The sequence below is a fragment of the Ananas comosus genome, linkage group 7 (assembly GCF_001540865.1).
Source record: "Ananas comosus cultivar F153 linkage group 7, ASM154086v1, whole genome shotgun sequence".
Classification (NCBI taxonomy): domain Eukaryota; kingdom Viridiplantae; phylum Streptophyta; class Magnoliopsida; order Poales; family Bromeliaceae; genus Ananas; species Ananas comosus.
The window spans coordinates 11,375,991-11,448,079 of record NC_033627.1 but is presented as its reverse complement, the minus strand read 5'-3'; the positions used below and the strand labels follow the sequence as shown (position 1 = coordinate 11,448,079).

Below are 72,089 nucleotides of genomic sequence, written 5' to 3'. Positions count from 1 at the left end.
TGGTCCTAATCTACAATTAAATTTTGATTATAACAAATAATAGTAAAATTTTGATTCTTTTGTTTAAAATTCTCTCAAATTTGGAAACTGGAAACAATAGTTTTCGGGTTTCAGAAATAAATTGGTATAAGGTTGGAGCTGCTGTTCCACCTTTTACCTGGAATAAGCTTGTTCTCGGATGAGAATAAGATTAATTAAAGTATAAATTTAATTTTAATAACAGTAAATCATTAATTAATCTAATTAATATATGTAAATTATTATTTATTACTTAAATAATAAAATAATTAATTAATTTATTATTTATAATTAATTATTAATAATTAGATAATTATTATTATTAATTTATTATTTATAATTAATTATTAATAATTATTAATATTTATTATTCTTAATAATTAGATAATCGATATTCTTATTAATTTATTATTTATAATTTTAATAATTAGATAATTAATATTATTAATTTATTATTTATAATTAATTATTAATAATTATTAATATTTATTATTCTTAATAATTAGATAATCGATATTCCTATTAATTTATTATTTATAATTTTAATAATTAGATAATTAATATTATTAATTTATTATTTATAATTAATTATTAATAATTTTTAATAATAATTATTGGTTATTAAAAATTAATAATAATAATAATAATAATTAATTAGAAAATCGATATTATTATTAATTAATAATTATTATTTTTTATTAATAATTATCAATTTATAATTTTAATAATTAGATAATTAATATTATTAATTTATTATTTATAATTAATTATTAATAATTAATTTATTATTTATTTTTAAGTAATATTTTGATGTTAATTAATTAGATAATATAATTTTAATTTCAAATTATAATTCTTATTCATCTTGTTCCAATCTAACCATCCAAATACTATTTTTTTTATTCTTAGAAATAACCAAATTTTTTTTCAAACGCAAAATTGGTCTAGTTCCTGCTTATATCTGAACTTGTACCTATTTCTGGAATAGCTAGTTCTTATTTATATCCGAACCAAATTAGAACTTATTTGTAACTTTATTCACTTTTGGTTAGAGTTGAATTTGTTGAGTTAAAATTGAATAGTTTAACTATCTAAAAAACACACATAGACCAAAATGGAACATGTTCTAATATGTGCTAAAAATAAATGCCAAAACTCTAATATATGGCAAAATCCAGAGGCATTTATAACAATTCACCCCTCCTCCCTGTTTTTTTGATACTCAAATCAAGGCGGCTATTCATATTGCAGCAATCAACGCACTAGTGCGTAATCATGTCAATTTAAATTATAATTTTTATTATTATATTCAAAAGTTTATTCTTTTAACAGAATAATGAGATAAATATTTTTGATAATTTTAATATGTATAATAATTGACAGAACTTCAACAAAATACTAGTCAAACATCGTTTTATACTAGGCAACCTTAGATGATAAAATCAGCCAAATTTAAGAACATGGGGATATTAAAGTGAGAAAGCGCAAAACCACGGGGATGGTATTTGAAGTTTTTCCAAATTTAAATTAAGAACATGTTTTCGGGGGGGGCGGTGGCCACTAGAGCTACAGGTCTATAAATTTAAATTTAGTGCACTTGAATTAATAAACTTTAATTTCTATGTAAAAGTAGCTAATCTCATATGTGAAATATACTGTATAGGATTTTCATAATAAGAGGACCAATAAATGGTCCTTATAATTAATAAATAAATAAAAGGAATATGGCCTGGGAAAAGTGTTTCTTATTTTTTATGAGTGCTATGCATTCCCTTTTATGCTCCACTATCAATGGTTTTGGGTCTTTTATTTACATATATTATATTCTAATATAAATAATAATTAGGGTTTCTTTTGAACAACTGGAGATGTATTAAAAAAGAAATGTGTATAAGGAATAGTAGAAATTATTGCCTATCATAGATCAATCCCCTGAAAAACTCCATCTCTATCACATTTTTTTGCCTTTTTTTTTTTTTTTAATGTAACTAGGGTGTAATCAAATCAGTTCTCTTTGGTTCGATTTTTTGACGAATCTCAAATTATTTTTCTGTTTGTAAAAAATTTACAATCGAACTGACTATACTCTGAACTGATCCCGATAAAAGGCTCCTNAACCCAAACTACATTTATTAAATTTTTTTTTTTTTTTTTTTTTTTTTTTTTTTTTTTTCTCCTAGAACTCAAATTTCAACTTTCGTTTTTCAGCGAAAAATATCCCTATTATATTTTTCTAAAAAAGAAAAGGATTACCACCATTATAAATGAATTCGGATAAATTTGACTTATAGTTAAGTTAGGAAGTTGAACTTTTGTTGATTAGCAAAATAATTAATTGCATGTATTAGGAGTAGTCCTCATTTCTCATTATTCACAAATTTTTTGTGATGGGACGTGACAAAAATATTCTATAATACTCTATATATCCAATTCCTATTATTAATCGACAAACCAAAAACCAAGGTGTTCTTATTTCTCCAATATTTTTATCACACCCACCTAAATAAAGAAAAAGTAAGTGGACCTAATCTATTGAATGATGACTATATTGGCTATTCTCGTATTTAAATTCGATATTAGGTGAAATTGTATAAATAGATTCCGTTTTACTTCCTTAAACCACGCAAAGCCAGAATTAGTCGATATTTACGGTTTAATCTTCTTGTTACTGGATGCTTCATAGGAATAAATTCTTATAACAATAGTTATCAAGCAAGCATTAAGATGACACCCTTTGAAGCACTCTATAGACGGAAGTGTAGATCGCCACTTCATTGGAGTGAAGTCGGCGAGATATCGGCTTTAGGCCCTGATGTACTCCAGGAAGCAAAGGATAAAGTTCGCATTGCTCGAGAGCGATTATTGACAGCCCAGAGTAGGCAGAGGAGTTATGCTGATAGGCATCGACGAGACTTGGAGTTCCTAGTTGGAGATTATATTTTCTTGAAGGTCTCGCCGACTTAAGGAATCAGGAGATTTGGGATTCGGGGTAAGTTGAGCTCCCATTTCATTGGACCCTATGAGATTTTGGAGCGTGTAGGCCCGGTAGCGTATCGACTTACTCTACCATCGAATCTATCGGAAATACACAATATATTTCATATATTGGTCCTTCGGAAGTATATATTCGATCCAGCTCACGTTTTGGATGTGTTACCATTGGAGCTGAGAGATGATTTGAGCTTTGAAGAGCAAGCCGTGAGGATTTTGGCTCGTGAGGTGAAGAAGCTTCGGAATCGCGATATTCCGTATTTGAAGGTTCTTTGGAGTAACCACGATAAGCGGGAGGCTACGTGGGAGTTTGAGAGCGCACTGCAGGAGCGCTATTTCCATCTTTTTCAGATGGAGTTTTGAGGTATCTTGCTTTTTAGTTTCGCGGACGAAACTCCATTTAGGAGAGGCAAATGTAACACACTGGACATTTGCAAATTGCAATGTTCGAGTGTTTGACTTATGTTTTGAGTTTTTTCAGATTTTCTGGAGGGTCGTAGACAGTGTTCCGACCTATGGCTCGCATTCGGAGAATCGAGGTTTAAAACTTAGCACTAAAATCTCTAAAGTGAAGATTTTAGACTGCTCTCGGGTTGGAATCTGCAGAGTAGAGTACCGGTACTGCATTGGGCCCGTACCGGAACTGGACCTGGTATCGGTACTGCATCGGGCTGGAACCGGTACCCAGTGTATTTTTCTGCGAACTCAAGACTCGGGTTTGCGCAGTCTGTAACTTGGCACCTGTACTCTTTCCCGCGTACCGGTACGCAGTGCATATGCAGTCTGCACGTTGTTGGAGGATTTTTTTGAGATTGTTACATCTCTATATAACCCCCCCTCCCCCCCACAGCCCCTAGATGGCTCTTTTGAGCCCTAAACCGTGGAGGATACAGGTGAGACCCCTCTCCCTTGGTTTTCTCCCATTTTTCTTGTGTTTTAGCTTAGTTTAATCTCCTCTTTTTGCTTCTTTTTGCTCTTTGTTGGTTTTTCCACCTTGGAGAAACATTGGATTGAGGATTGGAGCTCATTAAAGGGTAGATCTTCAACCCTAGCTCACTTTCTAACTTGATTTGAAGTTTTGGAGAGGTTAGTAACATGTTTCTTTCACTAGATTCATATTTTGATGGATTTCTTGAGATAAAACCCTAGAAATGGAAAATCTAGGATTTATTTGGGGATTTTTGATTAAAAGCTTTTATAGCTCAATTGATTGGTTTAGAACCTTTGTTTAGATTGGATTTGAAGGGACCTAGCTCTTATTTGGGATTTGAGAGGATTTTTCTACATTATAGGTGAGTTTTAACCATTTTCTTGGGTAGGTTAAAGATGAATAATTTGGGTGTTCGTTTCTTTCGTCTAACCCTCTTAGAATTTTCTTTAGGGAGTTAGAAGACTTGTGGACACCTTTGTCGGTGCAAACGAAGGGAATCCGAGGAGTCTCGGTGGATTTAACCTCACCGAAATAAGAAAATCTCACATATGTCATTTTAAATATTGTAAAATAAAAAATTATGCATATTCATGCTAGATAAGACATATGTGAATTTTAGAATACTTAAAATGCACATGTTATGTACAATAAAAATTTGGACCTCTATGTAGTATAGAGTTAAATATATTGGAATTATGCATATGGATAGCATATATGTGGCTTGGGATCATATTTCATGTAGTGAAAATGACAAGTACAATATGCTCTTGGACTTAGAATTCATGTTGGACATAGGAGAAAGTATACTGTCATAAAGAGGCATTAGACTTGGATTATGCTTGATATAGTAAACCTAATGTTATGAAGTGGCATTAGATGTAGTAATGGTTGAACTTTATATTGTGACATAGAACTAGACCTTTGGGGTTGCTAGTATTTATACCATGTTGAGACGTGATGACATCGAACTTGAGACGGTTGATTATGCTTGCTTACCATTTGTGCTCATTCGCACATGCTTGTGAGGGTCGCTCCTTATAAGCCAGCACTCCGGAGTTAGCTTACGCGACTTATGCTCGCTCGTGCGGTATTGAGAAGCCTACTGGGCCGGGTGGGATAGACTCATTCCTAAAGTGGAAATGTTGGAGCTACCACGGGCATTTAGGCGGTACAAGCCGGACTACATTTGTGTAGGTCCTAAGATGAAATTGGATATTGACAATAAACCTTTATTATGACAATCACTACTAGATAGTTTATAATAGTTGGATTCTTGGGTCATGCTTGGGGCTTACTATTGGATATATGGTTACTTACTTAGACATGATAGTATATTTGGTAGCCTTATTTGTGCATAGTAGTATACTTGTTAGACATGTTTAGAGCATACTAGCATATTCATATGATATACTCATTCATGTTAGGCTAGTTATTGTAATTGTGGAACTTCATGCTAAGTAGTGGCATAGTAGTTAGCAAGTTTAATTCATGTTTATTATTCATGCTATTCCTTTCAATTTAATGTCAGAATAATCTTTTTTTACTCCTTCAGCCTAGTGAAGTATTTCGCTGAGGTCAGCAGTTGCCCACTGGAAACTATTGTTTAATAGTTCTTACGCCCTTGTTTTGTGGTTTTTATTTCAGAGCCATCCGCACCGGAAGAGGCTAGGGATCGCGGCAAAGGGGTCACGTCTAGCTAGATCGCGAGGATCTTTACTGTTAAGTGGTTATCTCTTCTTTTGTATAGTTGGAAAGAGAGCGAGTTTTGTACCCGTGTATAGAGACCACCCTTTTTGTATATCTCGCATTTGTACTTGAGATTTTATATTGTAGCAATCTGTTGATTATGTTAGTTGTTTAGTTCTTTTATTATTCTACCCTTTATTAGAATCTAGATGTTGTATGCTCTGATATCTCTAGATACTCGATATAGTTGTTTTATTTATCGCGTTGTTGTAGACGCCTTATATGTTGTTGGCATATGGCGGATCTGGACACGCATCGGGCAGGCCTCCGCTGGGTCCCGGGGCGTGACAGAGGTCTATCTAACGCTAGATAAAATGGAGTTGAGGAAAAATCATATAGAGATATGCTTCTGCGTTCTCTGGTGGGACCGCAGAAAATATATCATAACCAACTCATCGCGATATGTGGAACGCAATATTATGTACTGAAACAAACAGGGTATTTTTCCAACGTACTTTCTCACCGCACGTAACGCAAGCTCTCCGCAATCCCAGACAAAGCCTAATTTTAGTTTGCTATTTTAGTTCACTATTTTAATTTTCATTATAATTGCTATATAATTACAGTGAACTAATTTAGTTCACTATTTTAATTTTAATACCATTTTAAACTCGCATTTCGAATTTAATCTTTGATTATAATCTTCTATTGTAAACTCACATTTTGAGATATAAAATTATAGTCAACTAATATAGTTTAATAAAAATTAGGTAAATTAGAGCCCTTTAAAAATTAATTTTCTAGGGTATCTTACATAGAGTGACTTTTTTTAAAAAAATTGCATTTTCTATTGTTTGATTGAAAGTATAATTTTTTTAAGACTTTATTCTACTAAACTATTAAATTTAATGTTAAATCTTTATTATGAGACTAAAAAAATAATATTTAAAGAACCCCAAGTTTGTATGTTCACATAATTAAAAGCAAACATGCACTAGATGTATCATTATGTATTTAAATTTGATAGTTAATAGTTTAAATTAATATTTTAACTTTATGAAAAATTTCTAAAAAGAATTATAAATACTTTATTTTAATTGTACTTGTTACATTTTTTTTAATTCTATAATTTAAAATATATAGAATTAATGTACTATTACCTACACACCATGTACACTAGGTCCAATAAAACTTTTTCGAATTTATTTGAGTCAGAAAAGTTGTATACTTATTCTAAGCCCTTCTTGTCCCTTCTCTTCCTTTTTTTTCTTTTTTTCCTTTTTTTTTTTTTTTTTTTTCTCTATCTCTCTCTCTCTCTCTAAAGCCCAAAAAAATTTAATAAATCCTATGATAAGATCATAACCCTACTACTCCCGTGGGTTCATACGAAGACCCACCCACCACAGCAACCGAAAAGCATGGTCTCGGAGATTAAACTATACAAGCCCATCCCTTCCCCTCCACCTAGAACCTCTCTAAATCCCCTGACCCCTCGGAACCCTAAACCTAACCCTAACAGCAGGGGCCGGAGGGCGCAGCGCGAGGAGTTGAGAAACGGTGGTTCGGAGCGGAATCGACGGAGCGGAATCCATGCTTACACAATAAAGAGTTCGTTTTTTAGAGAATAACTGTAAAATTATTAGAATTTATACACATTTATTCAAATATAAAAAAACAAATATGAAAAAACAAGTATTCAAGAATTACTTGCAAATCTCACTATTGCAACAAAACAGGTAAAAATATAAAAATTATTAGAGTAATAATGAAGTGGATATATTGGCGAGTAAATCAAGAGAAATTAATTTCTTGAGATTCAAATATGAAAAAACAAGTATTTAAGAATTACTTGCAATCTCACTATTGCAACAAAACAGGTAAAAATTTTTAGANTTCAAGAATTACTTGCAAATCTCACTATTGCAACAAAACAGGTAAAAATATAAAAATTATTAGAGTAATAATGAAGTGGATATATTGGCGAGTAAATCAAGAGAAATTAATTTCTTGAGATTCAAATATGAAAAAACAAGTATTTAAGAATTACTTGCAATCTCACTATTGCAACAAAACAGGTAAAAATTTTTAGAATATGTTAATTATTATTTGCTAAAATAAATATTAAGTATGTAAATATGTACTATATAGGTATGACAAATCGACATAAAAATAGTAGAGTTGAACAAGAAGCAAGATCCGTGGTATATTGCTTGCAAAACTTGTGGAAGAAAAACTGTGGACCTTGATGGTAAAATAAAATGCAAGATGTGTGTCAGCTCAGAAATCTTCATTGATTATAGGTATTTTTTTAATAATATATTTTTTTTCATATTACAATATTAATGCACTATTTTAGATATTTTAATAATTTAAATTCAAAATTCTTATAGGTTTATATTACAATATTATGTGTGTCACTTTTTAACAAAGAAGTTGAAAAGTTATTGAACTGTAAAGTTGATGAACTTCGAGAAATGAAGGTAAAATACTATTCTCAAAGTTATCAATACACACACTTATTGCTATAAGTATGCTTACATCTCTTTTTATAATTATATGATGATAGGATCACAACATTCATCAATTTCTTCAAAAGTTAGAGAATTGTTTGGGAAGACGATACTTATTAACTTTGAAAGTAGCAGAGATCAAGAAAGATGATCTTGTGAACTACAACTACACAGGAATTTCAATTGCGAGTATTGACAATATTGAGCAAAACGAAAAAAATCAATTTATTCAAGAAATTTCTCAAGACTTAGAAGACTCGCTTGAAGAAGATAAAGATGTTTCTGATGTGGATCTTAGCAAGTCGACGATTTCTCTTCTTCGCAAACGAAAAGTGTTCATTGATAACGAAGATGAATAATATTTTATATGCTTATTTTCATAATAAAAAATTCTATAATTTGGTGAAACTCTTATGTATTTAATTATTGAAAAGTCACTTTACTATCCGATGTTAAATCCTTTTAGTTTAATTTGATAATTAAATTTACTTTTTTTAATTAAAGTTTGTAAAATAAAAAAAATATTCACTCATGATAATAAATTATGCTTTTCTTTTAATCATTTTTGAATTTAGAATTCATACCAACTTCTATATATGAAAACCAATTAATTTTGAAATAATTTTGGACTATTTTTTACTTATTATCTTCTTAACTATTTTTTAATGTAAATTTTATAACTTATAAAATTATAATTTTTATTAAGTTTCTTAACACGTGCAACTCACGTATTTAGACTAGTATGTATATATGTTTGAACCTTTCGTTCTTTCTCCTCTCAATCGCTCTTTTTCCCTTCTTCTTCTTTCTCCTGCGACCCTATGAATCCACTGCAGCTCTTGAGCCCAAAATCTTCATGTGAACAATCAAAAGCTTCTGATCCCTCCCCCTTTTCTCTTCAAATGTGGTAAGATTTTTATTTTCAGCCGTTGATTTTGAGCCTCTTCGTTCACTAGGCAAATAATATCGAAAAATCGCATAATTTATTTTTTAGGTATTTCAAATACTCTAGATCAAGTTTAACGGAGTCGATCGACAATTCGAAAGTCGCAACATGAAAAACGATTTAGAAGCACGAAAGGCTCCGTGCTTTCAGAAGCATAGTAGCCTCACTATATATATATATATATATATATATATAGAATTAGGCTGGAATACTATTAATAGTAAAACGCCCTTTTTGCTATTAAGTTTTTAACCCTTGGATGAAAAATTGTAGGGTTAGGATGATATTAGTCAGTTAGAGTTAAGTGGTCCCCCTAGGATTGAGTGGTCCCCACTAGGTTATAGTATTTAATCCAATGGTTAGAAATAATGAAAAGAGTTGATCCAAAGGCTAAAAAACTGGTAGCAACAATGGAATTTTGCTACTAATAGTAGCCCAGTCCAACTCTCTCTCTCTCTCTCTCTATATATATACATATAGAGAGAGAGAACTAGGCTCCTATGCTTTCGAAAGTACGGGAGGCCCCATGCTTGTAAGTTGTTTTCGATGATGGGACGTTCGATTCGACGATCGGCTCCGTTAAACTTGATCTACCCTATTGGAACTATTTAGAAACCAAATTTTATAATTTTTTGATTTCGTTTGTCTAGTGAACGAATAGCCTCAAAATGAACGGCTGAAAATGAAAATCTCATAAAAAACAATGATAAAGGATTCAAATTTTAAATCGGAAGTATTGATCTTGCTACTGATGTTAAGTAGAATTTTCTATTAAATTTTCATGTAATTTGGATACTTTTACACCGTTGAACTTAAAAATGTGCCACATCGACCGTTAAAATAGTCATTTTTTAAACCTTTTGATCGCTTAGTAAATGATGTCAAAAAAATGTAAAATTTGGTTTCTAGATAGTTCCAATAGGATAGATCATACCTAACGGAGCTGATCGTCGAATTGAATGACCTATCATCGAAAACAACTTACAAGCACGAAGCCTCCCGTACTTTCGAAAGTACGGAAGACGGACTCACTCTCTCTCTCTCTCTCTCTCTCTCTCTCTCTATATATATATATATATATATATATTTGGCCCTGTGTTCTTTGTCTCTCAATCGTTTTTTTCCTCTTCTTCTACTTCCTCCTCCTCCTCCTGCGACTGTCCGAATCCACTGCAGCTCCTTAGCCCAAATCTTCGTGTGAGCAGTCAAAATCTTGGGACCCCTCCTCCTTTGCTCTTCAGGTATGGTGAAATCATAATTTCCTTCTCATTTTCATCATCTGCATCCTCTTTTAAAAAATCTCTCTCTCTCTAGGAAACCTAACTTTTGTGATCTCATCTCAGAACCTTTTTTTTTTCTTCAAATCTTCTTGTACTTGTATAAGTGTTTTAGCTTCTTTCCCCATCATGATCTACTAGATTTTTCATCATAAATGTCTTTTTATTTGATTTTTAGTTTGCCCTAATTAGTTTCTCACTCTAAATTTTCTAAAATTTTCAACCATGCCTGGAACAAAAAATCCATCACTTCGTAGGAACGATGATTTTGACGCAATTAATTTTGTATCTAGGGAGGCTCAGCATAAATATCAATTAGGTCGTTCTATTCAACCTTGCCGTTGGGTTGATTTCTCTAACTTTGATTGTGAAGAACTTCTTGCTAGACTTTCTCAAGTAGGTTGGGATTCATTTGTCCAAAACAATCGACCCATTTATCCCGACCTAATCAATATATTTTATGCCAATGCCTCCTATAACAAATCTCATTCTACAATTTCTAGCCGCATTCGGGGACGCGATTTTTCGATCACTCCCGTCTTGCTTAACACCATACTAAATATCCCTCGTGACGGTGTGATGTATTACCAAACAAACATTTGGAACTTTCCTAACTTCACCGAGGGGGAAGTTAGAAATCGCCTTCTATGCGAACCATCCACTTCTAGAGAAGATAGCTCTAAACTTTCTTTTCATGATCGCCTCGCCCATTTTCTCCTCACTAAACTTGTTCTTCCTCGCGACGGCCACCACACCACCGTCCAAAAGATGGATCTTTTTCTACTTCACCATCTCAAAGAGGAGATCCAAGTTAACCTGGCCCACATTATTATTTGTCATATAGCCGCCGCTGCCGATCATACCTCCCGCTCTCTTCCCTATGGGTCATTGCTCACCGCCATCTTCCAACGCTTCAACTTTGCTCTAGAACGTGAGCTGCCGAAGAAGAACACTAAGCTTATCGACAGTAGCACTTTCACAAGTATCGGTTTCAAGAAAAACCAATATGGACAATGGGTACGAAAAAATATAAGGGATACACCCGAAGATCAAGGTGGAACACCAAATGGCTCTAGATTCAGGGGTTTCAGTTATAGCCGAACACGAAAGAATGATCATTTATCTGGCAGTAGGTTCTTTAGCTCCGACGTCAACTGTGTTACAACCGGTGAGGAAGAAGTCGAGGGCGAACGAGAAGAAGCGGGGCGCGAGGATGTACAACAAGAGGCTCCTATGCCTTCCCCTCGACACGCTCCTCCGCCGTGTGATCCTTATCCTACGCAAATAGATATCCGTCAACGCTTTGATAGATTGGAAAATCAAGTCTATCAAAGACTAAATAGGATGGATCACATGCTCGATAGGATGGAAAACCAATGGAATGCACTTTTTGAACTCTCGAGCGCATTTTATGCGGCATATGGGCCTCGAGCTAGCCAACCTTCACCATCTACTGCATCGCCATCGGAGGCAACAACGAGTCAAGATAAGGATGATCAAGACGGCGGCGGTGAAGATTAGGATTTAGTTTTCCTCTTTATCTCTAGCATTGTGGCCTGGTGGCCCTTTTTGTTGGTTTTTATGTTTGATATTGAACTTTTGTTATTGTATTTTTAACTTTATGCTTATTGTTTATGTTTCTTTTCTTTTATACTTAATCTTGGTTGATTTCTTTTTTATGTTGCCAAAGGGGGAGAAATATGTGATATAAAGATACCTTATTTGTGACATATGCTTGAGTTGCTTAACTCATTGATGCTTGCTCATTCATGTATGCTTCAAATCTATTAACCTATATGAATTCTCAATGATTTTGCCACGTGGCAAGTTTTTCTTCACCCTCACTAACTCTTTTTTTAAATTGATCTTTACTCTTAACTTTTGCCCTCCCTTCCTCTCTATTCAATGACGTGTAATCAATGTGCTTTTAATTTATACGTTCTTGAGTGTTTCCTCTTCAATATTAGTGCTTTCTTCTCCCTCAAATTATTCCTAACATGCAAAATTAAAAGAGGAGAAGATGAATAGTTATTATTTTCAGATCTAGAGATTGGGGAAGAGCAAAGGAGTCCTGCAAGCTCTAATCCATGCCAATCCGTGCCAATCCGACTCGACCTGACCCCCCCTCGGATCAAGAGAGTGCTTCTAAGGTTTCTATTTATGTCGATTTCTTCGGATTTATGAAAAAAGAAGGTAAACGAACGATTTTTTCAATAGAGGAAGCTAATTGGACAGTGATAATGGACGGATCGAGGGATAGGTTTGGGAAACGAAAATTCTAAACCTAAATTTTCTTTTTTTTTTTATTTTAATCTCGAATTCTTACTGCGTATCTATTTAGAATTTAATTTATTTGCATTATTTTCGATATGGTGGTTGTATCAATCAAGAATTTGATTTATGTGCATTATTTTGATTAATTTAGAGGTTAATTTTGATTTCATAATTGATGTAGCAGTTTTGGCCCGCAACTTCTGACCATCCCATACCCAAAAGGGTGCAAAATCCTGCAAACTTCTATGAGATTTTCATCGCCATCGTCAATGTCATCGTAACATTATCATCTCCATCTTCATTCGACGTTTGTAGGTTTTTTATTTGAATGGTAATTCTGGGCCGTTATCAATTTTCAATGATCATATTGGTTACTTCAATTCATACATTTTCCTACCGAAAAATAAAACACACTTGAATTTTTATTTTTCAAACTCCTTTCTTCTCCCTCTTCAATATTTTTTGTTTTTTCTTCTATTATTTATCCGTCGCATCACGCGGGTTGCTACACTAGTTTAATATGATTATTGATATCACGTATGCTTTAAATTTAATATGATTATTGATATCATATATGCTTTGATTTCGATATTAATTGATATCATGTATGCTTTGATCATTGTTATGAATTTGATAAATTTTGATATCTTGCACAATCTGAGGCAGAGCACTCTGGTGACGATAAAGTTTAATTTCCTTTTCCATTTATTATCTATCTACTATTTGCTTTTTATTATATCACTTTATTTTGATGATAACAAATAATAGTAAAATTTGGACTAATATTTTATTTTGATTTTTTTTTGTTTAAAATTCTCTCAAATTTGGAAAGAACTCAAGGAACGCAAATCGCAAGGAGTAGAGCTTCATGATTTGAAACTGTTTATGCTTCCAAGGTCGAAAAGACCACACTTGATTCCTTTAGAACTTATTTGTAGCTTTATTCACTTTTGGTTAGAGTTGAATTTATTGAGGTAAAATTGAATAGTTTAACTATCTAAAACACACACATAAACCAAAATGGAGGCCTTTTTTTGCAAATGGTTTTCTGAAAAAAATTTATTTTAAAACTAGCCTCAATAAATTTATAATTGCAAGAATGGCCTTACTCTTGCCACGCAGACGCCACGCAAGCGCCTCGTGGGCGGACTGGGAGCCTGGTTGGCAAGTTGAACACGATGAATCATTCACTGTTATAATTGCAAAAATAGTCCTACTCCTGCGACGCAGGTGCCACGCAAGCGTCTCATGGGCCACGGTGAATGATTCACCGTGTTTAACTTGCCAACCAAGCTCCCAGCCCGTCCATAAGGCGCTTGCGTGGCGCCTGCGTGGCAGGAATAGAGCCATTTTTACAATTATAAATTTATTGAGGCTAGTTTTAAAATAAAATTTTTTCAGGGGGCTATTTGTAAAAAAAAGCCCCAAAATGGAACATGTTTTAATATGTGCTAAAAATAAATGCCAAACTCTATATGGCAAAATCCAAAGGCATTTAAAACAATTCACCCCCTCCTCCCTTTTATTTTGATCCTCAAATCAAGACGACTATTCATATCGCAGCAATCAACGCACTAGTGCGTAATCATGTCAATTTAAATAAATTATTATTTTTATTATTATATTCAAAAGTTTATTCTTTTAACAAAATAATGAGATAAATACTTTTGATAATTTTAATATGTATAATAATTGACAGAACTTCAACAAAATATTAGTCAAACATCGTTTTATATCAGACAACCTTAGNTTCTATTCTAATATAAATAATAATTAGGGTTTCTTTTGAACAACTGGAGATCTATAAAAAAGAAATGTGTAAGGAATAGGAGAAATTATTGCCTATCATATATCAATCCCCTGAAAACTCCATCTCTATCATATTTTTTTGCCTTTTTTTTTTTAATGTAACTAGGGTGTAATCAAATCAGTTCACTTTGGTTCGATTTTTTGACGAATCTCAAATTATTTTTCTGTTTGTAAAAAATTTACAATCGAACTGACTATACTCTGAACTGATCCCGATAAAAGGCTCCTCTTTTTTTTTTCCACTGAACTCAAATTTCAGCTTTCGTTTTTCAGCAAAAAATATCTCTATTATATTTTTCTAAAAAAAGAAAAGGATTATCACCATTACAAATGAATTCTGATTATTCTAACTTATAGTTTAAATTAGAAAGTTGAACTTTTGTTGATTAGCAAAATAATTAATTGCATGTATTAGGAGTAGTCCTCATTTCTCATTATTCACAAATTTTTTGTCCTGGGAAATAACAGAAATATTCTATAATACTCTATATATCCAATTCCTATTATTAATCGACGAACCAAGGTATTCTTATTTCTCCAATATTTTTATCACACCCACAATAAAAAATAAAAAAAAAAGTAAGTGGACCTGATCCATGGAATGATGACTATATTGGCTATTCTCATATTTAAATTCGATATTAGATGAAATTGTATAAATAGATTTCTTTTTACATCCTTAAACGACATGAAGCAAGAATTAGTCGATATTTACTGTTTAATCTTTTTGTTAATGGATGCTCCATAGGAATAAATCGCTATTTTTTTCTTCTACAAAGTTTATTTCGAAAATCTATTTCTCAATATCTTTCCTTGATTTCAAAATCAGATTTGGTTTGGTTTTGTAATTGATTTTTAGATTTTTTTTAAAATTTTCATATGAATTAATTTATAATTTAAGAGTCAAAATTGAACCATTATAAAATCACATGCAAAAATTTAATTGTAAACATAGAATTTAAAAGAATATCTTGATATATAACCGAGATTTGATCATAAATAAAAATTTTAATAAAGAACGGAGGACTCTGTGCTCCTAAGTCAATTTCGATGATAGAATTTTCGAATTGACGATCCGCTATGTTAGACTTGATCTAACATATTTGATGTTTCTAGAAAATAAATTTTGTGATTTTTTGATATTATTTACCAAGCAATCGAACGGATTTAACATCAACGGCTAAAAATAAAAATTCTATAAAAAATAGTGATATAGCACTAAAATCTTCGATTAGAAATATTGATCCTATTGTACATAGTATAAAAAATTTGGATCAAAATTTCATCTGAGTTGAATACTTTTATACTGCTAAACTTGAAAACAGGAGTTATCAACCAATAAAAATTATTGATTTTGAATTCTTTCAATCACTAGGTAAATGGTATTGAAAAATCGCAAAATTATTTTCTAGAAACTTCAAATACGCTAGATCAAGTCTAACGGAACGGAGCGTCGATTCGAAAATTCTATCATCGAAAACAACTCAGGAACAGGGAGGCCTCCGTGCTCCTAAGAGCACAGCAGTACTGCTTTATCTATATATAGAGAGAGTAATACTACTATACTCTTATGAATATGGAGTCCTTTGTACTCATAAGTTGCTTTCGATAATAGAGTTTAGGAATCGACGACCACTCCGTTAAATATAATCTATAATATTTGAAAATTTTAAAAAATAAATTTCATAATTTTTTAAAATCATTATAAAATCTAGGCCTTTTTGCATAAAAAATCCACTTATTTTTGGCTTTTGCAAAATCGGGTCACTTTTTTCATTTTTGCAGATTCGGTCCGTTTTTTCAGTAAACTGACCAAAATACCCTTATTACTTTTTCTCTTTCCTCTTTCTCTCTCCTCTTCGTTTCTTCCGTTCTTTTTTTTTGTTTTTTCGTTCTTTTTTCGAGCCAGCCGCCGAGCCCCTCCTCCGCCTCCGCAAGCCGAACCCCTCCTCCTCTCCCCCGCCGCCGCCGCCGAGCCCACCCCCACCGTCGTCCGTCTCTTATTCTCTCTTTTCTCTCTCCTCTCAGCCCCTCCTCACCTCCCCGTCGCCCTCCTCAAGACCCGCCGCCGATGCTCCGGGTCCGCCTCCTCCGCCTCACCCCAAGCCGCAACCCGCCGCGCGTCAGTCACGAAGTTGCAGGGGCGGGAGCAAGCTCCTCTCAAGTCCAGGTCGGAGGAGTCCCGATCCGTCTCCCTCTCTCACCCGCGAAGTCGCCCGCGCCGAGCGCCCTCCGTACCTCTCCTCGCGCCGCCGCCGCCGAGGCCATCCCACCGTCGTCTCCGTCCGCGTGCCGCCTGTCGCCGAGCCACGGGTCCCGCCCCCTTGCCCGACCGCCTCGTTCACCCCTCCAATCGCCTCGTCACTCCGTTGCTGAACCCTCGTCACCCCCACGTCGTCTTACGTCGCCAGTCACCGTCGTCCCCTTGCGTCGCCAAAGCCCACGCCATTAATGGTTGTAATGGTTGCACGCATTGCACCATTACACCATTATGGTTGCACATTTACACCATAATGGTGTAATGGTGCAATGGGATGCACCATGTGCACTTTGCACCTATCAACCATTTAATGTGCACCATTACACATTATGGTGGTAAATGGTGAATGTGGCACCAATTGCACTAATGAGTGACACAATTAATGCCTTGCATATGCCGCGTGACACCGTATAATTTGCTCGATCTCTCGTGTAATGGTGCAATCGATGCAATGGTACTCATTAGTGGTGCAATGTGGTGCCCATTACATAATGGTGCCACCATTTACACCATTACACTATGGAAATTACACCCAATTAAATGGTGTTAATGGGATACACCATTTACACTATGAAGAAGAAGGAAGAAGCAGCCGGCAGCGACTAGCCGCGTGCCCGCCCGCCGCGCTGCGTGCACAGGCCCGCCGCCGATCCGCCCCGCACCGCGGACTGCGCGCCCCGCGCCAGGGCAGCCGGCCGATTCCGTCTCCCAGCCGCCGCCGAGCCTCAAGCGGCATCGTCGGCCCGCGCCGGAGGGCTCGACCAGTCTGGCGCTTGACACTCCAGCAGCAGCTGGACGAGGTGCCGGCCGGCCTTGCGCGATGGCGGAGAGTGCAGCAGCGCCGACGTATCCGGAACGCTTTCGACGGCGTCGGTCGGCAGCCAATCGGGGTGCTCCGCTCTAGTGCGGCGAGAACTCTTCAGCTCTTCCTCCGCCCGCGCCGCGAACGACGACGCCGCGGGCGGGCGAGCGGGGCTCGGCAGGAGACGACGTGACGGCCGGCCAGGCAGGCCGCACCCCCGTCCTGCCGCCATGGCGTGAATGCGCCTCGGCGACGGCGACGGAGACGACGCGGCAGTGGGGGGTGGGGCTCGGCGGCAGCGGTGGGAAAGGAGGAGGGTGAGGAGGGAGGCAACGGTGAAGAAGGAGGGTGAGGAGGGAGGCGACGGTCCGATCCGCCTCTTTTTTTTCGGCGAGAAAAAAAAAAAAAAACGACAGAAACGAAGAGGAGAGAGAAAGAGGAAAGAGAAAAAGTAATAAGGGTATTTTGATCAGTTTGCTGAAAAAGCGGACCGAATCTGCAAAAACGAAAAATGTGGCCCGGTTTTGCAAAAGTCCAAAATAAGTGGATTTTTTATGCAAATTGGCCGAAAATCTATCCAACGAGCATAACATGGACGGTCATAATCGAATGACGTTTAAAAAATAAATGATCGAATCCTTTCAATTTAAGATCGAAGTTATTAATCTTTATCTAAATAGTAAATAAAATTTTCTCTCAAAATTTCAACCGAGTCTGATTCTTTCACACCGTTAAACTAACAAGTATGTCATCCCGACCGTTAAAAATTATCAATTTTGATACTTTTTGATTATAAGATAAATGATGTTAAAAAATTATAAAATCTAATTTTTAAAAATTTTAAATACTCTAGATATGTTTAACGGTATGAATTATTAACTCAAAAGCTATATCACCAAAAACGACTTATCAATGCGAAAGCAATCGTTTCGCAATCGTACTCATAAAGATGCAGTCTAAAATGTAATTGGATGGGATAAAGATATGGGAGGTAAAGCTACACTAGGCGACTTGACGGGATCGGGGTACAGCAATTTCTGAATCCAATCACCTCCAAGCAAATGACAAGGACAGAATTGTTTGACATGATGGGGATTCGATGCTAGTCAAAACTACACCCATTCAATCACCATCTGTAGCCCTAGTGCGACGGAATGCATCTCAGCCATACGTGTAGCCAGCCAGGTTCACAAAAGTAACGAGGAAAAAAACAACAAAAAAATACACAAACAGGATTAAATGGAGAAATAGGATCCAAGTATAATCAAAACCGGAGTAATAGACCGCAATATTTCATTTCATAAACCTAAGTGAGCCAACATCAGAACCGAACATTGCTTGCTCTTCTGCGCAAAAAGATACATTGTTGTCAAAACGAGCAAACGAGCAAACGGGCTAGAAAAGTAATGGAAAAGCCGATGGAAGAAAGCGCTTGTCTTTAGCTAGCTAGATAATTAGTGAGGAAGCACACAACAACGAATGTGCAACAGCAATATGAAAAAGAAAAGAACAGAAAAAATTATGAGCTCTGTGTAACGAAATTCTTCAGTAGCAAGAATGTACCAATGATATAACAAAACTGAATTTCCTGAAAATGCTCTTCGAGTTCACCACACAATTCTTTGCGCATAAAATGTCATTAGAAACTGAAACTAAGCTGCTATCTGAATGTTAACGTTACACTCGTAATTTCCGCCTATTAGCCTGAAAAGGTACCATGTTCTCCATACTATCTCAGTTTCCTGCTCTAATAATGCGAAAAGGAGACGCATAAATATAAAGTACCTGGAAATCTACTTCTTTTTCTTTGACTTGCTTGACAGTGACTGAGAGTATGCAGTTCCCTGAACAACAAAACAATGATAGAATGTGTAGATTTAGACAAAAGAACATCCAAAATTCATTCTGTATGTCTGAATTATATTATTAAAAATTGTAAAATTGAGTCACATTCTTTTGCTTAAGAGTTGCTGTGTTACTTTTACAGTTTTGTCACCAAAACAGGGTCTGGCATCAAACTATATTTTCTTTTTTTTACATTTGCTTTGATCTTTATGTACAGCTATGCTTCTATTTCACAGGAAACAGATAGTGAGAAGAGTGTGTGGTAGCGTAGTAAGTAGTAACCAAACAAGATTTTGCTAAAAAATCCAGCTGTTTGGAAAAAGAAAAAAAAAAAACTGAAAGAATAAAAAAGTGCAGCTAGACAGATTTGTGCCTCTGATTTAGTAATTTGCTCAAAGAAAGGACAAAAGTATTATTGGTTGTCAATGTGCCTAAACACAAAAGATGAGAGGGTGAAACTGCATACCTGCAACCACTCATCCATGTTAGCATCTGTTGTTGCAGTACCGACTTCCACCTTGGGCGCTCTCTTGGTTTTCTAGGTAAAGAACAATAAACAGGGTTCAGAATTCTTTCCAACACTAACAAAATCTTAATTCCAAATGATATCTCATTATTGCACTATTTAACGAAGGAAGATGATTAAACAACAAACAAGCATTTTTGGCATTTCTGTAGAAATCTGAGAGCACCAAGCAACTATCATAAGATCTTAGCTTGTACAAGTAAACATCAACACAAAAGTAAGGCCCTACTTCAGAAACAAGATTTATGAACTTCAATTTCACATTGATTATAAATGCTAATACGGTAATTAAGAAACAAGAAAAAAAAAAAATAAGGGCTTTCGCATTGTCAATTGAAGTTGGTCAAAACTAAGTAAAAAGTGGCTAAATACAAACTAGAATCAGTTTGAAACTTCCAACTATGGTTGAATGCTTCTGGAGTGGCATCTATTGCCAATCCGTTATATGCAAGAATTAGCAGTGTCGACTAAACTGCAGTATATTCAATTTAATTTATTATAACAACATACAGGGTTTATAACACATGAGAGAGTTCATTAAGAAAGATACCTTTGAGATTTGTTGTATCTGACCATAAGCCCACAGTCCAAAAAGCCCAAGCAGGGCAACTCCAAGGGTAATAAGGAAGACAGACTCAACACTGAGAAAACCGCCAGCCTCAACAACTTCAATGGTACCATTGTAAAAAACAGTCTGGTAGGGATGCTGATCAATCTCATAAACTATGGAGCCAACCAAGTCAAATGAACCAGGCTGCAACATAAAAATATTTTTTGATTCCCACAAAGGGAGAGTAATTTATTAGAATACATAAGTTTATTAGTACACATAAGTCTATGCAACTCAAACTAAATTACTAACTCAAAGCAATCCATGAAGTGTAATAAATAACACGAAAAGATACTGTAAAGAACTAAACATGTACCTGCAAGAATTTGCTTACAGCAAATATATAAGGAAATGTAGCTTGGACAGAGACAGGAACTGATGCATTATGGAACTCCTGCCAAATGATGTGCGTGAGATACACATACCAAGAATAGCTGAGCATGACAATTACATTTTATCTTATTAAAGCAGCAAGTAATTATAGTAGTTAAATTATTCAAAAGGAACTAAAAGAGAAGTTAGAAGCCTAATAAAACAATTACTAAGTATAATGTTTCATCTAAGTTAAAAAAGGGCACGTTTAACTAAATATCACTACTTAATGTGTTTAATAAAAGGAAATAGAAAAGCTGAATTGTTCTTACGCCACATTATACATATTTTATAGCATTTTGATGGTAGTTGCTGAACCTAAAATAAGTTTTCTACGGTCACATTTTCACACATTTCGACAAATAAAAAGGACTACTCTGAATAATGATAATAGGACAACACAAATCCAAATATCATGTGTAGCTCCACTAGAAAAGAAAGAAAAAGCTATACAGAAAATGAACCACCTCAAGTAATTAGAAATCAATGAATTAGAAAGCAAAAAAATCCTCGACCAAGAGAGAATAATTCTAATGTCTTCAAAAATTGGAAGTCAGTTACCAACAAAAGATTTTTTTTAAAAAAAAAATCACGTGTTGCAGCTGCCTAACCTGAACAGTAAGATTCTGGACAAACATGTGATGGTCAAAAGGGAGATGAACGCTAGCATGTATGGCAACAACTTTTAAAGTTGATTCACCTGAATTTACACAATTAAGATCATTACATAAGAAGGGTATTGGATAATACTAATATGAACAAAATATATATGATGTACAGCCAACGGTAATGTAGAAGCCACTTGAGGTAACGCAAAACTAATTAGATATTTTAAAGTAAACAACATTTCACAAACGAGAATAGTCTAGGCTTGAGGTGAAAATAAGCATTTAAACAACACAGAAAGTCCCACTGAAAACATGTTGGAAGGAAAATCCATTAAGCAAAAGCAGAACATGTTCAAGTTCATTCTTTCTCCTACTGCGCCATTTACTTTTCAATAAATTGACATCTTCATACTCCATGTCACTAAGTGCTTATTTTTCAATAAATGAAATTTTCAATAAATTTCTTCCAACACAGAAATTGGAAACGGGAATCAAAATGCTTATGCATGCAAACTAAATATACCTATCTAGTGCACAAGTTCGTATGAGAAATAGGGAATATGGAATCATTTGATTTAATACAACTTAAAGAAATGAGAGACTGAAGAACCCAAAAGTGCCACTTGTGCTCCAAAAGATGACAAAATACAGAAAAAACAATCTTTGCATGTATTCATGTAATGTTTCTGAAACCAACTTTGATCCTAAAATTACATAAAAACCTTCACCGCTTCATGCTTGTATGTTTGTGCAAATGCATATTTAAAAATCGACAATTGGAACCAAGATGAGGGAGGGAGAGACGGCGCACTTGCAATTGAACTTAATGATATGAGATATCTCAAACTTAGTACCATATAAAGCATCCATTTATGAAGCATCAATAAGACCACAATATAAACTATCTTCAACATAACACTGGGCCATTATGATCATCTAGAAAGACGACCTAACATGAAACTCCAATTTTCTTTCATTACATCAAATTGAGAAAAACTGTAATATTTCTTTTTGTGACTATCCACAATCTCACAAAACATCACAGGTACTACTTTGAAAATGTTTATCTTTTCTATGAAAAAATTAGGTTGAAAGTAGGATACAATGGATACTTGCTCTATGCCTTGACAATTCCAAGAATTTCTTAAATGAATCGCTTGTGGAGACAATTTACTCATGCATTTCAATCTTCCCTTGATTCGGTTCATATTCTCTAACTTGACATCTTTCTCCCACTAGACAAACTTTATCGAGAAAACAACTAAGTGTCTCTCTGGGGTAGCATTAAACTATAATCCAGAAGGAAGGTTACTCCACCTACCAATTGACAATATATCTTATATGGAGTCAATCAGTAGACAGACTATAATATGACAAAGGAGTCCAATATGTTGATATGACGTTGAGAGGCAATTATAATAATCTATCAATTCATCTCCGAGGAAAGCTCAGACTAGGGGTGTCAAACGGGGCCCGTGGACCGCCCGGCCCGGCATGAGACCGGACCGGGCCGTGGCCCGGCACAAATACTGTAGATACCATGCCGGGCTGGCCCGACCTCCCATACTGGGCCATGCTGGGCCAGACCTTTTAGGCCCGTCGGCCCAGCACGGCACGGCACGGCCCGGCCCGCAAAAGGTCCGGGCCGTGCTGGGCAGACAATTTTACCACGGCCCAGCACGGCACGGCCCATGTGGGCCGTACTTGTCGGGCTGGCCCAGTCCGGCCTCCAAGGCCCTTGTCGGGCCTTGGGGCTTGGCCCATTTGGATGAGACGAGGAAGACCTTGGGAGAAAGGCTTTCCCTTCTCCCAAGGAATGCTTGTGGCAAACCTTGGGCTCTGCCCAAGGTCTGCCACAGCCTTGGGCCTCTCCCAAGGTCTGAGACCTTGGGAGAGGAGCATGTTTAGCCTTTTTTGGACCAAATTGCCCTCCCTTTTGACTGTTGGGGAGGGCAATTTGGTCCAAATATTTTTATATTTTAAAATATTATAAATTTTAATAAAATTTTAAATGTTTTTATTATTTTCTAATAAATTTTATAGTTTAATTATATATATAAATATTTTATATTTTAAAATTTATTATATTTTAAAAAAATAATGGGCGGCCAGGAGCCCGGCCCGGCCCGGCACGGACTGTACCGTTCTAGCCGGGGGCCGTGCTGGGGTTGAGTCGTGAGAAAACTAGCCCGGCACGGCCCGGCCCGAATCTGAAATTGGGCCATGCCAGGCTACTTCTTGGCCCGTTTCGGCCTGAAAAATGTCGGCCATGCCAGCCCGGCACGGCCCACATTATACCCCTAGCTCAGATCCATATAAATGCAAAAGACTTGGATACTATGATAATAACGATAACAATAACAGTGGGAAGGACAACAGGCATACCAGTCAGAGAGAATATAAACTACAACGAAATTAGAGAAAGATACTAGGGTCAAATGGATCAAATGTTTACTAAGAACTTCAAGATGATGAATCCTTATTTTCCAGTCACCCACATTTATACCCCTACCAATGAACAAATTATCACTAAAATTTGGAACTTCAGTAGATGAATAACTGAACAAGTAAAAAGGGAGTGGCACAGCTAATTCTAAGAAGAGTAAACTTGTATGATCTTTGTTCATCATGAAATATATAGCTAAAATAGAACCCAAATTACCCTCATTATGCACGCCCACCAGTAGCTCCGTTTCCTCGCCTGCTGGCACCACTGCACCCAGAAGCGCAAAGTAAATAACTCAAGAATAAGGACAGAAGCAAACAGTATGTTTGAATAACAATATATTTATCATCCACTTACATTTGCCAGCATTTTTGGGGAAAACGCATACAGTATTTACTCCAGGAGCTGGACTAAAAGTTCCATCACCAAAGACTTGTGTATCATCGCCAACAATGCCAAGATCAGCACCCTCAATAACTTCATTTGCAGCAGCTTCTTCATCCGTCTCACATCTAGCGACTACCAATGAAAACAAATAAATTTAGCATCTAGAAGATTCCAAAATTGAAGGAGACATGGATTGACATGTCATGTATAGATAAAAAATCATGCTAATTAAATCTCTGTGTTACTAGTATCTGGCTGATTGATACAATCAGCAAAGGAAAGAGACGTTCTCTCAAAGAAGAAAAGAAAAAAAAAACTTTTATGACAATTAATACGATTAATTCTTTCTTTCGAGAATCCATAGGCTGTGTTAAGGTAGACACCTCAGAAGATATGCGAATGCAAACCAAACTGAAATTTCATGACATGCAGTCAGCGTCATATAGGAATTGTGAACAGCTTCTAACATTACTCATAACATTACTCACAGTACAGAGAAAAGGGATATTATATTCATTCCTAGTGCAAATAGTGAAGCATGCTCACTTCCGTGCACGCAAAGGCGCACACATAAAAATCTGTACAAGGGATAGAAACAAAACACAGCATAGAATTTGAGCATGAGCCAAGCACAAATTATGAACTTTAATGATTTGTTTAGATAAGGTTGAATAAATTGAATTTCAGTGCTCCATCAAAATGTCTAACATGACATGCAAGCCTTCGAACGACACCACCGCAAATTAGTTCCTTTAGAGATCATCCCACACTCTGAATCCGTAGGCTATGCAGTAGTCCACAAAAATAATGATTTGGGAAGGTTTCAAGAATTCATCCATTATGATCTTCGCTGTGCTTATAACAAATTAACACCTTACAAATGAAATGATTATAAAATAAAACCATCCAAAACCTCCTTAATCATGTTTCAGAACTCTTTAGAGGATCCATACGATCCGATCTTCATTTACTCATCTGCATATCCAGGTTTTGGTATATTAATCTAGTGTCAGATACTAGCTTTTCTACCATTCAAACACCAAAATTCCATCCATTTCCCCTCTTCTCGTCCTCTACAACCCCACCAAAACACTCAGATCTGACAACTCAACTACAAATCGAAAGAATTCGACCCCAAATCCTTGCTAAAAGTGGCTACTTGCCCGATAAGATCGATCAGATAATCCTCGAACAAAACCGAATCGAGCAAAAAGAAGCAGCCGCACAGATCTGAATTAGGATTGAGAAGATCGGAGGAGGATGCGAGGGGATCTACCGGGGAGGAGCGGGGAGGCGAGGAGGAGGAGCGCGAAGAGGGCCGAGAAAACCCTAATCCCCATGGCGATGCGCGAGAGGGGCGGAGACGAAGACCTTCTTTATTCGTCGTCGCGAGCGAGATCGGTTTCGCACGAGCTCTCGACGAAGCAATAAGCTCGATCATAGATTCATAGGGCATCTTATGCTACGCGGGTTTGGGTTGGGTGTACTTGTGGACCCGCTTTTGGTTATCAATCCGATCCACATATAATGGTTTAATTGCACTTCGGTCCACAAAATTGCAGGGAACGCCACTTTGGTCCTTATGCTTTAAGTTAATTATTGCGAGTGTTGATTTAAATATTTTAAACTGTTACAATTTAGTACCACTGTTCAGTTTAATTAGTTAAACAATGGTGCGTGGCTAATGTGGTGGTAATGTGAAGTATTGTAATCGATAACGCGACAATTACTTGGATGTCGTATTTTTACTGCATCAGTGAAATATCAGTGTCCGATCAACTATTTAACTGTATAACTCAATTGCAACGCATTAAAGAATTTTAGCTAGAAACTATAATAAGTTAAAATTGTAGGACCAAAGAATCACGGGCCTCAAAATTTGATAACCAGTAGTGCAATTTTCCCAAATATGAATTAGGCCAAATTATAAAAGCCCATTGCATTTGTTACCATTATGTAATTTGCCACCATCTTAAATAGGTCGAAAATTTTTTTTTAAAAAATAGCAAATTGTTTTGTAAAACTTTACTAAAACAAGTTGGCATATAACATTGTTCCATATTTTAGCATATATTTAATTTACAACTTAAAAATAGACCAAAAAAATTAGATTGAAAAAGATTTCTTATTTTGCTAATACTATCAAAATTGATAGTTTATTAAGTAATTTTATTCAATTTGTATGATTTTATTGTATTATTTATAAGTCCGAGGGTGCAAAAGACTAATAAGTGTGTGTTTGGATCGTGTTTGGATCGGGTATAAAGGGGGGATGAGTTATCCCCCTTTATACCCAAACAAAAGTTTGGTAAGGTGGGAACTATTGTTCCCACCTTACCGGGTTATACCTGATATAACCCGGTAAGGGTGGGAACAAGCTTGCCCACTTGGAGAGAGAAAGAGAGAGAGAGAGAGTTTTGTTTTAAAATTTAAAATTTAAATTTTATAATCTTAAAATTAAAATTTTAAATTATAAATTATAAATTTTAAAGTTTAAAATTTAAATTTGATATTATAAATTTTTAAATTTTAAATTTGATATTTTATATATTTCAAATTTAAATTTGGTCTAAAATTTAAAATTTAAAATTTATAAATTTGAATATTTAAATTTTAAAATTTAAAAGTTAATGTNTATATATATATATATATATATATATATATATATATATATATATGGATGCTGCCACGTACCCCCATACATGCATGCCTATCCACTTCTCAGCTTGAGAGTGCTCTAATTAAAATTTGCTTTATCTCTTTAATGTGAAGTAGAGAGCCACACGAGGTGGAGCTCGGCGGAGTAGCCGCGGAGCTCGGATTCGACGTCGACGTCACGCCGTGAAGCCGTTCGAGGATACGGTTGCAGACGTAGCATCGCAAGGAGTTCGGGCGAGGGCGTGGTTTCGCCGTTCTCAACGTCGCGCCGGAGTGGATTTAGCATTCAAGTGGGTTTATCATCGGATTTCTACTCCTATAGCCTTGTTAGTCAACATATATAGTTAGGATATCTGCATTGGTACTGTTTAGCTCAGATTCATGTTTATGCATTGTTCTAGGCCTATATATTGAATTGGGAGCATGTTACTGTTGTTATTAATTATACATGTTGGACTTGGATAAAACATAGGAGAAAACCAGTGTTCGGAACCTGTCATATGTTAAACAACCTGATTTAGCCTTAGGGGCCGTTGTACTTTTATACAATTGCAGTGTTCTCGTGGTGAGTACCCTAGGTAGTCTAATTTACTGTTACACTCGTGCTAGGATGCCGAATCCATTTTTACAGTAGTGTTTAGACTGTTCCGGACTAGTGGGTGCCGTCGCGGTTGACGGTGGACCCGGATTTGGTCATTTTGAGATCCGATTGTGCCGAGGGCACGTGACTAGTGGTTAGTAGCCAATTGGACTTATTTTCTTGACTTTAGTCTGTGAGAGCCTGATTGAGCTCGACAGAGATACGCTTGCATACTCGGTTGGGTCGCGCCCACGAGTTGCTGCTCCAGAGTTTGGCTTTGTGCTTTCGCGTTGATGTCACTGACTAGTTTTGCTATCCACGGACTGTTTTGTATGGAGGTAGCGTGGCTTAGACAGGCGGGACGGGTGCATTCACAATCCCCGGGACGGGTGTGTTCACAGTCCCTATTGAGATTTGGTCAAATTTGACAGTTACTACAGTTGGATAGTGTAGTGGCAAGTAGCTGTAGATTTCTTTCGAGCTTTAACTACTAGTTTGTTTCTGACTGTAATCTTAATGGGTGGGCCGATGATGTTGAGGACGGTACCCACTGAGGACTACTTGTTTTTATAATAGTTCTCACGCCCAGTTGTTACCACTGTTTTGCAGAGCCACCGGTTTCAGTTACTGCGCCTTCCGAGGCTGATCGAGGTAAGGGCGTTGCGAGTTTAAGCCCTACCCTACGAGTTGCTGAGATAGAGGATCCACCACTGCAGGTAGTTCCGGTTTATTTTGTTGAGTCATGTACATACAGTTGTTATAACTCGCTGGAGCGAGTATCTTTGTATAGCGTTTGTTGTATGTATGTGAGACTTGTTTTTATTCTACCTGTTTGGTTTCTTTACAGCTCTATACTACTGGTTGTAGTATTGTATATTTTCAGTTACCGATACGCTTCGTATACAGGAAAAATTCTTTGTATACGGCGGATTTGTCGACGTGCCCGGGAATTGTGTAATCCGGAGCGTGACAGATTAAGTTGGTATCAGAGCTTGGTTTTAGGTCATTGGGACCTAGGAAACCTAAGTTTGGCAAACCTTAGGAAAGCAAGACGGGAGAGGCGTGATTTAAACTCACCCTGAGGGGAGTGAGTGATTGGAGGAGTGTCTGTTCTGGCCTGCAAAATTATGTTGGCTGCAGACGACATAATTTTGAGGAGAAACAGGGGCTGCCTTCCGGACTTTTGTGGATTGGGTCAAGGGTCAAGAGTATTTGTGTTAGCTGACCCTGTTCTATTACTGCAGCTATGTATCGTCGTCGAGGCCGACCGTCGACACGGGACCGGGCACAGTTGACACAGGATCGTGTGGACCCTCCGAGATGCCTGAGCAGGCAGAGCCGAGTGCCCGGCAGGAGCAGAGTACACGACCAGAGGCGAGCGCATCCCTCGACTTGAGTGCTCAGTTAGCCGCACTGACAGAGGTGACGAGGCGGCAAGGGGAGTTGTTGGAGAGGATGTGCGAGAGGTTAGCTTCGCCCCAGAGTTCAGCACCGAGGGCACCAGAGTCGTCTGTTCCACCTTCGACTACCCCAGTGACAGTACCAGCTGCAAAAGTCCCTCCGCCAGCAGCAATTCTAATAGCGCCAGTTGCGCCTGCTAGGGGGCCAGTACAGTTGACAGAGGCCAAGCAGGAGCGGTGGACGGAGAGATTGGCTCATTTCCGCCGTTTTGATCCACTGATTTTCGATGGCAGTTGCACTGAGGCCTGGGTTGTTGAGGGATGGGTCAGTGCGATGGAGAAGTTATTTGAGGATCTGTTCATTCCTGAGGGGGAGCAGGTGTCTTTGGGAGTCCGGTGCTTGGCAGGTGATGCCCATGCCTGGTGGAGGAGAGTGAGGAGAGAGCAGGGACTGGTAGCGTTGCAGTTGAGATGGGATGAGTTCTGTGGAATACTGTTTGGGATGTTCTTTCCCAACAGTGTGAAACAAAAGCTCGAGGAGGATTTGAAGAGGATTCAGCAGGGGGATCGTCCAGTGCAGGAGTACATTCGGGAGTTTACTCGACTCCTGAACTGTGTGCCATTTGTGGCCAGAGACGAGGCACACAGGGTCTATTTGTTTGAATAGGGGCTGAGACCCGACATTTTCAGGTTGGCACGGACGCAGAGGTCGAGGACTCTGGATGCGTCCATAGAGCAGGCCTTGTGGGTGGAGAGAGGTGAGGTGTCACTGCAGGAGAGGACTCAGGCCGTGGGGCAGAGTCAGGATAGGAAGCGCCCAGCTCCAGACGATGGTGGACAGTCGAGCAGCCGGCGTCCGTCGAGACCTCCACGATCACGTTCTCAGAGTCGTGGGTTCTCGGGGCGTCAGCGTTCTGGGGGACCCCGGCAGCAGAGGCAGTCACAGGGGTTACTACCGTGCGTGATATGTGGGGGACCACACTGGGCCCGGCAGTGCGAGCAGCGTGAGGGTCGGTGTTTTAGATGCGGACAGTCAGGGCACATGAGATCAGCTTGTCCCCGAGCAGCATCACCAGCACCCTCGATAGCTTTAGCACCGGCAGCACCTTAGTAGTCTTTTGGAGCACCGCAGAGCTACCGCTAGGAGGACAGGGCATCTGCGCCGCGTCAGGGTGAGCGGCGACAGCAGGCTCCGAGTGGCAGAGTCTATGCAGCCCAGGTGGAGGACTCTACAGCGGCCGACCGAGTGGTGGCAGGTATCACTTCGATTTCTAGCATTAGAATTCGTACTCTCTTTGATACCAGTGCATCTCATTCGTTTGTTAGCCGAGCATTTGCATTATTGCATGGTCTAGAGTTAGGAGCTTTGTCTCAGACACGAGAGGTGCAGATCCCAGACCATGTTTTACAGGTTGCGGAGTGTTGTTGGTCGTGTCCAGTGCAGTTGGATTTGTGGATCATGCCAGCAGACCTGTTGGTTTTAGGGCAGCTGCAGGACTTCGACGTTGTGCTCGGTATGGATTGGTTGGCCCGGTACTTTGCTAGGATTGATTGTGGAGCGAGGACAGTGACATTCCGTGAGCCAGGCCAGGAGGAGTTTACTTTTAGGGGCTGCAGGAGCACGTTGTTTGCTACTTGGATTTCTTCGGCGAGGGCTCGACAGCTGATGAGTAGAGGATGCATCGCATTTTTGGCGACGGTGATAGAGGTACCTACGGCGGCGCCGGGACTCGAGGATATTCCTGTAGTCCGCGAGTTTCCAGATGTGTTTCCCCTTGAGTTTACGACGTTGCCACCGGAGAGGGAGATTGAGTTTGTGATTGATGTAGTTCCTGAAACTGCACCAATCTCAAAGGTACCTTATCGGATGGCACCGGCGGAGCTGAGAGAGCTAAAGGCGCAGCTTCAAGATCTGATGGATAAGGGGTATGTGAGACCCAGTGTATCGCCTTGGGGAGTGCCGGTATTATTTGTACAGAAAAAGGATGGGTCACTCAGGTTGTGCGTAGATTATCGGGAGCTGAATAAAGTGACCATCAAGAACAAGTATCCACTGCCGCGCATTGATGATTTGTTTGATCAATTGCAGGGATCCTTCGTCTTCTCGAAGATTGATCTTCAGTCCGGTTACCACCAACTGAGGGTGAGGGCCGAGGATGTTTCCAAGACGGCTTTTCGGACTCGGTACGGGCATTATGAGTTTACGGTCATGCCTTTTGGATTGACGAATGCCCCTGCCGCATTCATGGATTTGATGAACAGGGTGTTCAAGCCGTTCTTGGATAGATTTGTAGTAGTCTTCATCGATGACATTCTAATTTCATCGATGACATTCAACGTCGACGTCGCGCCGCGGAGCCGTTCGAGGATACGGTTGCAGACGTAGCATCGCAAGGAGTTCGGGCGAGGGCATGGTTTCGCCGTTCTCAACGTCGCGCCGGAGTGGATTTAGCATTCAAGGTGGGTTTATCATCGGATTTCTACTCCTATAGCCTTGTTAGTCAACATGTATAGTTAGGATATCTGCGTTGGTACTGTTTAGCTCAGATTCATGTTTATGCATTGTTCTAGGCCTATATATTGAATTGGGAGCATGTTACTGTTGTTATTAATTATACATGTTGGACTTGGATAAAACATAGGAGAAAATCAGTGTTCGGAATCTGTCATATGTTAAACTACCTGATTTAGCCTTAGGGGCCGTTGTACTTTTATACAGTTGCAGTATTCTCGTGGTGAGTACCCCAGATAGTCTAATTTACTGTTACACTCATGCTAGGATGCCGAGTCTATTTTTACAGTAGTGTTTAGACTGTTCCGGACTAATGGGTGCCGTCGCGGTTGACGGTGAACCCGGATTTGGTCATTTTGAGATCCGATTGTGCCGAGGGCACGTGACTAGTGGTTAGTAGCCAATTGGACTTATTTTCTTGACTTTAGCCTGTGAGAGCCTGATTGAGCTTGACAGAGATACGCTTGCATACTCGGTTGGGTCGCGCCCACGAGTTGCTGCTCCGGAGTTTGGCTTTGTGCTTTCCCGTTGATGTCACTGACTAGTTTTGCTATTCACGGACTACTAGTTTTGCTATCCACGGACTGTTTTGCGTGGAGGTAGCGTGGCTTAGACAGGCGGGACGGGTGCGTTCACAGTCCCAGGGACGGGTGTGTTCACAGTCCCTATTGAGATTGGGTCAGATTTGACAGTTACTACAGTTGGATATAGTGTAGTGGCAGGTAGCTGTAGATTTCTTTCCAGCTTTAACTACTAGTTTGTTTCTGACTGTAGTCTTAATGGGTGGGCCGATGATGTTGAGGGCGGTACCCACTGAGGACTATTTGTTTTTACAGTAGTTCTTACGCTCAGTTGTTACCACTGTTTTGCAGAGCCACCGGTTTCAATTGCTGCGCCTTCCGAGGCTGATCGAGGTAAGGGCGTTGCGAGTTAGAGCTCTACCCGACGAGTTGCTGAGATAGAGGATCCACCACTGCAGGTAGTTTCGATTTATTTTGTTGAGTTCATGTACATGCAGTTGTTATAACTCGCTGGAGCGAGTATCTTTGTATAGCGTTTTGTTGTATGTATGTGAGACTTGTTTTTATTCTACCTGTTTGGTTTCTTTACAGCTCTATACTACTGGTTGTAGTATTGTATATTTTCAGTTACCGATACACTTCGTATACAGGAAAAATTCTTTGTATACGGCGGATTTGTCAACGTGCCCAGAAATTGTGTAATCCGGGACGTGACAGTTAAAATTTTCAATTTAAAATTATAAGTTTAAAATTTAAAAATTTAAATTTAATTATAGGGGTAATATCATTATTTTCTATTTATAACCATCAACTATTTTTCTTATTCCCAATAACTATCCAAACACAATTTTTCTAGTTCCAGCTTATACTCACATTTTCATGCAAACAAAAAAATACCCTTATTCTTATAAAAATTCATACTTGTATCTATCCCCCATATAACTAGTTCCTACTAATTCACGAACCAAACGAAGCCTAAAGGAAAGGGTACCTTGAATCACCATCATTTATTTGACTTTTTTTCTTTCTTTATATGATATGGTAAATGATCCCAAATGAAACTTCACTTGTTTTACAAAGTTTTAAAGCTGAATTCAATAACCATTCTAAATAACTTGTGTTGTGGGAATAAAGCAAAGCATGTAAGAGTAAAAACATGATAAAATTTGTGCAATTAACTTGCATTTCAGGTCATTTTTAAATAATTAAATAAATTTTTTTGAACAATAATTTTGCTATATAATTGTTTTGGTTTATTTAATTTGAATGGATTACTGGTTCCGAAAAACTATTGTATATTTACATCTCGCACATTTTGTATATTCATATATCACATCTTTCTTTGTCTTCCATTTCATCCGATTGTTCAATTTCTATTCTTCGGTCTTATTTTGATGTCGAAATAAGTTATAAAACTATAAGTTATTTAATGTGAGAATTTTTTGTGCGCGACTAGAATTAAAGAGTTTAAATTTTGCTCCTTGAAAAGTCTTAACATTCATACCTTTAAGATTCACAATTTGGTATGATAATATATTTTATCTAGGGGGCATTTTTTTTTATTGGAGAAAATTATTTGAATGTCGAATATAATATTCTAATTTAAACATTTGATTATAAACTTCATTTATTGAATATTACAAGCTTCTAAAGCAAGGTCTTATTTTGGACGTCGAAATAAGTTATACTAAGATAAATTTTTCAGCACAAAAGTTTTTTTGTGTAACTGGAAGATAGAAGTTTGATTTTTTCTTTTTACTCCATAATAAGGCTTAAGCATCTCTGATTTTGTGTATGATAATTTATTGTCTCATCCGCGAGATGATTTATCTTATCTATGTCTATACTTCTATATATACTTCATTTCTTTGCTACATATAAAAAATATGAGTTTTGATTATAATTTTTTTTTTTTATAATAATGCCATCACCAATCTAGCTAAATGACCCCTTCCTCCCATCAATTTTTTTTCTTTTTAACTTTTATTTTTTTTCTTATATTTTTTTAATATCTTTCTTTTTTAAAAAAGATATAAAAAAAACCTTTCGAAAATCTCTAATATATTATTTTTAAATAGTATCGTTTTTGGGAAATTTCTTTTCTATTTTGTGAACCTTCAAATGATAACCTCCTAATCAATCAAACATACTCTCTTGCAATTATTGTCGCGAACATAACCTACAAACTTGATCTTTAATTAAAGACTCAAATCTACAGATCTACAAATTTAATTTATCTTAATTCTTTGACATGATCTATGAGACAACACATTTTTAATAATGCTAACTTTTTCAACTCTTTTATGCAAGTCTAACAAAGTTTTAAAAGTTATGGATATATATTACGATCTATTTAGAAATTGTTGATTATATATAGACGCTAATATTGGATTGCACCTCTCATAACGTGGTGCATGTTGTATCATTTTTTTATGGATTAATTTCATACAGATTCCTACAGACACAGTAAATTATAAATATATTCTTATAAAGTTTAACTTTCATATGCTGTTCCTAAAAAAGTCACGATGTTTTCAAATATGTCTCTGCCGTTAGGATCCGTTAGAAAAAATTAGTTAACTATAGATAAAATACTTAACCGTAGTTAGTTAATGAGGTGAATTGACCTTTTTACTCCTCTTCAATTAAAAATTAGGACTTATTTGTAATAGCAAAGAGATCATTTTACTTATAAAATAAACAGTACTTTAACGGTAACAAAATAGAGGAATATATTTGAAAATATTAAAACTTTTATAGAAAAAACATATGAAAGTTGAACCTTATAGAGATATATTTGCAATTACTATATTTACAGAGAACTGTATAAAATTAACCCTTTTCTGATAAAATATCATTAGATAACTTTCCATTTTGGCAAAATTTTTTTAAAACTTTATCTAACAATTCAATAGGTCCCTATCTTCAATTAAAGCTATTAATAATATAACGTCGTGGTCTTATATATTGCATATTGTTTTATAAAGCTTCCGAACACACAAAAAAAAAAAAACTTTTTTTTTTGTATTCAAACATGTAAGAAAAATAAAAAAAATATATTTCAGTTCAATTTAATTTCCATCATCAGATAAATTTCCTTATATTTTGAAGTCCTATAAAATTATGCATACAACATCCCCGATTAAAACGACAGTGTAATTACTAAATTCACTTGAAAAAATAAACCTATTGAACTATTCGATCAAGTTCAAAAATTTTTTTTTTGCCAAAATTGAAAGCTCAGACACCTATTTGCAAAGATCAAAAAACGAAAGTGGTGGTTCGAACTCCTGACCTCTATAACAATCCCACTAAGGCCACAATTGTAGGAGATGTGACTCCTAAGAGCGCTAATCACAGCACCAAATTAACAAAAATACGACTACATCATAAGATTACACCATCATCTTCGCGAAGGAGGTGATATTACACTTTCTCCAACAAGAACTCAATATCTTTTACAGTGCGAAGAAAAGGAGCATAAACTGTGATCAATTGCAGATCCTACTCTGAGCAAAGAGGCTTCAACAAAGTCTAAAGTGGGTTACATATAAACTACAAAGCGAGAACCCAAATCTCAGCTTACGCACACTCCGAGCTTAATCCCCGTGGATTGTATAGCGCTCCCACTTCTTAGTCGGGTCGTATATCTGAAGAACAAGGAGCGAGACTAGTCGAGAATATTTCAATGAAAAGCGCGATGGGAACCTAACTTACGAGCTCCTATGCTTCAAAAACAGAAGCCCCCGATCGGAAGCATCAGCTTCTCGCCATAGTTGTTGGGTAGCATTTTAGTGAAAACTACTACTACAGCTTATTTGAGCGAATTGACGCAAACGGCACTTTGATATAGAAGCTCGGGCGAGGCTAAGCGGGTACTTAATTCGCAGGCGGGTAAAAAAGCGCACGAAAGTTCAGAGGACAAACCTCCCATCTCGAGGCGGGAAAGATATGCTTGTTCTTCTCGTACCAATGTCTCTCCACAACCTTTCCAGCATGAGACTGCAAAGCAATAGAAAAATAAATCAAATTTAACATCATTCAAATGTGAAACGCACATTTTCATGCCTAGGTTTCAAATTACATTCTTGCAATCTTATTACGGATAAATCAATGGATACTTTCGTTGTTTGTCCGGTGTTATATCAACAGTAACTAAAGGCACTCTTCATGAATCAAACTTCTCGATCAAATAGCAAAATATGATGCGAGCTAGAACGCGTGGGCATCAACAAAACTAAACAAAATCAACTATAATAGGGTAAGCATGACAAGAAGTCCCACATTTCTGTCGAAGTTTACATCTCTCTCTCTCTCTCTCTCCCTCTCCAAACAAAATCGACTAAGATAGATTGGATAAGCGTAAGGAGAAGTCCCATATTTCCGTCCAAGTTTGCATCTCTCTCTCTCTCCCTCTCTCTCTCTCTTTCTCTACACACACATGCACAAATAACACAGTTAAACTTAATGCCTTCTCTTTTCCAACTATGAAGCGCCCCAAACTATGTTTTAAAGGATCACAGATTAACATCCAGAATAAAATAAGGGAAAAAAAAAGCATGCTGTTGATTATTATTGTTTGATTAAATAAACACAAAATTCAATCAAACAATTCACAAGATAGCACATGACACAGAAGGTTTCTCAATTTAGCAAGCTCCAACGGGTTGCTAAAGAATCTTAACAATCAAAAATGTCAAGAAAATTCTCAAGTAATGGCTAAGCCAGGAGGAGCAAGATGAAACAATCAAACAAATGATTATACAGAAGAAAAATACAGACCATTGACACGTTAAACATTCATTTTGCTGAAATTGAAAGAAGATTGAAAGAAGATGTGACATGTTACCTCATCTTTCTCTATGGTCGCATCAGCTATAGTACGCACATCTTCATGAACATCAAAGTGGAAAAGCTGCGGATGCAAATTTACAACTTAGAGGAAAAGGCTTAAAATCTAAAGATATGCATCGAGCATTACTACACTCAAGCGAAATGGTAGATGAAAAACAACTGAATTAAAAATTTCTATCCTCTCCCAATTTTTTTTGAGAAAAAATGAAATCAGGATATACTTTTGATGAGATCTTCTGCTAGACAGATTTTGGTGTGTAGATAATTATCCAGAAAACTTAACATTCATGATCATGAAATTTACATATGACAGTTCCCATAGATCGGATTACGTTGTTGATTATTTCTTACAGAATGGCTAGACGTCTGATGAATGATAGTGCTTAGGATAAGCTTGTACCAGAAAAGAAAGCATTTATCTACCAACTATAGACTACAAAAAGTTTAAAAAGTTTAATTAATAGCTACTTCTGTAAATAGGAGTGTTTAATAAAGTACAGAAAACAGTCACAGCTTAACAAAAAGAAGAGTGGAAAAAAAACTCGTGTTAACTGGAATAGGCATTACCGGTCCACTTTTGCCCCTCGCTTTGTTGATGATTAGCTCGTAGAAACTGTGTTGCTGAAATTTCAAAAATATCATATCAGCCAAAAGGGAATATATTAAAGTAGCTACTATCAGAGTGGAACATAATGTGACGACAAAAAGAGACAAATTAGAGCACAATGACATACGTGAGGAATTATTAAATCTTCTTTCACATAGAGAAGATTCTCCACAGATGTTGTCCGTACTTCTCGAAACTCAGGCGCAAGTTGCTGCTGAACAGCTCGCAAGAATTCTCCTATGGTATCACCTTTCCGAACCTAGTATTCAAAGACAATGTTCTTGAGTCATGGTAAAAAGATTACAGCAGAGCTTAGACATGATTTGTTACAAAGAAACAGATCTATGGGTACAAATATTGTTCCCAAAGCTTGATCTCAAGATTTTTATTTCATCCTAAGAATTCCAATTTTAACAACTGAGCCCCTAAAGTTTGCCCCGCAAAACAGTTGAGGCACTCTGTTAGCCAACAATGAAAAATGTAACACTGAGCCAGCATCATAGTTAAAGTTGCGACCCAAATAAACTGATGTGTCAGTGAACTATACCAATATTGTTGACACAGTATCTTTTTAAACACTAGATAACCAGAAATTACTTATTTGTTATAACACACGAATTTGAGAGGCTAAACCAGGGCAAATTTCAAGGACTAAACCTATACTCAGCCCAAGATATTTTTTACCTGGATAACTCTTCTATGGCCTGTTCCATCCCAATAACTGTAAGTAATTTCAAGCGGTTCATCTGAAATATGGTAGCAAACCAGTTAATATAATTGAGTTATCTAACAGAATAATCATAGCATCAATATTAGAACAGGGAGATACTTTTGATCATCTCCTGTTCACGAAGCCACTGTTTCCTCAATCTTTCTCGTTCCTCTTGTTCCTCTGCCTCTCTCTCCCTGGAAGATCATTCTTGGCAACAGAGCTCAGAGATTAAAGCCCAACCAAAATTAGAAGAGTATTAAATCATTTCTTTTCAATTGACACTGGAAAGAAATTTATCTTGACACGTGATACCTGTCGGGTAAAAAGCTAGTCTCAACACTCGGATCTTTCCCAAGCTTCCCCTGGCCAAGCCTTTTCACTCCTTGATTTTCCTCTATAGACACAATATACAAAATATAATAAGTAGAGTTAGACAAAGTTAAGAGCCTTTTCTGTTGAGTTCCACACGACTACTATTCATAATCAATTACAAATAGATTTTTAAAATAGCAAATAATATAGAATTAGTAAGTCATCTGGCTTGATTTACAGAAATCTTATCTTAAAACTAATTACTGCAAGATTTCCAGTTTCCACGGTCAGAGGTAGAAGCATTTGCTTGCACAAGTAAGAACTATTTGATCAAGGAACACAATAACAAAGTGCTATAATGCATGCCATAGTTTACTGTAAGCTGTAATTATCATAATATATGAGTAGTATATATACATACATATATATATATATATATATATATATATATATATATATATAAGAAAGCATTTGACGTAGACAAACCATGATATTGCTGATTTGCTTCATTCACTTCTGATATAGAATGCAATTATATTTTTAAAGACTATGAATGCCACCCCTCTTTAGCTACTAGTAAGCACAAAGTGGCGAAAAAAAAAAAAATCTTTGCCAAATATAGGCAATCATAAACAAGCGTTAAATTCAACATTGAGATTGCTTTTCTTCCACAAAATAGTAACAACAGAGAAGTACCCAAGACTTCAGCGCTTAGAGTCAATGCCTCACAAATACTAAAACAATTTCTGAGGGAAAATTTACTTTGTCCACTACTTTTTAATTTCCTCATCAATCAAGAAAGATATCAGGTATAACCTTACAACAGTTTTTATACTGTGATAATCTAAGAAAAGTCACATTCTTTGTAATTGTTCTTCACAAAGTAAATCACTCACCACTAATTAATGTTCAAGGAATAATTAGCCAAATTGCAAATTCATTCTCCTATTTTACCGAAATTTATATCCTCAAAAGAATCCAATAAACTAGCTATAAAAAATAATGCAGAGTCATAATCAATAATATTTTCTCTTGCAGCAGATTGCGGACTTATCTCCTATTAAAACTGCAGAGCACAAACTCGCATTCTCCATAAGACATTTAGAACCTATAAGGTCCATTAAATCACATCGAACCAAAAGTGTCGTACTGAACCCCTCTGAACCGTTATTTTGGATTTTTTTTTTCAGGCTAATGTCAATATATCATAAAACTGGGTATACATTAGAGGAGTGTCACAATTTATTTATTTATTTATTTGTGTTGAGAAAGAGAAAGCAAGCTATCCGTTTCGTTCATATTTTTAAGAAATAAACTAAGCTAGAAACGTGAAGCAATTAGGCTTCGAATTTGGGACCTCAAGTACCGACCATCAAGTTCTAAGCCAATTGGCGCTACGTACAATCAGTGGAGTGTCACAACAATTAAGCATCAACAAATAAGCACCAACAAACTGATAGTCTCACAATTTTATATGCAGAAATTTTGGCAAAGTGCAAGGGGAAGAAGAGATAAAAAAGAGCATACGGTTCTCAGCGTCATCTTCATCACTTTCATTCTCGATATCATCAACAAAGGATAGCCGCGGGTCTCCCTTCACTCTCCTCTTTTTCCTTTTTTGTAACTGAAGTTCATCTTCTCTGCGACGTAGCGAATCCTTTTTTAATAAAAAAAGTGAGTAGGAGAATTTTAAAGTAACATAACAATATTGAAGATCATAGAACTAACTCTTGTTGCAATTTTTGAAGCTTTTCCTTCTCTTCTTCCTCAACTTTGCTCCGGATGTTGACTCTCTAAAGCACAGGAATGATACAGGAAATGTAGCCAGTCATTTTGTGTTCCCTATTAAAGACAAAAAAATCCACATTGACACTGATAAACCGTTCGGCCCCTCTTACCTTCTCAACATATTGCTCTCTTGTAACTAAACCAACTGTTTCCTTTTTAAATGCAGTCTCAAGAATCTGAAACCATCAAAACATAAATAAATTTAATCAGTAAACATCCAAAGTAATTCTAATTATGAGTGCATAACTGTCATATTAAAAGCAAACAACTAATATTATATTATAGCAATTTACTAATAACAAGTTTAAACAGATAAGATAGAATAGTACGCTCCGATCAGCAAAAAAACCTTCATATATATATAATCACAAAAGGAGAGAAGTTTAGTCAAAATCTTATAATCCAGGGGCATTTTATGCATATTCTGAATAAGTTTAATCTTGAGGGCCTTCACAGCATACCACCGAATAGATCACATTGTAAATACTCTACGTAGCACAAAGGAGCCTTTGCTTTCTCAAATACACGATATATACTGTTTAACAGGGATAAAATAAATCCACAAGAGACTGCGGTAGTAGGAATAAGTAGGAGAATATCAAAATAAATGAAGAAAATGTTGAAGAACCAAGCAAAATCTAGTAAGTACAATAAACCAACTATTTTGTAACAACTCTATTTCTATATTACTGCCTAAGTTTAGTCTGTGTAGAAAGACTAAAGCAGTGTTTGAAAGGCGCGAGGCACACTGCGAGGTACACTACGCCTCAAGAAGGTGAGGCACATATTTACTAAGCCAAATTTAATTTGATATTCTACATAGAAAAGAACCCACAACAACCATGCATATAGGTTCTCAAATTAAAAAGTAAAGAAACACATGCATATAGGTTCTCAAATTAATAAATATATTTCAAGTTTTCAACTTTAAATTTAAAACTAAAAAGTGATTGTGGTGCCGCTGCTGCTTGTTTTTCCTGCTGTCGATGCTGCTTCCTGCTTGCTACTGCTGCTACCAGCCTCCGCTGCGTGCTTCCGCTGCTGTGGGTGCACGGTGCAACAAAGACAGAACATGGAGAACACGAGAGGGACAGGAGGGGATGAGTGGCCGTATTTTTAGGATTTTGTTGGGTTATTTTAGAATTTCTTTAAGTATCTTAACGGATTTAAGTACAAGAATCAAATTCAGAACCCAACAACCCGAAAACTTAAAACCAAAAATCCTTCTAACTTAATCCAATTGGTATTTTTATGATTTTTTTGAGTTATTTTAAGATTAAAGCAGGTTTAAGTATAAGAATCAAATTTAGAATCTGACAACCGAAAACTTAAACCCAAAATCCTTCTAACCTTAAATATTGTGAGGCACGCTTGAGGCATATTATAAAGGGCGCTTGAGGTGCACGCCTCGCGCCTCAGCAATAGCGTTGCGCCTTGCTATTGCTGAGGCGCTGAGACCCACGCCTTGCGCCTAGGCGCCGAGGGGCGCGTCTTTTCAAACAATGGCTAGTGTTTGAAATGGCGCGAGGCACAAAAAGACGCAAAAGTCTTCTAGAGCATAGTTTAAATTGATGTTTTACATGAAAATTTTTCCAAATAGCCATATGAAAACAAAGTAACCATAAAAAAGCAAACAAATCACATGCATAAAAATTATGTTTCAACTTTCAACTTAAAAGTGCTTCTTCTTGCTTCTTGCTGCTCCTATCCTACGCGGGGAGGGGGGGGGGGGGNGGGGGGGGCTGAAAAAACTCAAGACCCAAAAACCCAAACCTTAGATCCATTAAACTTAAATATTACAAGGTGCATCTGAGGCGTGCGCCTCGCGCCTCAGAGCCTAGGCACGCACCTCAGAGAGGGTGCTGCGCTTCAGCTGCCCTAAGGTGCGCGCCAAGCACCATTTCAAACACTGATAGAACCTTGTGCCACAGCTCGTATGCACCGCTCCAAAACAGAGGAATGGTTCTATCTAGGACATGATGCTCGATGCTCATTTTGACAATGGCCCATTCAGAGCTAGAAAACCAATATTCACCTTAGAGAACCAACCCTAGGTATTGCGAGTTTTTATTGCCTAAATTTCTCTTCCAACACGTAAATTGTCTCAAACAATGATATAGCAAACCTTTGCTCAATCTACGTACGATTGTTGCATAGGCAAAAAGCACATTGAGGCCTCATAAATGCACCGAGCGATGCACGCACCACAGATATAAGATCAAGTGGTAAAGTTGTCACATAGTGAAATAGTATTCTTACGACTAAATCAAGTCATAGTACCCTAATTCAGTCAGTCAGAGTTCTTTCTTTTATGTCATATGAAACCCTGCCGATGTAGGATCTAAAAATCTTTTAAACCATATAAATTGAATATCAAAAGGTAGAATATCTGCTAGCTCAAGTCTTGTATAAGTAATGCCTCACAAATCACCTAATCACTAGGGTTTTTTTTTTTACAATCAGGTCAGTAAAAAAAAAATTGTAAACTTATTTTTTTAAAAAAAGATGCTTAATAATCGGATTCTGGATGCAGCAACAGAGATCAAATTGCTAACTTATAATCATTTCTCAGAGATTAAAAATAAAATTTTAAAAAAATTTGGATGATTTGTTAGAACAAAGAGAGGAGAGGAGGAACAAGAAAGAGGGGGAGATCAACATCAATAGTAGGGTTTTCCTAAGGTTTTTTCTTTTCCCAATTAGAACACAAGATGTTCATTCAATAACCTAGAACTAGGGTCAATAGAACAAAAAAAAAAAGTGTAAATTTACCCCAGAAAGAAAATCTTGATACGCAATCAGAGTCAGATACATCAACAGATATCAAATCTCTCACTTGTAATCATTTCTCAAAGGTTAAAATTTTTTAGAAAAATGGATGTTTGCTGGAAAAAAGACATGAGGAACAAGAGGGAAAAAAAGTAGAAAGAGATCATCATAAGAGAATTCGGGGGATTGCAACAATCAATATTAGGGTTTGGATAAGGCAACAAGAATTAGGTCAATAAAAACAAAAAAAAAAAAAAAAAAAAAAAAGCTGTAAATTTTATAAAAAAAGGAAAGCAAAGATCAAATTTTGATGCCTGATTAGAGTACGCAGACAACAATATAGATCAAATCGCGCACATATAATCATTTCCCATAGAATTCAAAAAATAAAAATTAAAAAAAGAAGCACCTGGAACTAGGGTTCACAATTAGTTAGGTATCATAACAAAAATTGAAAAAAAAAAAAAACAAAACAAAACAAAACAAAATTTTTTGACGCCTAATCAGAGTGTAGAGACATCAACAGATATCAAATTTCATAAAGGCTAGAGAGAACCCCAGAACAAAAAAAAAAAGTTGGAGCGAAAAGAAAAGAGATCATTTGGATTGAGGGGGGACATGATTTGATTTGGGGGGAAGGGGGAGGGAACGGAAGACGGGGCGACCTCGGAGGTGCCGGAGCCGAACTGGAGGAGGCCAGTCTGTCCTCCGGCTGCGGCGGACTTGGTCTTGAGCTCCTGGATCTTGCGCCGCTCCGCCTCCCGCTGCTTCTCCAGCCGCCGTATCCTCACCGCATCCTGCGCCGTCCCCACGTACCCATCCCCCATCCCCGCCATCCTCTCTCTCTCTCTCTCTCTCTCTCCTCTCTCTCTCCTTCCTCCTCCCTCTCTCTCTCTCTCTCTCTCTCTCTCTCTCTCTCTTGGTGGGACAACGCCTAATCCACAAGGAATACCCGAAATATATATTTAAATTATAAAATAATGTTTAAATTTTTTTAAAAGATTATTTATGTTTAGGGACAATACCTTATTATTGAATAATTGTCTATATATCCCTTTCAAAACTTCGAAAATATTTATTTACCCTTTTTTTTTTTTCTTACCAATATACTCCTCGTATATTCCTCCGTTATTCCAAAATACCCCTACAGTTATCACCAGTTAAGTTAACTCGGGTTAAACGTGAATTAAATATCTACCGTAGTTAAAAAAATTAAAATATCACTTTTACCCTTAACTTAAGAAAAATAAAAAATGTTGGTGATAGTAGAAGGATATATTTGAAAATACTAAAAAATAAAATACTTTTTGTGCCCCTAACTTAAGGGCAAATATTAAGAGGGCAAAATAGTAATTTCATAGAGATAACAGAGTTCGTTAACAAATTTTAACTCTAGAGGTATATTTGAAATAAATTAGAATGTAAAAAAAGTATTTTTAGAGGTATATTTGAAATAAATTAGATTGTAAAAAAAATATTTTTAATATTAATCTTGAGGAATAAATTAGAAAGTCGAAAACTTTTCAAAAATATGTAAGCAATTGCCCCTACCTTATTTATCCCTCATTGACCAAAATGCTTTTTTGGTAATAAAAAAATTTTCTTTCGATATATCCCTACTCTAATGATTTACTAATGAAAAAATTAAAAATTTTGAATAGTAGTAAAAAGTATATAAACAAAAATCCCTATAGCTAGAGTTTAAACATTAGATAGCACACTAACATAAACATGGTTTAATATACACTTGCTTTTATGACACTTTTATTATTTCAAAATTTTATTTTAATCAAAATAATAAAAATTTAATACATTTAATTTAAACTTAAATAAAAAATACAACATTTGATTTCGTTGGTGACATATATATTCAAGGTAGGACAGATTATGGAACATATACTTCACCCCCTATACTTCAAAATCACCAGTAAAGCAGGAAAAAAAAAAATTCTGAATCATTTACATAATTACAATCAAAGATACCAATTTCATGTAAAACATTTCCCTTGCATCTTTTTTTTTTTCCTCCTTACCATTGGGTTCTAAATANATATATAATTTATTCGGGTTTGGATTCGGATAATATTTCGGATATCCATACCTATTGACATCCCTACTCCTTATTCCATTTTTCAATATACAAAAAATACGTACTAAACACAGTAAACCATTCACCGTGTTTAGACACGGTGAATGATTCACCGTGTTCAACTTAACACCCTGGCCCCGGCCCTGCCCCCGTGGCGCTGACGTGGCGTCTGCGTGGCAGGAACAGGGCCATTTTGCAATTTTAATTTTGATAGGGCTATTTTTAAAATAAAAATTGTTCAGGGAGCTATTTGCAAAAAAAAATCCCTTAGAAAATATTTCATTTATCTCTATTTTTTTCTTTCCAATATATCCCTCATATATTCCTCCGTTATTCCAAGATACCCCTACAGTTATCACTAATTAAGTTAACTTGGGTTAAACGTGAGTTAAATATCTATCACAGTTAAAAAAAATTAAACTATCACTTTTGCCCTTAACTTAAGGGCAAATAAGAAATATTGGTGATGATAGAAGGGTATATTTGAAAAGACTAAAAAATAAAATGCTTTTTTGGTAATAAAACAATTTTCTTTCGATATATCCCTACTCTAATGATTTACTAATGAAAAAATTAAAAATATTGAATAGTAGTAAAAANAGAAGGGTATATTTGAAAAGACTAAAAAATAAAATACTTTTTGTGCCCCTAACTTAAGGGCAAATATTAAGAGGGCAAAATAGTTATTTTATAAAGATAACAGAATTCATTAACAAATTTTAATTTTAGGAATATATTTGAAATAGATTAGAACGTAAAAAGAGTATTTTTAATATTAACCTTGAGAGATAAATCAGAAAGTCGGAAACTTTTCAAAAGTATATAAGCAATTGCCCCTACCTTATTTATCCCTCATTGACCAAAATGCTTTTTTGGTAATAAAACAATTTTCTTTCGATATATCCCTACTCTAATGATTTACTAATGAAAAAATTAAAAATATTGAATAGTAGTAAAAAGTATATAAACAAAAATCCCTACAGCTAGAGTTTAAACATTAGATAGCACACTAACATAAACATGGTTTAATATACAGTTGCTTTTATGACACTTTTATTATTCGAAAATTTTATTTTAATTAAAATAATAAAAATTTAATACATTTAATTTAAACTTAAATAAAAAATAAAACATTTGATTTCGTTGGTGACATATATATTCAAGGTAGGACAGATTATGGAACATATACTTCACCCCCTATACTTCAAAATCACCAGTAAAGCAGAAAAAAAAAAATTTCGGAATCATTTACATAATTACAATCAAAGATACCAATTTCATGTAAAACATTTCCCTTGCATCTTTTTTTTTTTCCTCCTTACCATTGGGTTCTAAATATCCTCTCAAATTTCCCTCTTATTGTAGAGTTTAAAAGCCTAAAAAGTAAATTCTTTCAATAAATTACATTCCAATGTATGTGTCCATCTGTTTCTCCTCCCTGACAATGGATTCCACTGTTACAGATGGTACATAACACTAGAATATGCAACTGTGCTCGGCCGCACAACGTAACTTGTCGCGGCCTTTAATCTAGCAGCTATTCTCATTTCTCTATTTCTTGGCCAATTAAAATTTAGTAATCTTCAGTAAATCTAAGCGGCGGGACCATTGAGACCCATCTCTGTTGTTGCGAGAGGTCATGGACGAAGCCGGAGTTGAATCGGAGCTAAAGAAGAAGAGTCGTGCAACTTCCCGTTGGACCACGGCGGCCTGTATTGAGCCATATGGACAGGTGAAAAGTGCTTCTGCTGTTGCTGCTGCTGCTGCTGTTGCTGTTGCAACTTTGGGGAGCTTCCCGGAATGTTCCCGTATGACACGTAGAAAGGGTTGCCAACATAATGGGGTAACTGCAACTGAATCTGCAAAAGAAGAGAGTTAGCTCCAAGTTCGCGTTGATTCTGGGACGGCTTCTTCACTTTGAGAAGCAGAAGCTAGAAGTTCTGTAAACAGTAAGCCGAGGGTGGGAAATACTGCATTTGTTGCAGCTTGAGGCTGGTGAGGGGATTATAAACAAGATTCAGCCAATAGGGGCTTGAAAAATAAAACCTGGGGAAATTCTGGCTAAAGTGCTTTAAATAGAGCGAGAAAATGAAATGAACCTATGTGTTTCGACAATCAACAGTTCTAACTTGAAACTACTGCTTTTAACTGCAATGTAAGAACTTCTCAAAAAAATTTTACATAGAAAAGCAGTCAAATGCCGCTAAACCGTTCTATTCAGAGGCACTTCTGCAGAAGCTTCAGTCAGGCCAAAAAGGCTCTAATATGGTAGTAGATGTAGAATAAACTAATCAAATTTTTTAGTGCCAGTTTGGCGACACACTGTTGACCAGAATTGCCAAATCGAAGCCCCCAAAAATATCCATGGTCAGTGACTAAATTACAGGCATATAAATATACGAAGGATTGGTATCTCTATAAACATATTTGGACCGAATTCGTTAAACTACTTGAATGCATCAGAAGACATGTTAACGATTATAGAATGCAATCAAACAAATAAACATGAAACTCCTAATGCATCTGAGAAAAAGAGGGGATGAAAAAGAAAGAGAGAGAATACCTGTTGATTGGCTGGTGAAACTAGATTCTCAGGATAAGGCTGAGTATAAGGGATGTGCGAGAAAGGAAAGGGCATAGCAGAATGTTGCGGTGGAACGTGGGGTTGAAGGAAAGGAGCATGGAGCTGTCCCGATGTCCTCATCCCATTCCCAGAAATATGAGCTTCATGGCCAGCCGACAAGGAGAGGAGATCGTAACCCTAACAATCAAAAAAGATTCAAAGCTAATTAGATAAACAAAAACACCAAGGGTCGTTTGGTTGCCCTAGAGCTTTACAGCAGTGCTATTTGCATGGAGCTTTTTGAAGAAGCAATAACAGCTTTTTCATTTGCAAGCCCCTCGACAACTTCTTGTAGCAGCAAATGTACAAGCTCCATCTTAGAGCTGAGCTTCTATTTTTGGGACCCAAAAGCTCCTTTTAGTTTCCTGCTATAGCAAAAGCTCAAAACTTAGCCAGCCGTATGTCTAGTCTCCTATGGCTCACCACGCTAGTACTTACCATCCTTGGCTGCGAATGAGTTTCATGTATGTCGGGACGCTGATGATGAATGGGCAGAAGCCTTCCATTATGCGACGCATGCATTTTGACCTCGTGCACATTCCTATCGACAAAAGTGATGTTTTTCGCAGGAGGTGACACAAAATTAAAACCATTTTGTAACCCATCTCTCGGTTTTGGAGGCGAAACAAAATTAAAACCATTTTGTAACCCATCTCTCGGTTTTGATCCCACGCCAGGCTTTGACCGATCGAGGGGAGTAGCTGATGATGCCTGCATTTTCTCCTTGTTTTGATACACTTCAATGAGATGACCTATGTAGACATGGGTTGCACAGTTCTTCCATGACTTCTTATGGCCAAAATTAGATATGGGAAGCTGCAGAGAAGAGGCAAAATATGCCGAAATTCAAAAGTTGGAAGAAGAATTATAAAATCTTAGGGCAATATTATGTAAGGCATCGCTAAGACTACAACAAATGATTGGTCAAGCAGTATTCCATCAAAAAGCAGTTATTCTTAATATCTACCGAAAGGATGTACGAAACTAGTATTTAGCTTTATTTCAAGAACATCATATTGAAAATATTTAACTTCAATAGATTACGTGTGATTACACGCCCTTTGGCTTTGCTTTTCGAACGACTTAACTTCCTCTAAAAAATTGAAGCTAGGCATATGGCAAGCAAAATGTTTACAGCAATTGCTGTGCCAGAAGCTGTAGCGTGGTTTTAGGACCCAAAAAGTAGAAGCTTCAATTCAAGGCTTCTAATTCAGCTAGACTAGAAAGCTCTTGATAGGATTTTGAGGAAAAAGTTGTTAATGTTTCTTCGAACAGTGCTACTCAAGCAGCATTTTTACAAGAGCTCCAGCCACCAAGCGAACCAAAAGGCCCAATGTTAGGAGGAACAAAATTGCAAATTCAGGTATATTGGTCACCTTATCGTGATTTCCAGTTGGACTAGGTCTAGCAACACCAATTGAAGTATCTGGAAATACTGCTCCAATATATGAAGAAGGCCTGAAAAACCATATGCACATTAGAAAGCAATTTGAAAAGCAAAAAGAAAAAATGATGACTAAAAGAAAATAGAATTCTTGTGAAATGTTCATCTACGAATTCAAAAAAGAAGGTTAATGAAATTACACTGCCATATGCCCATGATTGGTATTAGACAAGCGATGCTGGACGGAAGGTGCAGCTTCTGATAAGAAAAAACAACTTTAGATAATCATCATCACACGGAGTTACTAGACTTAAAGGCCATGTTTGGTTCAAGGGATAAAGGGAGAACAAGAGATTTATTCTTCTTATTCTCCCAAACGGCGCAAGGAATTAGTAATTCTCCTCTTAACGGGTTATTTCGGAATAACCCGTTAACAGAGAGAGAATAGTAGTTCTACCCATTAAGAGGAACAAGCTATTCTCTATCTTATGCCTCTACTAATTAGATTATAAATGATTATAAAATATTATTAATTAATGCAATTAATTTTTTAATAATTAACTAATAATCATTTGACTTATTAAATTAATACATATTTAAATAGTAATTAATTTATTATTTATATTTAATTAGCTAATGAAAGAATTAAATATTTGATATGCTTATTCAATCATTAACTAATATTTATATTATCTAAATAATTAATATTTTAATTTATCGATTAATGTATTAACTAAACTTATTTTTTATAGTTATTCACTAATTAACGTCATTCTTCATCGTCTCACAAAGTATTCCAAATTAATTAATTTATTAACTTGTTAAAATATTGTTTTACTAATATTTAGATGCTTATTATTTAGATAAATTATTTTCGTTTTCAATCATAATTACTCTTATTCCTACTATTCTAACACAATCGCCCAAACATAATTTTTCTTATTCCTCAGAAATATCTCGATTCTCGTCCAAACACAAAATTGGTCTAATTCCTATTTATCCCAAAAATTATAGCTATTCTAGAAATAAGCAAAAATAACTTGTTCTCGAACCAAACTATACCAAAAAGATGTTTTTTCAGCTAAAATATCTTATTCCTAGAATAAAGTTGGCGGACCCTTTTCAAAAGGAGAATAGCTCTATCATCTTTGCAAAAAACGTGACACCTCTTTTTTGGCTTACACAACTTAAATAGTGCAGCCCACTTTCCAACTATTAGGTCTAATCTAATCTGGTCCTCAGCTATGGAAACAGTGATGCACATCATTGAATACCAATATATAGTTCCAAATGATGGATGAACCCTTTATGAAGTACTATGCAACCTGTAGTTCAAAACCGTCCAACAATCAATTGAAACTGTGCATTGCAGTCGTGTAGCGAAGGGGCAGTTTGGTCCTAAAACTTCCAAGTGCAAAAAAAGTTTCAAAAACAACAAAGAGTCCTGTTTTTGAAAATTAAAAGGATCTTTTCTCGAAAAATAAAGAAAAAAAAAAGAAGCGAAGTTGACAACTCCAATATGAAATTCACACCTTTTTCAGTGCTCTTCTTAGCTAGTCGCTCTTTATTCACCTTCATATCAGACACAGCAGATCCAAACTGAAATGAAATGCAACATAAATGCATTACTTCGCATATCAAGAAAAACCAATATAAGAAACTTGCAGCAAGAAGCAAAGAAGCATTACCAGCCAGTGGTTGCCATCTGTCTTGGGTGGTGGTAGAAGTGGAATATCAGATTTTGTTTGTTGCAGTGATCTACATCCAAATAAATAAATAAACAAGACGAACAAGAAGTGTTCCCTATACAACAATAAGCTAAATGAAGACGGGCTTCTACATATATATTAGATATATCATTTCAAACTAATCTATTTATATATATATATATATATATATACACGCCAGTAAAATGTTAAATTTTCATATATATAGCCCTAAAAGTTTCTTGCAGAAATGCAAGCCTTATCCTAAGTTGGGAAGTCATCTAATTCATAGAGGGATTTAGTTTAATGTTTTGGGATGTGTATGTAGATCGACCATTTTCCAGTGGAAATACATGTAAATATCTCAACTAGAAAAATGGGAAATTAGAAAAAATGATTACCGATTTCCAGAATAACATTGAACCGAAACACCCAAAGAGCTTGGGAAACTCATAGCATTCCCTGAAGATAGATTCTCTCTCACTTCACCTCTCGATAGATGGGGAGCTCCAGGATTAACACAATGAGTAGCTGTTGTTGACCTTTGTTCTACTTTTAGTGGGCTCTGGGATGTAATGAGAGGCTGATCCATTATGGGAGGATCAACTTTCTTAGATTCAACTTTAGACTCCCCGAGATTAGTAGAGAGATTAGTCACTCCATTAGTAGTGCAAGCTGGTGAAAAATTTTTGCCATCTTTTGAAGGAACTGTCAACATCAGATAAAGTTAGAATCGCAGAAAAGGTAAATAATCAACCCAAAAGTTAAAAGGAACTAGAATATGATAAAATGCAACGGTGGTCCTCAAAATTGCAACAAAGTTTTTATCTTGGTCCATAACATTCAAAACTTTCTAATCGGGTCCGCAATTTCTTGTTCACTTGCAACCTTTGTCCTTATATTGGATTCTTCCATCAAAATAAAAGGACATGTCCATGTAACCACCATGTAAGTGACCACCCACCAGTTGCTTGTCATTATGTGGAAACCTCCAGTCCTTTTTAGATAGGAAATTCAATAGAAGGGCATGGATTGTAATAGGATACAGAAGTAGGGAACCAACTGTAGATGTTGAAAGAATGGGAACCAAACTCAAACTTTGGTAAATAGTTGAGTACTTCCGGTTGCATTTTGCCCATCAATAATAAATAAAATCAGACCTTCCGAATAAGAAGTGGATGCGACATTTGGAAGCGACTTATCTTCTAACTTCGTCCTCTCCAGGCGATCAGTGAGTAGTGAAGTCGTAGGGACTGTTGACGCCAAGGCATACAAAGCCTCGGCAACTTCTTCCTCATCTTTAGTTAGAGAATCAGGCGGCTACTTAAACGAAGAACCAAGAGTGTCCTCTCAATTCAATATTATGGAAATTATAGTAAATTAAAATGGGTTAATTCATGAAAAAACTCACCGTGTTTTTTTGCTTGGAATTTCCCATAGCATCAAAGGGAAGATGCTGTTTCTTTTCTACATCCAACAATGGTGGGGATGCTGATTGGTTGCCGCGTTTGTTCATAGCTGCGGATAAAAAGAATTGAGTGTGAACTGCGAACTACCTTGTCGTCCTAAACAAGATTATCAGAATAATTCATGAAATTCAAAGCAAACAACATACAAAATGTCGTAATGACACTCAATAGTCTAGTAAATAGTAGAAGATAGTAAAAATGAGAGACAATTAACAATGCTTATGTGTGGCATCTGATACTGGAAGAAACTACATGTAGTGGGCGGATAAGGGCCAGAACAGTAGCTTCTGATTCTCGCTTGGATAAAGCACTTTTGAACACAAAGATTCTCCAAAAGAACACTAGATATTGACAACATATCACCAAAAGTTTAAAGAGAAACTGAACCAAAACGTAAGGGCTCAAGATTCCCATCCAATCATCAATCAAGGAGGGGAATGTACCAGATAGCTACACCTGATGTTATACGTTGGCACGAGGAGGAATGACATAGCAAAGTTACTTTAACTAACGTAACCAGCGAGTAGCGACCAAGCTGGACGAATCTCTTCATCAATAGTAAAATGAGCTATGCTAATACCAGGACTGCTGTATGAGTAATCCCTTTAACTTTCGACAAATTGGAATTGGTCCCTATCACTTAAACAAATTAGTCCCCAATCCTAACTTAAATATCAGCTCTGAATGCATATTATGTCTCTCTAACATTTGCAAGGAGCCATCAATGATGTGTGACATTTCATACAAAATGAACTTCTTATTTCCCTTTTCTCTCTAAAGCCATTTTTTTTAAGGAGTAAAACTGTAAAACTGCTTGCCAGCAGAAGTTTAAGATTACGCAGGACTTGTAACGATGAGAAGGACTAGCGACTAATCAGTTTAAGCAAAAAATAATTAGGGACTAAATCTCAATTTGTCACATTTCTATGTAATAGTAAATCAAATTGTACTAAATGATCAAAAATACAATACATGACTTGTTACCTGATCTTAATTTCCTGGGTACTAGTGCAGGATCAACAGCATCACATTCCTCTATGACCTTTAATACAGTATAGAAAGAGAGAAAGAGAATCAACAACGAAACGCACAAAACTAGTAAACCATGTAATCAAATACTAAGAAACAAAAATAGGAAAAAGGAAAACAACCTTTCCATGGAGTCTCAATCTCTTCCTACTAGTAAGACTACTGATGCAAGTGGTCGTAGGCAGTGGATTAAAAGGCTCACCTTCCTCTCCCTCAGACCCTCCTAAAAAAAAAGAAAAAGAAAAAAAATGCAAAATAAATTTCACCACAAGATTAGTGCATATGTTCTATCGGAAGTAAATTACGCGTCTGTTTAGATGTCAAACAAGTTACACAGTGCTAATTAAAGCTATACCGGATAGTGCTTCGGTAGAGTTTGATTTTGTGGAATCTTACTACTTCCACCTTTCCAGGATGTCAAATTCCGCATACTAGGCGATTTATCATTTACGACAAAAATGATTTAGAGGTTGTATTGATAATCAGAAATGATGAACACACTTACTCTAGAAGCTCAAGCTTAAACAACACCCACATATTAGTTTCAGTGTAGTGGATCTTGAGTTTAAATCTTTCTAGGCTTATAATCTCATTTAATTTCACCCTATTTAATTCAAGTCTGCACTTTGGAGCAATAAAATAAATGGTATAAGAATCCAAACATCGGGGAAAATGTTGAAAATAAAATTCAAGTCCGCTTTGTACCTATCAAGAAAGGGCCCCAGCTCCATCACCATTTATAGCATGTGAGAAGGGAACTCTAAAAACCGGCTTTCAAATTCTTAGGTTGCCCAAATGCACTTGATCACACAGAATATATTATGCAGTTGTAGATATCTTTTCATACTTCTTATCAACCAACTATCGAGTACCCCGTCAAATAACCAAAGGAAATATGTTAAACAATATATTCATTGAACAAGATATGAAGGGATGTTTGGATGCACGTTCATCTTACTCGGTGCATCTCTTTCATTTATTCCAATTGAAACTAATAGCTAAAAAGCATGATCAAACAACTAAAAATGCATACCATATTTGGCCTTCAAGTCAACTTCTCGAGATAAGATAAATCATCTTGTAAATAAAATACTATTCTTACAAATAAAAATACTTTTCTTACAAATAACGACCTACCGCAGTTGACTAAGGGCTTGATAGTTGACACCCGAGGTCCTAACTTTGAAACATAGCTGCTTCACATTTCTAGCTGAATTTATTTCTATAAAATAATAAAGGAAACGGGGTAGCTTGCTAACTCTCCCTCCACACACACACACACACACACAAAAAGAAATGATTGCCAACAAAAGCTATCACTGAATAACTTGTACCGTCATCCAAACAAATCAAAATTTTTATTTTTCAATTACAGAACAAAATTCTCGTAGGGCGTGGTTGGTTACTCAGAAAAGTCAGAAAACACTGTTTTCCAAGAAAAGAATTTTCCACAAAAAACACTATTGTCCACGGATTTTGCTTCCAAACAAAAGATTCGGAAAACAAAAACCCCATTTTTCTATGAATTTCGGCAAAAAGCATTTTGGAAAAAACGACATTCCCTAAAAACCAAATGGAAGTAAAATATTTTTCCGGCCAAAATGTAGTTTCTGAAATAAATATTTTCAAGAAACCAAACACGCCCGTAGCCGAATTTTTTTTATAAATAATCCTATCAATTTTTATAATTGTAAAAATAAGTTTTTTTAAAAAATAATTATAAAAATAGACCTCTAAATGCGGTGAATGATTCACCGCATTCATTACTCCTTTTTAAGAGTGGAAAAAGAAGAAAAACGGTGAACCATTCACCGCTTTTACCATCGTAGTAATATAGAAAGAAGTAAAAAAAAGAAAGAAAGCGGTGAATAGTTCACCGCTTTTGGTTCACCGCTTTTATAGGACCATATTTATAAATAAAAATTTAACAGGTATATTTTTAGAATAAAATTTTAGGAGAAGACTATTGCACTAAAAAACCTCCCGTAGCCAGCAAAATTCTTGCAGCGTAAAAGTTATGAAACAAACATTATTGCTGAATAACTTTTTCCGACATCTAAACAGACGTACCCTTATTAAGAAAAAATAGGCTAGGGGCATTTTGGGAAACATAAAGTGAAAGTTATGAAGCAAACATTACTACCGAATAACTTATTCCGACATCTAAACAAATGTACCCTTATTAAGCAAAAAGGTCTAGGGGCATTTTGGGAGACATAAAGTGAAAGATTGGGCATGCATACTTGAAATTTTATCCAAACCCAAACCGAACAGGATAGACTTATCCAATACTAAACTAATATAGTTTCAAGTACAGGTATAAAAAACGAAAACCCAACAGCTTTAGATTCGGGTTTGTTTGTACCCGACCCGAACCCAAATTTTATATTTGATATTGTAGCTTAAACATTTAAATTTAATGGAATATATATATGTTTTAAAATATAATAAAAAAATAATTATTTCGGATTCGGATTTTTGAAAATTTGTTTCGAATCTGATCCGTTGACAACCCTAGGGGTAGGAGTAGGAAGTGTACCAACAGGAGGGGAGGTGGAGGAGCCGCGCATCATCTGCTGTCGCTTTGCGGGCGAGCTTCTTCCCCGAAGCAGCACATCTCTCGACCTTTCCTTGTCCATTTTATCCACCAGCCCCCGGAACCGAAATTACCAAATTACCCTCGTCCACTCTTCTCTCCACTCTCTCCTCCCCCACAAATATACACCTACACCTACAGACAAAAAATATATATATATAAAAAATTAAGGATAAATTTCAAATATCACCCCGGGGTTTCATACTTTCTCACTTACCTTATGCTAAAGTGTATCAATTTAGCACCCTATGATTTTATTTTTCTCTTTCATCAATTCCTCCGTTAACTTTTCGTTAAATTATTATTATATACAAAATAAACCTTTGGATACACCATCTATAGTTAATTAAATATTCATTCCAGTACCCTTTAATTTTAACTTTATCACTGATTTAACAAAAATAATAATAACAAAAATAATAAAAAAATAAAATTTTTGAATAGAAAAGTGATACATTTTAAACCACGGAATAGTAAAGTGAGAATAGTAAAGTGAGAAGCTACGAAACTACAGGTGGTATTTGAAGTTTTTCTAAAAATTTAAAAAAACCAGGTTCACCGCCGCACTCAAAACTCATAAATAGAGAGGTTTTAGACAGAGAAAGAAAAATTTTAAAAAATAATGAAATAAAACAAAACTACAAAGAGGGTATTAGCAGTTGCCAGTTGGGGACAGTAAATAGGAAGAGGAATAATATCGTACCTTCGTACGATTTTATGCCAAGAACTCCAAACTTTTCCTGTTTTTACTTTCTAGTCCTTTTCCAGTTTCCTTCCTCTCGCGATTTTTTTCTCTTTTTTTTTTAAAAAAAAAAAAAAAAAAAAGGGTGCGAGGATTGGAGCCCAGAACTCGTGAGGAGGGTCGCAGAGAAGATTATGGGAGGGAAAGAAAAAAAAAAAAAGGAAGCCCAGAATTAAAAATTGGCAAAAAGGAGAGAAAAGGCGAACCTTAAAAAAGAAAAAAGAAGCAACTCAAACCAAACAAAAACGAAGAAAAAGAGAATTGTCCTCTATGACCGCACCGGTCGGAGAATTCAGGTCTCCTTTTAACATCATATAAAAATACCCCACAACAATATAATAATACATAGATAATAAATCACTAATAATAATAAATGCAAAATCCACATACCAGGATCCCACCCAAAAATTTTCACAAAACGTAATAACGAATAATATATATTTTTAAAAAACTTGAGCCTGTTTTTACATTATGCGCGCCAAAGATGAAAGCGGAAACAAAAAAAAAAAATTTCAAAACAGGCCCATGAAAATCCGAAAAAGAGGAGAGAGAGAGAAAGACCTCCGCACGCCCAGTTTTACCTAGAAAAAGTGTTAAAAAAAATAAAAAAAAGAAGAAATTAGAGGGAGGCCGATACTACGAAAATCTTCTTCTTTTCTTCTTGAATTTCGCTCCTTCTCCTCCTCTTTTTTCTTATTTTTATATCCTTTGGATAAATTACTAAATTAAATAAGTAATTAATACATACCAAGCAAATATTTTCTCAAATAAACTCAATAAATAAATATAAAAACGATCGTGAAAATCGATTAGCTCCAATTTCTTCCTCCTCTTCTCTCTTCTCTCTCTCTCTCTTCTAATTAATAGCTCTTTCCAAAAGGTCTTTATGAGATTTTTTTTTTCTTTTTTTTCTTTTTACTCACACAGTCACACTTCTCTTCACCTCTCTCTCTCTCTCTCTCTCTCTCTCTCTCTCTCTCTCATATATACACGCGCATAACACAAACACACACAATATCGCTTTTTATAGGGAGGGGCACAAAGAACGCGCACAACGGCACCACCCCAGCTGCTTTTCTCGGGATTTGTTGTGTGACGTCATCCGAGATCCGACGGCTCAGAATCTGCCTTCGGGTCGGGCCTCCCCCATCCGACCGCCGACAGCCGCATCCGCCCGCACCTGCCCCGATCAGGCCTCCCGCTCGTCCGCTGTCTGCCCCCGAACACCAAACACAGCTTCTTTTTTTAAAAAAAAAAAAAATACCATGCTAACTGCTTAGTTTATTTTATTTTTTAATAAACTTAATTGGAAATGTGAATCAACTATAATTCAAACTATAATTCAAATTTTAGATATTAGATTTCATTATACCAACCATCAAATCTTTTATCGCTTGCACTAGGGTCGATCCGTTATAGCTTCTTTTTCAATTTAGGATAATTTCACATGCGCCCCTAAAAATTTTGCAATTATGGATTGATTCATATAAATTTTTAATCAATAGACCATTCTGAATTGACTAACCACTTGGCACTACCGTGACTTCAAAATTGAAATATATTGTTTATCTTTACGAATTTAGTTAGTGTATTTCATATTATTCTGGCAACAATGAATTTATTAAAATAATAAAAAATAATTTGAAATTTGAAATCAAAGTGCATTTACGTGACTCAAAGTAAACAAATCGAAAGGTTGACAGTAAAATCAAATTTTTCAAAAGTTGATTCCGAGATTCAAAATAGTCTACAGTTCTGATAAATTCTATATATTTTTTCTTTTTTAACTATTAAATAGATTACACGAGTAATACTATTCATACACATGAATAGTATCTATTATCAACTTTTTAGTTCTTGGATCCATCACAGTAGCACCACCAAAAAGTAAACCTAGACATCTAAAAGTTGAAAAATTGATAATAAATAATATTTATATGCTATTGATAGTATTATAGTTGGACTATAATTAAATATATCTACTCTCAAACTTTCAAATATGTAAAATTATCCTTATCAATTGACTACTTTGACTAAATATTAAATTTTAACTAGTGTAGGCACCCACGCGTTACTGCGGGTTGATTTTTTAGAAACAAATAAATACATAAGGGTAAAAAAAAAAAAAAAAAAAGCAAAAAAGTAAAAGAAGAGTCAAAAAATAATAAAAATAAAATAAAAGAAACTAAAAAGAAACAGCAACTGCTGCAATAAAAAATATAAAAAATAAGAAAAATATAAAAATAATAAATTATATCTATAATAGCAATAAAAGTTGAGAACTAACATGTCATGTGCCTCGTACAAACCAAAAATTACAACTTGTTAAAGTTTAAGAACTAAAGTGTAACGTCTCTCATAATTGATCCAGAAATTATAATGCATTAAAGTTCACGGACTAAAATGTCACCTGTCTCATAGTTTGAGAACCAAAAGTATAATTTATCTTTTTTATATTTTATTCTTTTTTCGGAATAAGATAGAGTTTAGCATTCATTGATTTTATTCAATTAGTAATTTCATTCGAGAAAATAATTTGTTAAACTATCTAAAAAATTTTAAAATGTCTAATTGTTATAATTAAAAGTCAACTAATCATGATTTGAATATTTTAAAATATTTAAATATGAAGTTGATCGCTTCTTAGACTATAAATATGGTATTGAAGTTTGATACTAAAATGAAAGTAAAAACACATAGAACTTTCCCGCACTATGAACCATTTTGAATTAGCTATCCAGCTTTTCAAAACTTTGTTTTCACTATTTAACCTTTCAAAATTTAATTATAAAGACTGTTTCATTTGAGCGTAGCAACTACAATTAAAATTACATCAAGAGGCCTAACTGCAGCAGTTTGAATTACGCAAATTGACCACAGTTCCAATTACAATAGTTGAAGAGAGAAATTTTAAACAAAAAGTAAACTTACCTCCCTAATTATTTTTTAAACAAAAAGTTTATTCTATTCTTCATTAGAAGTAATCTCACCACTATATATATAAAGTGATAAATTTTTAAAATACACTTTTAAACAAATTATTTATATTTACAATACTCTCCAACACATCCAACCAAACAAAAAGCATATAGTTATAACTACTATGTTTTCAATTATTTGTATCTTTAACTAAATTATATTTCTAATCACATCAAATCAAATAGCATCTAAATGCTTTCAAAATTTATGAATCACGTATACTTCTATAAACCTCACGTGCCCATGTCGGACATGCGTATGTTCGACACTAACACGTTATGAATGTACAATCAGCGCAAGTTTATAGCACATCCCACTAAAATAATATATTATATATCTACTTTCTTATGCATATATATATATAAAGATAAATATTTAACTTTTTGTTGAATACAAACAAATTTTTTAGGACAATATAAATAAATTATATATAGTAATTTTTTTTTAAAAAAGATGAAATATTAATGAAAATTTTATTAACTTTCGTTCGTATGAGAAAATAACAATATTTTAGCAAACTTAATATTTTATATATAACAAATATATATTATTATATTAATAATATTATTATTTATTAGTAGTATTCATGTCGTGCATGTATTCTAATTTTTTGAAAGCCGCCAAATAATTACTGTGTCCGAGTCATGCCGTGTTCCATATTTCGTGTCTATATCCGTGACACCTTGTTCAATATAATAAGATTAGTTTGACAACCACAATTTCAATTATAGTATATATATATAGTTGAGCTCCTATGCCTCTAAAAAAAGGAGCATATGTGCTCATGACTCTTAGCTACCGGATTGTCTTAAGATTCGTGCAGTCTCGTTAAATTCTCTTTATATATAGGGTTGAGCTCCGATGCTTTTAAAAGCAAAGAAGCATATGTGCTTGTGACTTTTTAGCTGTCGGATCGCCTCAAGATCCGTGCAGTACTATTAACGGTGTATCCCATTAAATTTTTTGTACTAGTGCTATACGGCTCTTGAGGTGATCCGAAGGCTAAAAAATCATAAACACGTTGAGTTCCTCTTCTTTTAAAAGCAAAGGAGCTCATCCATATATATATATATATATATATATCTTTGTGTGTGTGTGTGTTACTATCCATACAAATACATAATTTGATGGTTGTAACAATAGATGTGGCATAATTTTAGGCCTTCACGTCTATTTTTTTGTCTCTTCTGTCTAGCCTAAAACCTAATTTTTTTATTTTTCCTTTCTCTCTCCTCCTTATTCCGAGGCGTCTCTCCTTCCCAAGAACCTTGGCTCTTTCTCGAGGCGTCTTTCCTTCCCAAGGCGTCTCTCCTTCCCAAGACATCTTCTTATTCTCGAGGTTTAGCCCCCTCCCCCCCTCTCTCTCTCTCTAATCTTCTCTCTTTTCTTTTATCCAGCTGGCTCCATGTTTCTATCTCTTTCCTCCTCTCCCATACTCTCTCTTTCTCTCTTCCCTTCTCCTCTCTATCTTAGCCCCCCGCTCTCTCTCGCCGTCGCCTGGGGTTGGCAAGGGAAAGCGTAGCGGCGACAGCAGCGGCCACGGAGGCCGCGGCGAGGGCCTCGGGGGCAGTACCGGCCACGGAGGCCGCTGCGAGGGCCGCGGAGGCGTCGACGACGGAGATGTCCACGCGCAGCGGCGGCAGCAGCGGCCACGGAGGCCGCGGCGAGGGCTGCGGGGCTGTAGCGGCCACGAAGGCCGCTGCGAGGGCCGCGGAGGCGTCGACGACGGAGATGTCCGCGCGCAGCGGCGGCAGCAGCGGCCACGGAGATGTCCGCTGCCGAGGGGAGGGCCGGCGCGCAGGTGGAGAGCGAGCGGCGGCAGGCGCGGGGAGAGAAGTTAACGATTTTTTTTTTGATGTATTATGTTTTTAAATTTTTTAAATAAATTTTAAATTTAAATTAATTTTTAATATTGAGTTTAAACCAACTTCTCACTCAATCGAATGAGATGGAGATGGAGATGGAGATAGAGAGCGATCGAACCTGAGCGAATCGCGAGGGGGATTATCGCGCGAGATTTTGGCGACGGCGCAGGTTCGTATCAAAGGTGGAGGGGGAAGAATCGGAGCGTGTCGTCGTCGTCGTCGTCGTCGTCGTCGTGGATCCGAGATCTCGGAGGTGTTTGTGTGTGTCCGAATCGCGGAAGCATGTAACGGGGACAAANAATTCTGCACGAATTGGATGCAGAATTGGACTTGGCGCACTCAAATAGGCAAAACTGGAGTTTTGCCAGATTCGGGCGCCCAGAACATTTTTAGGGTCGCCCAGAACTGAGTGTTGAATTTAACTGAAACTGAAAGCCAATTCGGATCCTATGTTCCGGGTGCCCAGAAGTGGGTCCGGAAATTCTACATCGTGAATATCGCTTGCTTCGACGCGTGGCAAGGTGTAGGTGAGTTCCGTCGGAGCCGTTTACGGGCGCAGCAGACCGCGAGCGGAGAGTCCGAGGTGTTTGAGTTGTGCAGCCGGGATGTTCTGGTCGCCCAGAACATGGTTCCGGGCGCGCAGAAACGCCCGATTCTGCAAGAACACTGGATAGCAGCTGTTTCTCCTGGGGCTTATCTTATTCCTCCCAGCAGCCTATATATACCTTGTATGCGTCCCCTTTGAGCTCTTTTACCTGTTCTTCACAGAGAACTTAGATTTTGCTCCCCAATCCCTCCAATCTTTCCAATTTGCATCAAGATCCACATCTCCAAGAATTTCAAGGTGCTGATTCTGCAGTTCTTCAGCGACGACCTCCAGTATTTTGGCTCGTGCGCGACATAGGAAGGTTGAAATTCGACGAAACTTGGTTTGCTGGATTCTAGACTTCCAGAGGAATCCACGAAGGCCTGAATTGCAGATTTTGGATGAGGTTAGCTTGGTTGAACTGAGGTTTTTCTGGACTGTTGTTGACTTTGAGCTGAAAATTCTGATTTTGAGATTTTCTTGATGCTAACTTTGTAGGCAGTGGGATTTTGGACCTGAGATTGATCACCCATCAGTAGTTGCTGGATTTGGATCTGTCCTCACCCGAATTGGAGATCATTAGGTGAGTTTTGACATTGGAATTGAGATAATTAAGCTTAAGTGCTGGAATTTTGGTAAATTGATGGTTTTGTTGGATTTTGGGTGAATTGTAATGTGCAAATTTTGGGGGGACTTGTTGCTGGTTTGGAGGTGTAACCAGCTGTGTTACTTGTGATCCGAGACCATCTTGCTGCCAGGAATTGCATTAGAGGTGGGTGTATCATCGGTTTCGCTCCTAAGTGCATGTTTAGTCGACGTGTATAGGTCGGTTCTTGTATATCATGCTTTAATTCATCGATTAGTATCTTGAATGTAATATGAATGTAGAAGTATGCTGAAATGAATATTTATATTATACATGTTGGACTTGAAATTTGACTTAGGAGAAAACCTGCGTTTTGACCCGTCATATGCTTAAACTACCAGATACTCTAGGAGCCGTGGTTCGATTGTATCGTTGCAGTATCAGTGCGATGGATACCTGGGGTAGTTTAGAAGGCATTTACGCTCTTGCTGGGGTGCCGAGCTTATTTTTCAGCAGAGTTTAGACTGTTTCGAGTCGTTGGGTGCTGTTCGGTTAGCGGTGGACCCAGATTCTTGTTTTGGTCACAGATTGTGCCGAGGGCACGTGGGTTTGGTTTGTAGACCTGTTTTGACCCTGTTCACTTGACTTTGGCTAGTTGGAGCCTGTTTNTTCTTATATTTGTTCTATCTCTTGCTTTTACTTCCGCTTTTATCGTAGACGCCTTATATGTGTAGACATATGGCGGGTCTGGGCACGCTACTGGGAGGGCCTCCGCCGGTCCCGGGGCGTGACAAATTGGGTCAGATTTGACATTTTCTACAGTTGGTTAGTGTAGAGCATGATAGTGTAGTGATCCATAGCGGCAGATTTTATTCCTGCATTTACTACTATTCTTGCTCCCTTCTGTAGACTTAGTGGGTGGACCGATATTGTTTTGGGCGGTACCCACTGAGGACTACTTGTTTTTACAGTAGTTCTTACGCCCTGTTGTTACATCATCTTTTTGCAGAGCCATCGTCTTCGGCTGCTGCTATTGCTGATCAGGATCGAGGCAAGGGCGTCGCGAGTTAGAGCCCTACCCGACGAGCCGAGCTAGAGGTGCCCTTCTGCAAATAGTTGTTTTGTTGGAGTTCATGTTCTTACCTATCTTTAACTCGCCAGTGCGGGTAGTTTTGTATCTTGGATTTTGGTATATGTATATGAAACTTGGTTTGGTTTTCTTCTATTTCTTCTAGCAGCTCTATACTACTGTTTGTAGTATTGTATAATTTACAGGTACAGCTATCGCTTCGTATACAGGAGAAATTCCTTTGTATACGGCGGATTTGTCGGCGCGCCCGGGGAACGAGTAATCCAGGGCGTGACACTTGGGGTGGCGTTGGGCGACGTTGGTGGAGTGATATTGGTGGCAGCGGCGAACGTGGTGGACGTGGCCTCGGGCGGTGACGAACAGGGAAGGGAGGAGAAGGAGCACAGTTCTTCTTCTCTTTTTTTTTTATTTTTTATTTTTTTATTTGTTCACAGTCTGTGTGTGGATGGGTTGTCTGTGCCTCCCCCCTCCCCCCTTGCGCTCGCTCCTCCCTTTATAGGCCTTCGAGGGACCTGAAACCGGGCTCCCTGCCGGCGACCGACGACGACAAGACGGGGGTGTGATTTGCGGCCGGATCCGCGGGATCTGCGTACGGCAATGGCGTGATCTCCGGGATTTGCGTACGGGATGGCGGGATTTGCGGGATCTCTGGCTCAGCGAGCGGCGCGGAGTAGCGAGACGTTGCGCCGGTGAGATTTGGGGTGCGGGATTCGCGGGATCTGTGTACGGGGCGGATTTCTGGCGGATCGGCGGGCTTCGCAGGATCGCCGGGATCCGATCAGGGGATGGTTGTAATCTCGCGATCTCCGGGATTCGCGTACGGCGCGACAGGATTGGCGGTGCAGTGAAGGAGAAAGGGGCTAATATATAAATAATTTTTATTTTTAATACTTTTTTTTGTTATTATTTATTAATTATTATTGTATATTTACTGTAATTTTTTTTCCCGCAGCGAAACGCGGGTGTTTAACTAGTGCTATTGAAAGTAAAGTATAGAGGATTTGGTATTTCCAACTTTTTTTATCCTTGGATTAAGAATTTTACGGTTGGGATGATTATGGTCTCTCCTAGGGTTGAGTAGTAAGTGGTCCCCACAGAGTAATAGTATTAATCTAAAGGTTAGAAATGATCAAAGAAATTGATAGTATTCCAGTTCTCTCTCTCTCTCTCTCTCTCTCTCTCTCTCTCTATAGAGTAGGGCTACTATACTCTTATGAGTACAGAGCCCTTCGTACTCATAAGTTGTTTTCGATGTTGGGGCTTACGAATCGATGATCCCCATCGTTAAACATTATCTAGAGTATTTGAAACTTCTAGAAAATAAATTTCGTAATTTTTCGAAATCATTATAAAGTCCATCAGGCGGATATAAAATGAACAGTCAAAATCGAACGACGTACTAAAAATGGATGATCGGATCCTTCAATTTAAGATCGGGGTTATTGATCTTTATCTAGGTAATGAATAGAATTTTCTATCAAAAATTCAAGCTATTCCGATTCTTTTACACCGTTAAACTAGCAAATATCACATATCGGCCGTTAACCATTGTCAATTTGTGAGCTATTGATTGTAAGGTAAATGATATCGAAAAATTATAAAATTTGATTTCTAGAAGTTTTAAAATGCTCTAAATAATGTTTAACGGTCTGGATCGTCGATTCGAAAGCTCTATCATCAAAAACAACTAATGAGTACGAATGCAATCGTACTCATAAGAGTGTAGTAGCCGAACTCTATATATGTATATGTGTATGTATTTGTATACGTACGAAGAGAGATGGTAGAAATGGAGAAAAGTTTAGCTACTCAGATGTGTGGAGGGGGTAAGGAGACAGAATAAGAATCAAGAAAAGAAAGTTGCAGGGAAAGGAGAAAAGAGTGTTTTGATCCATTCCTTTTTTTTCTTTTTTTTTTGAGAAATAGGTAGCACGCTACCCGCTTCGTTTTATTTCATTTAGAAATAAACTTAGCTAGAAATGTGAATCAACTAGGATTCGAACTTGGGTCTCGGGTACCAACTATCGAGCCCTTTGCCACTTGCTCTTAGGTATCAACTCGTTTTATTTCATTTAGAAATAAACTTGGGTTTTGATCCATTCCTGCTCTGATTCCAATCTCTTGAATGGCATTCACCAATTCCAATTCTCACACCCCACATGATTGATCATTCTTCACAGAGATCCCTCTAAAGAGGAACAATTTCAAATGTAACCCTCTTAAACTTTAAAATATTATATACACCCCTTCAAAATTTAAAAGAAATTAATGAGCAGTTATAGAGTTTACTAACTCCTTTGAATTTTAGTTATTTTAATTAAAAAAATGATAAGACAAACATGTTATTCGTATCCGTCTAAACATGCGAATCTATCATTCATTTCTGTCCAAACATGTAAGTCCACTACAAATGCCCTTTTATATCCCAAATACAAAGCGTAAACCCTAAACCGTTTAGTGGTTATTTAGTTCACATATTCCAGACTCTAGAATCAGAATGAGATTCGCTGGTTTCGATAGCTGTTGCACTTTTTACAGGTATTAGATTTTCTGACTCTTATTTCATGCACGCTGAAATAAGAATGACCAAATCAATTTATAGCCAAAGTAGGTTTTGAATCGTGAATTGCCTTATTTCAGAGTAAACCGCTCGAAATCCTCCGTGGCAAATGCTTTCCCCTATGCTTCCTTCATTACTCACATTTTTCTTAACCAAAATTTTTTCTCAAAATCATTTCATTACTCACATTAATCTTATCATATCGAATCTAATTCCATGCACTAAAAAGGACAGTTTAGTAAAATTAAAATTATTGGATGTAATTCATAACATCAAAAGTTTCTAAATATTAAAAAAAAAGGAATAGCCTATATCTCGAGTAATCCACAATAGCACTTATACAATAACATCTTGGGTTAAAAATTGAACCAATTTTAGCTTTGCACTTTATTATTTATTTTTGTAAATAAACATAAAAATTCAAAAATAAATGTTGAAATATATAAATTAAATAAATAGTTCAATAAATTGGAAACTATGGTAGATTTAGTAAATATGGAGATCTCTTTATTTAGGATTAGATTTTTATTATACCAACCTTTTTTTTTTGAGAAAAAGATAGCATGCTATCTGCTTTATTCATTCGTACAATAAATGTAGCTGCAAAGAGTGAGGCAACAGGGGCCACAAGAGAAGAAAAAATCAAAAGAAAAAGATCTGAAAAGAAAGGTAAAAAAAAAAGAGTAACAAAAAGATTAAAACGATTGCAGCGTCAAAATAAATACTCAAAAATATAGAGATATCACTCAGTTCGACAGAATTTAGTCCATTCCGTTGCCAAGTTTTGATAGTAAATTTTTAGTATATAAGTTTCAACTTATAAGTAGAACATTAATCTATTGGTCTTCTTGTGATTATAGGGAATTATTTATAGGGGTTTTCATGATGAATAATATTATATGCACCTACATTTTCCATATCGTTTTACTAACAGGATAATAGGGAGTATTTTAATTAGACAGTAATATTATTATAAACTGAGGAGAGCTACTATACTATCGGAAGTGTAGAGTATTTGGTGCTTCCGACTTTTTGGCCCTTAGATTAACCCATTTGATCATTTCTAACCTTTGGATTAATGCTATTACCCTGTAGGGACCACTCAATCCTATGAGTACTATTCAACCCTAGGGGGGACTGCAATCCTCCCAACCAAACTATTCTTGATCCAAGGGTTGGAAAGTCGGAAGTATAAAACCCTCTATGCTTCTGATAACATAGTCGCTCTATACTTATAAACTCCGAAGAACAATATATTTAATTCAAATAAAAATATACAAAACTTATCTTAACTATTAATCATTTTGATTTGACTATCTAATCTTTCCAATTTTGATTTTAGTATTTAAGCTTCCAATTTGTTTGATTTAAATAATTTGATGGCTCTTCGGATACAAAATTTATATTAATTACTTATTTTAATAAATTTATAATTACATAAATTGCATAAAATATACTAACTAAGTCTTAATTTATCATTGCATATATGTATTAGCCTTAATTTTTTTTTTCATATTTATAAGTTACACTAAACTATAATTCCATTCTATAAATTTATTATGAGATATAAATTATTTAAAATATTGTACAAAAAATTAGTAAATTTTATAACTAGTTGGTTAGCTAATTTTTTTTTTTCAAACAAATTTGACCGGGAGGGAGACTAAATAATAATTTATAATATTGTTATAATTTTTTTTTCTTTTTATCATAAATTGGCCCCAGAACAACCTCCCTCTTGTGTCGAACTGGTCAGTTCGATCGATTCAACTGTAACCCAATTTATAAAGTAGTTCGATTTTGTTCTTTAAATTGAATTCAAAAGTCCATTTTGATTCTTTCGAACCAGCAGTCCAGCCAGCGAAATAGTGAACTGGTCGATTTAAACAAATCGATTGGATTTTCTAAATCAAGTCGGATCAAAGATCCAACTTTTTAAAACTGGATCAACGTTTTGAGAATTTTATTTATAATTATTTTTTTGATTTAATATTTATTACGATATATTAATTTTTATCTATTAATTTGGTCTAAAAATAAGTGCTTTGTAATTAAGTATAATATTAATAATACATAGAATTTATATAATAAAATTAAAATAATAATTAAATAACCCCTCAGAGATTTTTTTTTTCGTTTTTTTTTAAAGCAAGGTCCTGGTATTTGAAAATGAAAAAACAAATTTTTAGTAATTTGGCGTGACGTGGTGCACCCGGTCTAACTAAATATTTGTGCCGTGGGAGAGGTTTCATGGAGGGCTTTGATCTGATGCCACGTCAACCTCGGATATTTCCAACCGTCCGATAGTGCCCTCTTTATTCTCCGGTGCTGGGTGAAATAGATGGATGATCCCTGTACCATCACAATATTACGATTTGATCCCTATACCTTTTATTTTAGCCTAAAAACTTTTGTAGACTAACATTTTAAAATAATTTATTTTTACCCCAAAAAAATCAAATAATCTAAAATTTAGACTGCTTAAAGTTCAGAGGATAAATTGTATTATATGTTAAAGCTCTAAAGGCTAAAATTATTTATTTTCCTTTGTTTCAAATTGCTCTTTTAGCGCAAAAATCTAGGCTAAAAATTTAAACTTTTTTTTGACATTATTGTCGTACGTATTTTTAAATTTTCTAAATAAAATTTTGTACAAAATTCTGTAAGATATTTATTCAACTATGGAAAAAATATAAAAATATGATAGAAACTTTTTCATCTTAATCCTCATCTTAGGATACTATATATTTTTTAAATAAATAAAAAATATACTGAATAAAATACTTATACATCCAAAAGAGGTCTATAAGGGAGAGAATAATGAATATGTGCAATGACCAATTAACTATATTAGAATACTATAGGGACTACTATGAAAATTTAACCCTTTTTAGTTAGGGAAATATTTAATAAACACGGCCTGTGAGGATGCCACGTGGCCCACCGGTTCGTGGGCCCCACGTCGGTCTCTCACTCCTAAGACCACACCTTTCTGCCACGTGGCAATCTTGAATTCGTGCAGCTTTATTTATATATATATATATATATATATATATATATATATATATATATATATATATATATATATGTGCTAAAAAAAAAAAGTCTGAATCGCCAATTTGGTGCTGAGATGTCCATGGATGTGGATAAACCAAGATTTTACCCAAATTCGAATTCGATAGATTTATTACGTAGCTAAACTTCTCTTCTACAAGATTAGTTTCAATAGAGCCCTTTTCTAAATCTTTTTTACCGCTCTCTTATTTTCAATAACCTTAGAAACTTTTCCTTAATTTTCGCTCACTTCGGGCACCTGTACACTGGGTGCACTAAACTCGGTCTGATCTCTCTCCGATACGGACACACAAAAGAGCGCTCCTTTTACCCATACTAATTTTGAAGCTAGCTTCTGTGACACCCTGGTAATGAATGTCCATATTAAAATATATATATAATATATATATATTAATAATAAATATATATATATATATATATAAATTATATATTATTATATGTGCTAAAAGAAAAAAGTCCCTGAATCGCCAATGTTGGTGCTGAGATTCCAGGATTGTGGATTAAACCAAGATTTACCCAAATTGAATTCGCATAGATTCTATACGTAGCTAAATTCTCTTCTACACAGATTATTTCAATAGGCCTCTATCTTCTAAATCTTTATCACCGCTCTCTTATTTTCAATAACCATTAGAAGACTTTTCCTTAATTTTCGCTCCTTCGGGTCACCTGACACTGGGTGCACTATTCGGTCTGGATCTCATCTCCGATAACGGACACCACCACAAAAGAGCCTCTTTTACCCAGTACTAATATTGGGAAGCTAGCTTCTGGACACCCTGTAGATGATTCATATATTAATATATATTAGATATATATATATATATATATATATAATATTAATATATATATATATATATATATGAAGAAAGATATAATATTGACCGTTCTAGCGCACATGGCAAAGAGCTATGTGGTTGATACTCAGAGATCTGAGTTTGAATTTCTAGTTTATTCATATTTCCAGCTAAGTTTATTTTCTAACTATGAACTAAAACGAACACAGATAGCATGTTACCTTTTTCTCAAAAAAAAAAAGGACATCTGAACCCGCCAAATAGGAGTTGAGTGGTGGCTAGTCTCAAAACGTTTAAGAGAGTTACACCAAGTTTTAAGCCTAGAGTAGCTTAAAATGGCATGACCCCTTTAGAATAAGGGCATCACAATTGGTTTAAGTGCAACACTAGCGATAGTCTGAGATGAGGTTTCGTATGAGGTAGGCATTTCGGTGGTAGAGTGTGAACCGGCCTGCGACCGTCGTGAGTGGAGCGCGACTTTTAATTCCGTTAAGCTACGTGGAAGATCTTACATCCTCTGCATGTATGAGGTAGACTTGAAGTTTGGGAGGAGTCAGGACTTAAAAGAGCGAGAAATAGGACACTTCCAGAATTTGTAATAGTTCTTATATATAAAAAATATAATAGGTTAACATTTCTGACCAGTTATAGCAATTTGGATGCGTTGTAGGCCCCAATGTTAAGATGGTTTAAGCAACATAAGCAGAATAGTTCTAGATCATGACCTTACGTAAGTGGAGTGGTCATACTTCCCTGACTGTACTTCTCTAGAGCAATAACACCTCATGCGCGGCGCTCTCTCTCTCTCTCTCTTCTCTTCTTCTCTCTCTCTCTCTCTCTCTTCTCTCTCTCTCTCTCTCTCTATATATATATATATATATATATATATAGTCCGGCTACTATACTATCGATAGTACCAAGTCCTTGGTACTATTAAGTTTTCTACCGTTAGATCTACCATTTGATCATTTCCACCCGTTAGATTATACTATTAAACCACAATCCTAGGGAACCACTATCAATTTAACCGAGGACCACTATCATCCTAACCGCACATCTTTTCATCGAACGGCCGAAAACTCAATAGTACTAAGGGCTTGGTACTATTGATAGTATAGTAGCATAATTATATATATATATATATATATATATATATATAATTAGGTTGCTATACTATCTATAGTACTGGAGCTCCGGTACTATAGTCTTGTTTTCGATTTTAGGGTGTTCAAAATAACAATCCACACCGTTAAATATGATTTAGGGTATATGAAGTTCTTAGGAATAAAATTTTAGTTTTTTTTTTTTACATTGTTTACTTAGTAAATAAATTATGTCAAAATGGACGATGAAAATTAAATAATCTTTAAAATTTGAGCATAGGACTTTTAAATTCAAGATAAAAAATTTTAATCTTAATCTAGATAGTATAAAGTATTTTCTATCAAAATTTAAAGAAATTTAGATTTTTTTTATACCGTTAAACTCCAAACTAGCCATAGTAGCCATTAAAAATTGACAATTTTGAAATGGTTTAATTATAAAGTAAACTATGTCGAAAAAATATAAAATTTTATTTTAAAAACTTTAAATATCCTAGATCAATTTTAACGGTGTGGATTATTGATTTGAACACTCTAAGATTGAAAACAAGACTATAGTACCGAAAACCCGGTACTATAGATAGTATAGGAGACTAGCTCTCTCTCTCTCTCTCTCTCTCTCTCTCTCTCTCTATATATATATATATATGGGTCCGGCTACTATACTTTTATGAGTATAGAGCCTACTGTACTCATAAGTTTTTGGCCGTTAGATCTATCCTTTAATCATTTTCACCCGTTAGATTATACTATTCAACCAATTACCCACTCAACCCTAGGGGGCCCACTATCAACCTAA

At 36.2% G+C, this 72,089-nt stretch overlaps 3 protein-coding genes across 5 annotated transcripts; all 3 read right to left on the bottom strand.

The window, feature by feature from the left end:
* Positions 18,574-25,735, bottom strand: LOC109713134 (translocon-associated protein subunit alpha). 2 transcript variants are annotated; one of them, XM_020237099.1, is made up of 9 exons: positions 25,575-25,735; positions 24,269-24,430; positions 24,128-24,178; positions 21,469-21,557; positions 20,802-20,879; positions 20,426-20,629; positions 19,816-19,887; positions 19,290-19,348; positions 18,574-18,850 (listed from the first exon to the last, which is right to left on the bottom strand). In XM_020237099.1, exons 1-8 carry the CDS (start codon positions 25,636-25,638, stop codon positions 19,298-19,300), a joined length of 771 nt encoding a protein of 256 aa, XP_020092688.1. In that variant the 5' UTR covers positions 25,639-25,735; the 3' UTR covers positions 18,574-18,850; positions 19,290-19,297. The 2 variants fall into 2 exon arrangements, with proteins under 2 accessions (XP_020092688.1, XP_020092689.1); XM_020237100.1 differs by having other exon boundaries at positions 18,574-18,847.
* Positions 35,337-43,890, bottom strand: LOC109713521 (protein XAP5 CIRCADIAN TIMEKEEPER). The gene is made up of 12 exons (XM_020237648.1): positions 43,677-43,890; positions 40,353-40,418; positions 40,183-40,247; positions 39,982-40,094; positions 38,455-38,536; positions 38,260-38,336; positions 38,115-38,176; positions 37,558-37,689; positions 37,391-37,444; positions 36,819-36,884; positions 35,897-35,971; positions 35,337-35,619 (listed from the first exon to the last, which is right to left on the bottom strand). Exons 1-12 carry the CDS (start codon positions 43,845-43,847, stop codon positions 35,569-35,571), a joined length of 1,014 nt encoding a protein of 337 aa, XP_020093237.1. The 5' UTR covers positions 43,848-43,890; the 3' UTR covers positions 35,337-35,568.
* Positions 46,301-56,723, bottom strand: LOC109712857. Of its 2 annotated transcripts, XM_020236641.1 has the most exons (14): positions 56,611-56,723; positions 55,851-56,042; positions 53,434-53,534; positions 53,267-53,324; positions 52,225-52,331; positions 51,974-52,133; positions 51,215-51,521; positions 50,796-50,865; positions 50,640-50,706; positions 49,308-49,365; positions 49,100-49,181; positions 48,162-48,539; positions 47,664-47,861; positions 46,301-46,959 (listed from the first exon to the last, which is right to left on the bottom strand). In XM_020236641.1, the coding sequence occupies exons 2-14, from the start codon at positions 55,948-55,950 to the stop codon at positions 46,738-46,740; spliced, it is 1,908 nt and encodes a 635-aa protein (XP_020092230.1). In that variant the 5' UTR covers positions 55,951-56,042; positions 56,611-56,723; the 3' UTR covers positions 46,301-46,737. The 2 variants fall into 2 exon arrangements, with proteins under 2 accessions (XP_020092230.1, XP_020092231.1); XM_020236642.1 differs by lacking the exons at positions 55,851-56,042; positions 56,611-56,723 and adding an exon at positions 54,017-54,172.

What these genes read in the sequence shown, in the direction of transcription:
- LOC109713134 (XM_020237099.1), bottom strand. Translation starts at nt 25,638, where the DNA reads ATGGGGATTAGGGTTTTCTCGGCCCTCTTCGCGCTCCTCCTCCTCGCC. An exon ending in AGATACAACAAATCTCAAAG is followed by an intron (nt 19,888 to 20,425) that starts GTATCTTTCTTA and finishes TTCTTTACCTAG; the next exon opens with AAAACCAAGAGAGCGCCCAA. An exon ending in ACATGGATGAGTGGTTGCAG is followed by an intron (nt 19,349 to 19,815) that starts GTATGCAGTTTC and finishes TTTGTTGTTCAG; the next exon opens with GGAACTGCATACTCTCAGTC.
- LOC109713521 (XM_020237648.1), bottom strand. Translation starts at nt 43,847, where the DNA reads ATGGCGGGGATGGGGGATGGGTACGTGGGGACGGCGCAGGATGCGGTG. An exon ending in TGAACAGGAGATGATCAAAA is followed by an intron (nt 38,177 to 38,259) that starts GTATCTCCCTGT and finishes ACCATATTTCAG; the next exon opens with ATGAACCGCTTGAAATTACT. An exon ending in TTCCCGCCTCGAGATGGGAG is followed by an intron (nt 35,620 to 35,896) that starts GTTTGTCCTCTG and finishes CTTGTTCTTCAG; the next exon opens with ATATACGACCCGACTAAGAA.
- LOC109712857 (XM_020236641.1), bottom strand. Translation starts at nt 55,950, where the DNA reads ATGGACAAGGAAAGGTCGAGAGATGTGCTGCTTCGGGGAAGAAGCTCG. An exon ending in CAATGTTATTCTGGAAATCG is followed by an intron (nt 50,866 to 51,214) that starts GTAATCATTTTT and finishes ATTTGGATGTAG; the next exon opens with ATCACTGCAACAAACAAAAT. An exon ending in CAGATGGCAACCACTGGCTG is followed by an intron (nt 50,707 to 50,795) that starts GTAATGCTTCTT and finishes ATTTCATTTCAG; the next exon opens with TTTGGATCTGCTGTGTCTGA.